Consider the following 72,089-nt stretch of genomic DNA (forward strand, 5'->3'; position numbering starts at 1 on the left):
ACTCTTCCTGTTTGCCTATAGTTATTGCCCAGCACCACATCTCTCTCTCTCTCTGTTATGTCTTCCCTTGCCTCTCCTTCTTCACTACCCCTGTCGATCGCGGTTTATACCCTTTTTTCATATTCCCGTCTCTCCTTTAGCGTGCCCTTTATATCTATGCTTCCCCTTCGTCACTCTTCATAATCGTTGCTAATTAATCTTCTCTTCTTATTTTCCTCCATTCTTTTTCCTTTTTACTATTTACTTTCATAGCTTTCATCTTTTCCAATATTATTTCCCATCTTTTCTTTCCCATTTCTGTTTCCTCATTCTCTCTTTTTCTCCGAATCTTCACTCGCTTTTTCCACATTTATTCCCTTCTCCCATCTTCCTTTTTGGAAATGCTTCGACCGCTGCTTCTCCCCTTTTCACTGTCCCTGTTTATTCCTGTTTGTTTTGCATCCCTTCATCGTTCCATCCTTTAACGCTTGTGTTGTCTTTACATTCCATCATCACTTTCGCTCGATGCGTCACTATTTCCCTTCTCCACTTTCCTCTTTTCATATACGTTTGGTATTCTCACGTCTCACAATCTTCATCTTCTTACACAGCTCCAACAATCGGTCCCTTAGTCACAGATAACGGAGAGCACACTGATGATGAAACTATGATGAAGAAAATTCTTAATACTTTCTTTGCGTCAGTATTTCCAACAGACAGTATACATATAATTCCTGCTGTTTCCCCAGCTCCTTTAGAAGAGGGCGACATAATCAATGACATTACAGTTAGTGAGGGCGACATACTACATGCAATTAGCAAATTAAAAGAGAATAAAACACAGGGACCGGACAAAAATATCACCACGTATATTAAAGCAAGATTTGCATTTAGAAAGCTTAATTTTTAAACCAGCATCACCAAGCTTTTGTAAGAGTAGGTCTAATTTCTGGAGATGGTCTGTGATATCATTTGTTGCGATGATAATATCGTCAAGATAAACAAATATTCCTTGTCCTAAAATTCCAGACAATAAGTAATTCATAAGACGCTGGATTGTGTCCGGGGCTGTCCTCAGTCCCATGGGCATCCTTCTATACTCATAGTGTCCTCTATTTGTGGAAAAGGCAGTGTATTTACGTGACTCCTGATCTACAGGAATTTGATAATAACCATTTAGCAAATCGATCGTGGAAAATACATTATTTTCTGGTCCAATATTCTGTAGGATGTCGCTTAGAAATGGCATGGGAAATCTGTCTGGGACAGTGTGATTGTTTAGTTTTCGGTAATCTACTACCGCACGCATTTCTCCATTTCGTTTGGGCACGAAGAATAATGGGGCATTCCACGGGGAGACTGATGACTCAATAATTCCAAGTTTTAACATTTCATCGACATACTGGTTTGCGAGTGTACGCTGAGATTGTGGGATCCGGTAGGCCGGTACAAAAATTGTGGTGTATCTGGGTGCATATTAATCTTGTGATTAATCACGTTAGTACACCCTAATTGTTCTCCGGGTAATGCTACGGTGTCCCTGTGTTTTTCCACCAGGTTAACAAATCATTTTCTTCATCAGATTCACCTGAGTGAATTAAATACTCTTTTATGCTTTCTCTATCCGTAGATTTTATCTCACTTGTGACTCCAGCTAAAACTATGTCCATTACAGGGGCGGAACATTTTTCAATATCAACTATACAAGTCCCCTTTCCCTTTTTCAACTGTACTTCCCCATTCATGTGAGTAATTAGAAATATCTGAGTTTACCCATCGTCGTTCATCTGACATGATGCGTTTTCTACTGACAATCCTTTTACTTTACATAATTCTTCTAAGACAAGAACAGGACTATTCCGTAACTTGCTCTTTATGGTAACTTTCATGTAGAAGTTAGGTGGTATAACAAAATCATTGGTGAGATGGGCGGGAAAAACTGATAAATCAGTACTGTTACCTGGGTTTCTAGTCCTGGAGGCTGAAAGGGGGGGGTGAGTGGATCTATAGCCTACACTCATCTGTTTGTGTATGTTTGTTTAAGCTTTTAATATTACCAATTCTTTTTGGTTCTGTTTTACTAATCGGTGAGGGCTCTGATGGTATTTCCTCTATGAATTCATTATCAAAGTCTATTCCATTCATTTGTGGGAGTATAGTTATTTTCTTTGTTCTCATGCATCTTAAGCCCAGTAACATATGAGCTTTAATGCTAAGTTTTCAACGCTATAAAAAATGCAGAGATTGGTCTTGTAGTCTCTGTGAAACTGATGTTTAATCGTATCATACATTTTACTGTGATTTGTTTGCCATCTACTGTATATAAGTCTAAATCAGATTCTTCCAGAAAAGTTACTTTCTTCTTATTTCTAAAAATTCTATTTATTTTTTCTTGTGTTAATAAGTTCACTGGAGAGCCTGTGTCCAAAAATAAGGAAACGTTTTGATCCTCACATACAGCTGGTATCAAGATACACTCATTTCCCAACATGCCTCCTATGTGAATTTTAGACTTGCTTTTCTTTACGTTTGTTCGTTTTTTGTCATGACTTGGTCTTCCCCTGATTTGAAATTAGACACTGATTTTTCTACTGTTTTGCAGTTACTGGTCCAATGCCCTTGGCAACGATGATGTCTACAGTAGCGACCAAATCCTTGTGTCTTTTGTCTATCCTCTTTTGTTTTGATAAAGCATTCATTCTTTGTGTATCCTGGTTTTGCACAATAATGACATAGAATGGACCTATCTCCTGACTGTGATCTGTGAGATGACTTCCCATATTTAGTGGTGTCTGTGGCGCGAGATCTGCTTGGACTGTGCGAAAACTTACGAAACTGCCTGGAGCCTGGTGTTTGTGATCTTAGTCTCGACGTGTTTGGTTGTTTGCTCTGCCTGCTTTCGGGTCGCGATCGATTTTGTTCTCTGTTTGGGGTAGTTGTAGCTCTTTTCACAGCTGATACTGTCTCAGGCACTCTCATTCTACCAGAATGTGATTGTGTTTCGATCACCCCTGCTTTGATACACTGCATCTCTACCTCATCAGTAAGTCTAGTAAGCACATACATGGGGTGTGCGCTATCGTCTTGGCGATCTTGAGAGTCCTATCAGGTAATTTACACAAGGCAGTTACATAACCAATGATATCCACGACAAGGTCTGGGGACATCTTTCCATCTCCTGTTATATAGTTTTGAATGGCGAGTTGCTTGAAGAGGTAGAGTGTTTTAAATATCTAGGGTCACATGTTGCTGTTTATGGAAGAATAGATGCAGAAGTGAAGTTTAGAATAAATGAAGTAGGAAAGGTGCTGGGAGGAATGAAAAAAGTGTTTAGATGTCGTTCGCTTAGAATGGATGTAAAGAGAAGGCTGTATGAGGGTGTTGTGGTACCGACTGCGTTATATGGGGCTGAAACATGGAATATGGGTGTAGCAGAGAGGAAAAGTTTGAATGTAATGGAGATGAGGTGTCCGAGGAGTATGTGTGGAGTGACGCATATGGATCTAGTGCGGAATTATGAAGTGCGAAGGAGAACTGGAATTGTTCGGGAGATGGCTGGTAGAGTTGAGCAGAGGGTGTTGCGATGGTTTGGGCATATGGAGAGAATGGATAATGAACGATTGGTGAAAAAGATAACTAGATCTGATGTGAGAGGTGTAAGGCTGAGAGAAAGACCACGAATAGGATGGATGGACAGTGTGAAGAGAGCGCTGGATGCGGGAGGGATGTCTGTTGAGCGAGGAAGAGTGGCTGTGCATGACAAATAAATGGAGAAAAATTGTGAATGAATAAATGATGACACAGCCCTGAGGGGATATTCTCCCGCATTTGGTCTGATCAGCTAGTCGGGTCAGGTACGGGTAAGGGGATAGGTTTATTATGATGTGGCAGGGGTAAACCAGCTCTGCTGTCGGGCCCTGCTGCGGATGTCACTGACACCACTGCGCAGTTGACCCTCATGCAGTGTGGTGCGGCGAATATCTGTCCCTTCTCCCCTTTGAGGCTAAGATGCGAATGAATGTGTTTGAATGGATGAGTAAATGGGGAGCGTGTCGTCCTGTCTCGGCTACCTCCCTTTCCTTGGGGGAAGCAGCCTAGGTATATAGATAGATAGGTAGATAGTTATCCAGTTTGAGTTTTCTAAGGTAGCTAATAATATTTTTATGATTGTGGAGACATCGGCGGTTATTTCACTGAGCACATGATTTGTAGTGTGCTCCCTTACAAGATCAACAATCTTATGTAATTCTGGGATTATACCTGGCAAAAAGTTCATGCCTCCAGAAAATGTCTTCAAAAATTCGGTTTTAAATTCATCATATGTCTTATCTCGGAGAAGTTTGTCTGACCTAAGCAAGTTTCCTGCTGGACATCTTTCCTGACTAATCCAAGAGGAAAAAATAGCAATTTTCTCTTGTCCATCTGTAATGTGCCTTTTTACGAAGATTTGTTCGCATTGATTAACCAGTGAAATGACATCAATACGGTCTTTTTTTCTGTGCCAGAGAAGTTTGGGGCAGTTTTATCCTCATGATAAACGTATATCTGAGTTGGATCCGTGGTATTCATCTTCACTGGTTGCTCTGCTACTTTAACTTGGATTTGTTTATCGTTGTGTGAAGGAATAGTGGAATAGGTTTTCCCTGAACGATGAACTATGTTAAGTATATTTTCATAGTTATGCATGTCAGAGACAATGTTCTCACTCGCTACATCAAAGGGGGTTTGCCAATCGTCATCATTATCGTCTAGAATTGAGGTATTAGTTATTTTATTTTAGTTTGCGGTGAATTTTGTTGGGTGGATGTGTTGCCCTGGTGCTCTCCTAATTGTGTATCCGCAGTGGGCGCTAACTGTGTATCATCTGGTATTAACACGGGTGGAGGCAAAAATATTCCTGTCATATCATTTAGCTAAAAAGAATTCATGTTGCTAAGGTATGTGTTGTAATTATAATATGGAGTCCTTAATTAGCTTAATTAGCTTATAAGGTCATTATAATATGTATATAATATGTATTAATATATTAGTACTATTAACTGTCGATGGTACGCCATTTTCGCGTGACCGAGCAATGTATTAGGACTCCATATTATAATTACAAATCATAATAGATAGATAGATAAATAGATAGGTAGAGAGACAGATAGAAGCAGGGAGTCAGATGATGAGAAGGTACTGTGTCTGCAAGAATCGAGCAATGCTAAACATGCTTACACACTCTTAACTCAAGGAATGCTTTATAGGCACACGACAGCGCCTAGTGACCATACACACACATACACACATACTCACACACAGGCTTCTAGAACTTTCCACTCACAAGGAACACACGTGACACAACCTCTGCTACACCAGAATTTAGGAAAGAGAGCTCAGAAGGAGACAAGCCATACAACAGACAGGACGCAGGGAGAAGGGCTTAGCAACTTGAGAGAGAGACAGAGAGAGCGAGACAGAGAGATAGCTAGCGGGACTCTACTTTATACTCCGCTCTGTGTGAGAGACTTGTTAATATTTCCAAGACAAATAAAAATAGTCCCATACTATTCTTTACCTCTCCTGTCACTACATGACAAATGGGAAAGAAGATTATCTACTTACAAGCTACTCAAATATAACAACCGCTCGCCCACAAGTCTAATATATATAAAACTCCACTACAAGTAACCACAAAGGAACTACAAAGTCTTTCATGACAGTGTTATGAAACACGTATTTTGTTATGTCTTAACTAAATAGATGAGTAAAGAGTTGTAATGAATGATAGATAGTGACTGTATAAGTGTATATATAAAAATAAATAAAGGAGGTGTTTGTATCTAATTTAAAGCACTGAGAAGAAATGAGTAAGTATAATTACACCCACTTGATACAGATGTTCATTCGGAGAGGTGAGTCGAAAGCAGCTGTCGATCTCGGAAGATAAATGCAGAGATGAATGAAGATCTCCTCTCGATATTTCTAGGGCTGTTTTGATGGGCGATATTACCCAGGAAATTCCATGGCCTGATGAATGTAGTGGTTAACAGCTGTATTCACAGGCGAACCTCACCACAGAACGTCGAATTCCCACTCAATACTATGGAAATAAATGAGTATGAGTAGGAGCTATGTGAAGAATGAGTAACGAGTAGTGGGTGAGAAGTGCCTGGTGTGTCACACGTTGATTGGCGTGGCATCGTCTCAGCGAACACGCATGGTGACGTCGTCTCAGCAGATACACATGGTGACGTCGGCTTCCCACACTGGTAGCTATGGTGAGTAACTAAGTAGCGATGAGTAACCTGAGTGAGGAAAGGTGAGTAAGATGCGTTATAAATATGGCTCTGGTGTTTTGCTGCGTCGTCTTGACCTGCATCAGCACTGGAGTTAGGGTTGCTGTAGGAGAGAGAATGTTGTTGCTTTGTTCTTGCTTTTTGTTTACTTGTTTTGTTTTTTATTCTTCTTGCTACTGCTTGAAGTTGCGTGAAGAAGATTATAGTGTTGTCTTGTAGACTTGTTATTTGTAGTTAAATGTAGAGTTTGTTGATCCTCACTCATAACTTGTCGTTGCTATTCTATGCTCGTAAACTCGTAGGCTCATAGACTCGTAAACTCATAGACTCGTTCTTCTTATTGTATACTCGCTTGTGGTTACTTGAGCATAGAACTGTAGTAATGTAGAATCAGCTGTAGAAATGGAGCTGATCTCCGTTACAGTTTCGCCTGCTTTTGTAGAAATGATGGTTCGTAGGCGTAGAGTCAATCGTTACTGTGCTGCCACCATTCATTGTTGAAACTTCGTAGCCACCATTTACATTTATGTAACTCTTTAGTCTTGTAATAGGTGAGTCTTAAGTTTTTGTTAAAGTTATTTTGGTAATTGAAGAGCAGGAGGAGTTAAAGATGAATACAGGGAGTTGATCTTGATTTATTATCTTCAAAGAAAGTCTAAGTTGAGCAGCATGTGTATTACATAGGGACTTAATTTACCAAGTCTTGTTGGACCCCTCTTCTTATTTGATCTCTCCACTACTTGCCGGTTCTATGGCCTCCCTCTTTCTGAGCTCTGATTCTTACATTCTTTTTTAGCAGGGGTCGTGTCACGTGTGCTATACTGTCATGGAAACTTCTAGAACACTGTACGTCTGTGTGTATGTACAGCTTCCGGTGCACGACCAGCATTCCTTCAATTTAAGAGTTGCAAGCTAATTTCCTTTTGCTTGATTCTCGCTGATACACTACCTATTTCACACCCTGGCTTGGTACTTCTATCTATCTATCTATGAGTTGTATTATTATAATATGGAGCCCTGACAAGGGCATGGGTGAGGTGAAAGGCAGAGGTCAGGGGTAAGCGAGGGAGGGAAGAAGGAGGAGGAAGGAGACTGAAGAGGAAGAATGATGAAAGTAAGAGAGCAGGCATAAAAAAAGGGAGATGAGGAGAGGGGGAGGTAGCAAGAGGGAGTCTAAGGAGTAGGGGAAGGTGAAAAGTAGAGAGCAGGTGTAACAGAAGGGGAGAGGAGAAGCGAAAAGGAATGAGGAAGGGAGAGGAAGAATTAGGGGAAGAGAGAGAGAGAGAGAGAGAGAGAGAGAGAGAGAGGGAGGAGGGGGGAGGGAGCAGTGATTTTACAGTGCTTCTTAGGTGGTGTGGCATTAATATTAATTTTAAAGAAATTTAATCATACAACATTGATGAATTACAGGGTTTAAGAACAGAACATCCAGGCTGAATGTGTCCATCGTCCAGACTCAAGGAATGTGCTGTACAAGAAAATATAACAAGGAACATCATTAACAACTAAACTACTTGAAGAAAGCAACGTCTAAGAGATATTATTAATACAAAAATGAAGCTAAATAACAAGACAAAGGACACCTTTGATAGCCGAGCCCATCCGGGCAGAATTCTAACGGGATGGAAATAGCGCGGCACTGACTGAACTCTTAAATGATTTTTTTTTTTCTACTCACATACTGACCCAATACAGCTAACATCCCAGTGCTCTGCTGTGCCTCTGTGTGGTGTGTCATGTTTGCGACTTTTCTGGTGCGATGAAGTCACTGCACGGGGTCCATAAATAGTACTGCAATGTTACTGGCTCAGACAATTTTAATGCCATTGAAAACAAAATGGAAAATGTGTAATTTCACCGGACTGGATTTTGAAGTTGAAATTACATGTTCCCATCTAATATGCTATAGCAGTAGCCGTGTGTGTGTGTGTGTGTGTGTGTGTGTGTGTGTGTGTGTGTGTGTGTGTGTGTATTTTGGGCAGCCGAAACTACACATTTAAATCGCACCAAAATTGGCACAGAAATCGCAGAAAATTCGCTGATGTGAAAAAACCTGGTCCCATCACGATTGAAAAACTTTTACTATATTTAATGAGTGATCACATTTTGACCAAAAAACGCCGCTCCTGGAGCCCGGCATAGGATCTCCATAGAATTTTTTGCCCACAGGTACAACTAAAGTATTTCGCACTTGCGTTCGGACAACTTGGGTTCCATTCCCGAAGCTGCAAATAACACGATCAATTTGTTAGCTGCAAAAAATCCAAGTGACAACTTTACACGAGAAGAGCACATAAACGCTAGAGCCCTACGCAGGAGCAAGTGTGAGGGGCCCGAAGGGCCCACGAGCATTTGTTCATGTTTAGAGAGCTGCAGCACTTCCCTTGGCAATCAGTTGTACAGTAGTAAATCTGTTAAACTGTTGTTGGAAGCATTATCATATTAACTTACCACACAGAGCAGTTTTCGCCAAAGGTCTTCGTAGCTGACATGTGTATTTTCAGTTGTTACAGATTTTCCAAGTTTTGTGAGTTCATTGGTGTCCAGATTCACACCCAGAATGTCCGAATATATTCTTCAGCGTAAAGCCATTGGAATAACTGCTGTTGGATGTCACTCCATGCGCAACCGGAGTCACTCCTTCGATGAGATACCTTTGAACACATAAATTCTCTGGCCACTGACAAAGTATGATATTTAGGCCTACTGGATTTTTACTAATGCGCTGATAGCCTGTTGGTTCAGGTAGCAGCAGTGTATGCAACTTTCACCAGCTTTTAACCTTGTTCCCAAAACTATAGCTTAAAAAAGAAAAAAATGGCCTTTCCAACTTATGACAGCTTTCCCACTTTTTTTTTTTTGTGTGTGTGTATGCGTTCACACATTTTGCTAAGACAGTTTCTTATGATAAGAGGAATTTACATTCTAAGCTCATCATTTAACCTTCTCTCTGTTTATTAATTTTCACAGGTTTACTGATCTCAGCATAGAAATATATATTTTTCCTCTTTCATCCAAATTCCTTTTTTGCATCCATCCCATACTGTACACCTTTTCCTTGTCTCTTCCACTTCTCATTCTATCATCACATACCTACTTACTGTACTTGTCTTATTAACTGACGTCTATCCAGTACCCCGTATCCTTTCTCAGTCTGTACCAAACACTCTCTCTATGCTGTCCACAGATTTTCAATATCCATCCCGTTTCATTTTATGAACCCGGACTCTTCCATTATGTTTGCTTTTATCCCTCGGTCACTTCTTTGACTTTCAGCCTTTTTATATTTTATTCTCCCTCTCATGGAGGCAGTGTACAGACCCAGATAACTTTTTATGAAGGGTCCTAAACAGAATGATATAATTTATTTTCATAGTGTAGTATTTTTAAAACTTTACTTACTATTTTTTCATATAGCTATAGTATTTTCACATTATTCAATATGTTTATAGTATTGAGTTGGTGCAGGTTTTGCAGATTTTTTTTGTAAGTTCACTGGTGTCCAAAACCAACATTGGAATGTTGGGACAGGTTGTATATAATAAAGCCATTGAAATAGGAAACACACTTTTAGAAAATAATCCTATACCTGTCCAAAGTCACCCCATGCCATGCCTGTCTCAAGTCATCCCATACCTGTCTGATGTCATCTTTGTTGATTCACCCGATATTGTCCAGAGTCACCCCATATCTGTCCAGTCACCTCATACCTATCCAATCACTCCACTCTACACCTGTCCAAAGCCACCCCTTACCTGTCCAGTCATCTCAGCCTTGTCTGATGTCACCCCATACTGGTACGGTACTTATCTGAAGTAGTCCTGTAGCAGCCTGCAGTCATCCCAGCATCATCATCTAATTATATTCCTATTCATGAATCTAATACAAATGCTGCATCATGCAAAACCTGTTGCACCATCAATAAGCAGAACTTTCATTTAATGGACTTTTCAATGTGCTGGACAAGAACAAATTTTATATTCCTTGAGGCTGTATTATAACTGTCTGTCATCTTACATGGAGTTAACTGTGGAGTCCATAGACAGTAACAAGAGGATGTTATGGTAATACTGTATGATATATGGTGTGAAGACTGGAGTTAATGACAGGCTTTGTTTCAGGTGCAGACCATAAGCTGTGCTCCAAGAGGAGGGGAGCAGATGCAAAAAAAAAAAAAAAAAAAAAAAAAAAAAAAAAAAAATCTCATTCTTGTGATGATCTGTTTATCTATTTAACTTTATCATGAGAAGAAACACTCCTCTTCACTTCTTCGTCTCATGCTTGAATCATTGTGACTGTGTGGTGCTCCTGACTGCGAAATCTGTATACCGGTAGCATCTACATTTGTACAGCAAATATTTACACTGTACTTCTACGTTATAATTCTATATGAGGATTTGTATTCTTATTATGGTTCTGGTGTCATGTGTCCATACCATGTATTTGTGATATTGTATTATCTTGACATGAGACAGATAGATTCTTAATATTGCCCTCCTCTGTCAAGGTAAATTTTTATTCAGGGATGAAATTATCAGCCAGTAAGGTAAAGTGCTGTGATGGCTGGAGCTGAAGACACTGTGTGTGTGAAATTTAAATGTCATCATTGTGGAAAACATTTCATTAGTAAAAAAAATAAATAAATAGCAGGCACACACTTCTTCACACAGAAGGCAAAAACTTTGACTGTGATCAGTGGGGGAGACGGTTTGCTTGCAAGAAAAATCTGGTTGAGCACTCTTCAGATTCATGCCAAGGTGAAGCATCATTATAAGTGTCATGAGTGTGGAAAACTTTTCACCAAAAAGAGCAGCCTTACCAGACATTCACTTATTCTTACTGGTGTGAAAGGTTTCCAGTGTAATGAGTGTGGAAGATTATCTCGCAGAAGCAACCTCACTGACCACATGGTGACACACTCGGCAGTCAAAGTTAATTTCTCTTGTGATCATTGTGGAAAACAATAGTCACAGAAGAGTAGCCTCACTCGACACACACTTTCTGACTCAGGAAAGAAAATCTTTGTTTGTGAAGAATGTGGTAAGGAGTTCTTATGTAAGAGTTACCTTCATGAGCACTTACTAATTCATCAGGGGGTCAAGAGATTCGAGTGTGATGACTGTGGGAAACTGTTTGCTAGGAAAAGAGACCTGCCCAAGCATAGTCACACTCACACACAAGAGAAAAGCTTCCATTGCAATCAATGTGGTAAACTGTTTGCAAGAAAGTGTAACCTAGATGAGCACTTATTGACACACTCTGCCCTGAAGTATAGCTATGGATGTGAGGAATGTGAGAAAGTTTACAAAGAAGTGTAGTCTCAATAGACTCTTACTCACTCAGGACAGAAAGGATTTAGGTGTAGTGAGTGTGGTCGGGAGTTTCTTCGTAGAGTTACCTTGATGAGCACCAGTTGACCCATAGTAGATTTAGAAACTTCAAATATACTAAGTGTGGAAAACTGTATACTAGGAAACGAGACCTCAAGAAACACATGCTGACTCACCCTGGTAGGATGAACCTAGACTGTGGTGAGTGTGTAAGTTATTTTTGTAGTAAAAGTGATACTGCTCAGCACACATTGAATCACATCAAGAATATTCATCTGTCAGACGTTGGTGATTTTTTGTTTTTTTCAAGGAAATCAAGAAGATAAAGACAGCTGAGAGTAATGCTGGATGACAGGAGAAATGAAATTCAAACATTAATTACGTCTTATAAATGGAAATAATTTAACATCCCAACTTTACAGAGAAGAAAAGTAGGTATCCAGCAGAGTAAAAGAATTCCATTTTGTTCAACTGGGTGTATTCCTAAAGTCTTTCAGGGTGCGACTTGCGTTTTAAGAGTTATTTTCACCTGTGAATGAAAATTTAGGTTTGTTACAAAATTATCCTGATAATATGCCATTCCATTTACAATTACAGTTGATTGCTCTGCAATGAACTTTTATATAATCAAGTTTTGTATCACTTGGAGGTCAGGTTACTTGTTCATTACTGGATATGCCTGAGTCCACAGTTATTCCCTTAATGCTACTAGACCATCCATCCATCCATCCATCATCTAATCCTGTGTTGCTCCATGATGAGCGTAGGAGCCCAGGGCTAGGCAAGTTGGTCCTGACATTTAAGATGAGAGTGACCAGCCTCAGTCATCCCTGAGTGGCATTACGTGAGCAATGAACCCCAACCACTCCTTGGATATAAAGCTGCACAGGCTCAATCAGTGGTTTTATGAATGCTGTATGTCTAATAAGAAAAGCTGTCCTATTAGTATCATCTGAGGTTTGTTTAATTACAATTATCACATTCTTAAAAGTGGAAGCTCTCACATTCCAAGTCACTAAATGATAAGTAAAAAGTATATGTGATATCTGCTTTAAACCAAATATAAAAAGATGTGTAGTGGGCAAACAGAGAGCATCTGGTACCTGGTCGTCATTTCATGTTGGTTATCATTTTATCATTGATGAGTGGCTGAGATCCAGTATAAAGAAAAATACAAGTATACGGGAACGAAGATATTGCATACAGTACAGTGCTGAATGAAATGATACATACATTCTGACACATACTAGCCATGCCTTTCAATGCCCTAACTCTGTCATGTAGACTTTGCTACCTACAGCCTGATAAAGCTGTAGGGTAGAGTTGTTACATCACTTGGGTTAGGAAAAGAGAAACGGTTCACGTCATAATTCCCCCGAAACTGGATCCATTTATTCCTGTCTTTTACTCAGGTCTCTTGCTTCCTCAACTTCCTCTCTCGCAAAAATTCACTTACCGAAGGCCATTATCTTAATGTCCCACAAGGTCTACTTCACTCACATATCTTCAGTTTTGCCTCTGTGGCTATACAATCTAAGAGTCTTTTTCTCTTTGATTAGTTGATGGCGTTGCTGTGCGTCTCTCACCTGTAACACTTGCTTTTTCTCTCTCTTGTCTTTGCAGCCTAAATATATTTCTCTATTGTTCTCTCTCCACTGCTTTCATTATGGCTCTTTCATTCATCTATATATCATTATTACACAACTCCTGGCGGAAGGTTGTGGTGATTGTCATCTTCTCACTTGATGCAGTGCTGCATACTTCTTTCTTCTTTATCATTCTTTTTCTGTGTCTGCCCCCATCCTTCCCATTTTTCCCATTCTTCTTGTTATTTTTTTTTTATACTCTTCTGTTTTCCTTCAAGTGGCTTTACAGTGTGTAACCCTGGAAGCCATTTACAACACTGGGGTGGTAACCATATAACCAAATACAAGGGTTATTTCGAGGCTACTATGGTGTCCCTGTTAACTGTGTTGGGACACAGATGTGGTGTTCATCTGGGAACCACATCTGGGAACCAAATCTCCAGACTCTCCCCCGCACAAGGAAACGTTGGTTCACTGCATGACCAGTCCTTCATGGACGATTGCTTCTATGTGGTTTATCTGTCTGCTCAACCAGACAGACTGAGGTTGGTTTAATACTCATCATCATCATCATCATCATCATCTTCATTCAATCCATTGTTGCCCCATGACGAGTGTAGTAGCCCCGGGCTGGGCAAGTTGGTCCTGACACCTAAGATGAGAGTGACCAGCCTCACTTATCCATGAGTGGCATTACGTGGGCAATAAACCCCAGCCAGTCCTTGCACGGACTCAATCCGATTGGAGCGCTTTAATTGGCCACTAAACCACCATGCGCCATACTTTGGTTACATAGTTACCACCCACCGTAGTTTCCTGGTATACGGGAAACCATTTGGCTTGTCACATGCAGACAGAAGGAAGAGGAAAGTATGAAGGAAAGAAGACAGAAGAGGAAGGATGGAAAGAAAGAAGTGGCCTTCCATGCCAAATAAACCGTAATTCCTTGTTTCTCTCTACCATATTCAACTTTGACCATCCATATAAATGACCACACATTACCACACACTTTGTGCCCCTGTCACTTTCTACAAATACCTTGTCTCTAAAAAAAAATCCAACAACAACAGCAGAGCAGTTAGATGGGCAGAAGCAAGATGCTTGATGAAGTAGAATGTATTTGGTAATTTTTATTTCATACTGGCATTGCCAAGATAAATTGAGAAATGAAACTGTCTTACTTTTTATTTGCGAATGTCATTCCGTGACAGCCATATCAACATATTTCAATTACCAGGACGTCTTGCTAGTCATAATAAAAGCATTTGAAAATTGGGAAGAAAAAAGTCAGACACAGTCAGATGACTTAAGCCAAGTAACTATGGAGTAAATTAACTTTCAAGTGTCAAACTTTGGGTGGATTTGTGTATATTTTTACCTTATTTTATTAATAAGTCGCTACCAAGTTAAACAAGCATCCATTAGCATATAAGCAGAGGGAAAATAAACGGAAGAGTACTATTGCTCTGCTATTTGGAAATCCTCAAAGTCAAAACAATAATAAGCTGAGAGACACTTGTCCGCTTCTCTGCCCATAGATTTTCTCTTCTATTATGTGCTACGGAAGAAAATAATGGACATTCTGTAAGCATGAAGTAGCTGAAATAGAAGAGCAGGCAAACTTTATCTTGTGATGGTGCAGCAAGGTCCGCACTGAGCTGGTTCTACAGATAGTTTAAATGATTATGGCTTTACTTTCACATCATAGCAACTGAAGCTGTAGGAAAAAAAAAAAGTATTTGTACAGGTAATGGAAGGAATTTTTACTACAAGTGTAAATACTGACTAGTGATTCATGTGTGCTTTATGTCCTGTGCATCTCGCTAATTTCATCCACACAGGATTGTTATTAGCTCTTTTGTTCTCAACCAAGCCACTCTTTGTCACCCTCCTTAGTTTCTTTACATGTATCTTTTTTGTTTTTTGAACATTAGTAATGTTTTGGAAGAATGACATACATCAAATGCTGAAACTTATAGCTGTTGCTCTAGCTCTAAAATCTATTACACAGAAAAGTAGTTAGCCAATGTTATGAATGGTTTTCTGGATAGTATTAGATTAAAGCTTGTCATAATAATAAGAGAGACAGACTAGTAGTGAATGAGCCATTTTTGTATAATGTTTGAATGTTTCAATATGTGGTATATTGGTAGAGAATAATAGCTATGATAACAATACAGAAATTGCTAACAGTAACTTATAGGTACAGGGATACCTGGATGTTTACGTGAAAAAACTAGCTAATGAAATCTAAACAATGGCCCTGTTAGATAAAATGTGTGTGTGTGTGTGTGTGTGTGTGTGTGTGTGTGTGTGTGTGTGTGTGTGTGTGTGTGTGTGTGTGTGTGTGTGTGTGTTTTAACATAAATTCCTTAAGTGCCAGTTATGCATTTATGGAAGAGTAGTACATCTGTGAAGAGGTCAAAAGTCTGTATTTGAGTTCAGTGATTAGGTCCATGTCCATCATCCATGTTCAGTGACTGGGTTCGTATTGATGTCCAGTGACGTGGTGTCCAAGCCTTCAGTGACAACAGCTCTCAGGAATGCAATTCTGTAATCAGAAGGAGTACAATGTAATACTAAAGATAATCAAGATTAAAATTTGATTAGCACTATAATATTAACTTATTCTATCCGTGGACTTTATTTTTATCCAGAACCTTACATTCAGCATAGAACACCCTAGTAGTGAATGGCTTTTTGAAGGCTGACACTAGTGGTTGTTTAATGTGGCAGATCCAGAATAACTATGTGGCTACACCGCTTGATTATGCAAACGTCCCTCAACTTCTTCCTTACCCCCTCAAAAGGAGGATGGTAGACTGAAGACGAGCAGTTTTAACCTACAGTCCACTGAATTTACATTTAAGATGTGCCATGGGACAAAATAACAACATTATGCATGATTAAAAATAATGCAGTCTTCTACTGTAGTTATAATCATAGGCACGTTGGTGTAGGAGGATTCTTTCTGTCAGCGTGAAGAAGAAAAGATGATTACATTGCTTACAAGTCACTGCCACCTGGAGATTAGAGCTGGAGGGTCTTATTTCTTACTTCTTACCAGTTTTAATAGGACACAGTAGATCTGGTGGACAATCTGTGGGAAGAAAAAGTTGGTTATTTTCTTCTGATTAAGGATGATACCTTTAAGGCAGAGATACATATAATTATATAAACACGTGAAGGTACACTTCTCACAAAAAAATCATGGACAGTAAGGCATGAGAAAGAGAGAGAGAGAGAGAGAGAGAGAGAGAGAGAGAGAGAGAGATACTAAGGAGTTAAATGCTCACCTCCTGGATCATTTAGAACAGCGCAGCAGACACAGTCAAAGGAATCACACAAGTCATCCTCCCAATCCGTGCAGTATATATACTCCTGTAACGAACGAGGAAAGCACCTCCCCTCTCTCGAGGCACACACTGTAAGACTGCAGAGTTGAGGTGAAAGTTGGATTACTTATGTGAATAGTTATGAGCTCTTTTACTCATCTTAGTAAGGGCTTTTCGAAGTCGTGGGATTGGGCATGAAGACAACATTGTCTGTTGGCTAAAAAATACTCTGATTTGCCAAGCTGAGAGGAAGGCCGGGTTACTTATGTGAAGAGTTAATGGGTTCTTTCAGTCAGCTCAGTAATGGCTTTCTGAACTGAGGGGGAGGAGGTCAGACACAAAGATAACACTGTCCAATGGCTCCAGCACAATCAAACCTTCCAAGCTGAGTTGAAAGATATACTGCGAACCCCCTCAACCTGGATGATGTGCTCTTCAGTTTAGTCTTGCTGCCAACTGAGGATTTTACTGAACTTGGGAGAGGCATCTCATACTGAAGAGATTTATTAATGTTGTATATAAACTCCCATTTCAAAAAGTCCATTATAAGCTGAAGGAAATCATGAGATGATAAGAACAAAATGCAAAAAGATGCTCTACGGCTCAGAGGATTGCGTAATTACTGAGTCCTTGAGCCTGATGATTTAGTTTTTGATGTGGGAGTGTCTCCTGAAGCGCTACCCTCCCCCGCCATGCCCTCTCCTCCTCTGCCCTCCCCTACCCTGTCCTTCTCTACCCTTTCCTTCCTTACCCTGCCCTCCCGTCCTTTACCCTCCCTAACTGCCCTTTCATTCCTTCCCCAACCAGTCAGCCAGTCCCACCCTAAGGATAATCACATGGAAGGTGCTAGTGAAGCTATGTAAGACGCTTCACACAATAGTCGCGGCGCACGACTCTGAGGTTGTCATTATCGTACCTTGGCAACCTACCATTCAAAAGTGCATCGAATGTCGTGACATATTATACACGAATCATATTATTATGCACAAATATATTATACACGAATATTATTATGCAAGACCATATTATGCACAAATCTCATGTGTCTAATATTATACACGAAATCAGATGCACTTTTGAATGGTAGGTTGCTAGGGCACGATAATAGCAACCTCAGAGTCGAGCGCCGCGACTATTGCTGCATAAGAATTCATACACAAGGGCTCATATTCTCGTCGGGTAAGGAAGCTCCCAAACACTTTTCCCAAGCGACTTTTTTTTTTTTTTTTTTGTTTCACCATGCTGTCCTCTTCTTTGTTATATAAAACCTTTCAATATCGCCATACTCCGCATAAATAACGTACTAAAGGATATTAACTAACCCTATCCCAAAGTAAATCGCTAAAGAAGAGAATTTAAGGAGCGTCGGCTAACTTAACCGAAGAGAATACGGGCCAGGGTGCTTCACTACCGAAGTCCCATAAGATCTCACACTAATCTAGTAAGCTACATATGTACGTGAATCCGAATATCACTCACTCTTTGCCATGGCATCCAACACAGTGCAAAACAAATCGCTTAAGATGTGCTACGTAGCGTCCTATGCCACCAAGAATTTAATGACACTTACTTGCTGTCGCAAAACACTGGTAATATGGGGGGGAACTGCCTCTCTTCAAGCCCCAGCACTGTGTCGTCATCCACCTCGAAATCAGCTTCTGCTTCTTCCATCGCCATAGGATTCTTTGCCATAAAAGAAGGCGTTATCGAGGTAAATTATATATATATATATATATATATATATATATATATATATATATATATATATATATATATATATATATATATATATATATATATATATATATATATATGAGTCACCCTGGAATGCAAATCTAAGGTCAAACTAGCACCATTAATTTTGAGTTCAATCTCGTAACTACAGTAGATACAGTTTATCTCTGAACTGAACAAAGTAATAAATGAATAAAATAAATGAATGTGAGTAACTCTAGAATGCAAATCTAAGGTCTGACGAGGGGAGTTAGTCTGAGTTCATTCTGTTCATCAACCTGCGTAATTATATACAATTATTCTCTGAACTGAACAAGCCCGGCTGGTAATGACAACAACATCACTATAACTTAATCAAATTATAAATAAGTAGGTTCACAGCAGATCCTGACAATAGCTTTGAAGGGAGAGCGTTGGCCAGAATGAACTCTACTTCAAGCTGGCGAAGCACGAATGGCATAAGAGGGGGAGTGTTTGTAGTGAGTGATGTCTGTGACAGCCCAAGCGATGTAATGGATGTGTGTGTGTGTGTGTGTGTGTGTGTGTGTGTGTGTGTGTGTGTGTAAGACTCACCACAGCCTGAGATACTCCCAACAAGAGGGTCAGGCAGAGAAGCACTTTCATCTTGGCGGTTTGGACTCCCTTGTTGCTGTTCTGACTGTTGACCAACTTCTGAAATGATTTAAGGGCGGTATAATAGGTGGTGAGGATGGAGACTCAGACAGGCTACAGGAGTATGTGCATGAGATGGACGGGGAGAGGAGGAGGGGGAGCCCAAGGGTGAGCAGGGACGGAAGCAGGGGTGTTGCCCTAGTTGCCCGGGCAACATCCTTCTTTCCTGATTAGTTGTCTTCACAGTGGGAGTGATTTTTCCATTCCAACTAAATTTTCTGTTTCACTCTCTAACGTTGCTCAGGCATTTTCTTCTTCTAGTGTGAATGCTGGTCTTCTGTGTGTGTGTGTGTGTGTGTGTGTGTGTGTGTGTGTGTGTGTGTGTGTGTGTGTGTGTGTGTGTGTGTGTGTGTGTGTGTGTTTCCAGGATATGTGGACCATAAATTACCCTTGGATAGTGTATTTTAATGCTGATGATGAGGATCTGTGTAAATACTGTTGTTTATTCGGGAAGGTTTCTGTGGGTGGAAAGTTTGTGACACAATACTGGAACATGTGCCATAAGGGGAACAGTGACTTGAAAGCACACAGTGGCCTCTTACATCACATGGAAATCCAGCAGAGAGCTCAGGATTTCATCAGTGTGATGGAACAGCGGAAACCTGCCAGTAATGCACAGTTGAATTCTGCCACAGCAGAGAGAATTGCCACAAATTGGGAGTTGTTGGAGTCTATCAATGACCCAGTCATTCTCTATAGAAAGCAGAATGTGGCATTTCGTGGACGTGTAGATTCAAATAAAAATTTCTTCAAAGAACCAGACAGAAATCCTGAAAACTTCATCACTTTCTTGAGATATCGAGCCTGAGGCTGTGACGATCAACTCTCGAATCATTTACAAATATACAGCGGGAATGGCGCCTACACATCGAGGACAGTCCAGAATGAACTGATTTCCATCACTGGTCGGCGGATTCAGGATACTTTTATCACTGACATCAAAAATGCTTTTCTCTATTTGTGCAGATGAGGCAGCAGATGTATCCAACCACGAACAGCCCAGCTTGGCTGTGAGGTATGTGGATTCCCTCGGCAACATCCAGGAAATATTCAAGGAGTTGGTTGAGTGTGATACTGGGACAATTGGACGTGCCATTGCTGACAAAATAACGTACACTGTAACTGACAAACTAGGACTCGATATGGCAAATCTCCGTGGACAGTCTTATGATGAAGCAGGCAACATGACAGGAAAATTACATTGTGCAGCTATTTGAGTTCTGGAAGTAGAGCTAAAGGCGATTTATATTCACTGCAACTCCCATCAGGTGAACTTGAAGGCTTGCAAAGTCATACCAGTGTCCAATATGATGACTGTCATCAATGAAGCCAGCAGATTTGTTAATAAGTCTCCAAAAAGCCAGAATCATCTATAGGCTACTGTAGGGCTTCATAATGAGGTCTGCTGACTGCCGACCGAACCGAACCAACCTACTCGATGTTTGCAGAACACGTTGGATCGAATGTTATGATGCTAAGGAAGCTTTCCTGGATATGCTACCTACAGTCATCATATGCCTGGAGGATATGATGACCTCACCCAATGAGTGGAACAGAGACTCTATCAGTGCCACTTGAAGCTTGTGCCTGTCCATTACACAGTTTGACTTTGTGTTCTCACTGACTGTAATCAGTGACATGTTGTTGGCTACGAAAGGACTGTAAAATAATCTACGAGTCAGAGCCATTGGCATCATCTGTGCTGATGAACATGTTGATTATTTTAAACACTTGGTTAGTTCAATGAGGGAAGATATCAATTATTTCCATGATGGATGCTATGAGCAAGCGAAAGACATTGCTGGAACATTCGAATTGGACATCAAAGCTCTCAGGAGGTGTGGTAGACAGACACTCCGAAACAATGCTCCTGCTGAATCTGTAACAGACTACTGCAAACGCAATGTTACCATCGCACTACCGGATCATTAAGACCAACAGTTGAATGAGAGGTTTTCTTCAGTCCAGAAGAATCCCATTCAGGGACTGCAGATTGTACCTGCAATTCTCCTGAAATCTGATACTGGAATCAAGGAGTTAACTTAGCAGCTGGCAACATCATACAACCATGATCTTCCAGAGAAACAGTCACTAGAAGTTGAGCTTAGGAATGTGTGTGACGAGATGGATAGCATGGGAGAAAGAGGTACCTAGCAATTCACGAGATGCTTTGCCATTTGCAGATGAGGATTTTTTTTCAAACATCAGGATCATCATACGCCTTGTATGTACTATTCCCGTGACCAGCTGTAAAAATGAGTGAAGTTTTAGTGTCATGCGTCGGCTGAAGACCCGGCTCAGGAGCACGATGACAAATGAATGCTTAACCAGACTTACTTAAATGAATATCCACTATGGTGTACCCATCGATAATCCAAAATGTTTGCTAGGAAAAGTAGCCAACTAATGCAATCTATGGATCTTCTCTCGAACCATGCTGACGAGTGAGCACAAAATAATTGCATGCGATTAAGAGCCCAATTGTATTTTATTTCGTTCAGTATGTAACATGGAGCTCAATTACATGCCATAATTTGACAGTTTTTTATCATTGTAATTGACTAGTTAAGCAATTTTGTTATGGCTTGTTGAGAATTATTCCATATCTGCATCCTGAATATAAACAAATGTGTTGTGCTAGGTGTTTAAGGGGTGGCTTCCCATTCCTAGAACGCCTAGAGTGCAGCTGGGTTCTTTTTCTAGACCGAAGCTTAGACAAACAAGAGAGGGCCAGGGCATAAAAACACAGGGCAACAACCTTACACGTATAATGACAAATTCAACTGATGTTGAACGAGCAGACAAGCTGATACAATTTCATAGACAACAGTCAATACATAGGCTGGCATTGCACAGGATACTGTATGCACAGGAGTCTAAGTCTGGTTCAAGAGGGCAAAGACACTGTTACACTGTTCGTGGTGGCGAGGCACTGTTGTGAGGCGTTTACTGCTCTGGCACTGAATTTATAAGCTGAATACTGGGGAGGGTGTTACCGACTTGCACGAGGGAGGGGAATAGTTACAAGTGTCGTTACAAGGGAGCAAGGGTAATATCAATGCTGCTATTATTCACTGTCTATGTTTCTGTGCTCTACAGTCTCACTTGGTCCCACTGCACACTGGGATCCACTAAGGTGCCTGTTCTCCTTTATTCACTCATCTTGGTCTTTTCTGGCCTCAATGTATTCACCATAAACTCACTTTTACACTCTTAGTGCTGATGTCACTGTTCACTAGAAGTTCACTGTCTTCGTGCACACTTGGTTTCATTGGGGGAAGGGAAAGTCCAGGGATCACAACTCTCGGTCGGGGGGGGCGTAGAGGCCCTGTGGGAGTCCCTTCATCCTGCAGCCACGGGACCACTTTCAGGGGTGTCGTCTCTCTGCTGGGGCTCGGGCTGTGCGTGGTAAAAGGCCCCTCACTGTCGGGGCTGGGTACTGGGGTCTGGCCCTTGGGACTGGGGCAGAACAGGCATTGGAGGTCCTCACGCAAGCGCCTGGAGAAGGACGGGCGTCGCCTTCATCGGGGTGGGGAGTGGGCCCACCCAGGTGTCCGGGGGACATCCACAGAGGGGTGCCAGCTGCGGTCTTCTGTTGGGAGTGCCGCCGTCAGAGCTGGGCTGCAGTGTCGCTCTCGGCCAGAGTCCATCAGGCAGGCATCCTCTTCCTCCGGACAGAGGGAGAACAACCCCGGGGACAGTACTGGGCTGCTCCACCAATCCTCTGAGTGGTGGTCCTCCTCCTGGAGGTTGCCTCGGTCTGGGTGGACAGGTGGGTAGCCTGTGCTCCTGCCAGAGGGCAGGACTGAACACAACTCACCATTTCGTTACGGAGTCACATGTGGCGAGAAACTTTGGTGACTCACCCCGGTGTGGCTATTGGCCATTGCTAGGTTTCCTTGGGCAACAGACGAAGGGTGGCTACAGGCCGTCCCTTCGCTGTCAGCGTGGCTATCGGCCGTCACCGAGGCCCGACTGCCTGACAGGCACTCGGATGAGGTGAGGCTATAGGCCTTCACCTGCCTGCCGGTGAGGCTATCAGCCGTCACCAAGGTCCCACAAGGAGGGCGCCATGCAGGAGAGGAGCAGCTATAGACCATCTCCTCCCTACCGTCGCGGCAATCGGCTGTCACTCGTGGCATGCCCTCCGAGGCAACTACAGAAGGAGAGGGGACATACCTGTCTCTCTCCAGCACAGCTATAGGCCGTTGCTGGTTTCTGTAGGGGATGTGAGCAGCACTGGGCGGAACAGCTATAGGCCGTCTCCTAGTTGATGGTCCGGCTATAGGCTGTGACCTTTTTGGTGAGCAGCTATAGGCCGTCTCTGGTGCCCGGCTGTAGGCCATGGCCCATTCTTTTTAGTGAGTGGCTATAGGCCATCTCTGGTGCCCGGCTATAGGCCGTGACCCTTCTTTTTGGTGAGTGACTATGGGCTGTCTCTGGTGCCCGGCTATAAGACGTGGCCCTTCTTTTTGGGAGTGGCTGTAGGCCGTCTCTTTAAAAACTGAATGGCTATAGGCTGTGGCCCTTCTTTTTGGGAGTGGCTATAGGCCGTCTCTTTAAAAACTGAGCAGCTATCGGCCGTCTCAGGTGCCCAGCTATAGGCGAGGCTGGGGTGCTGCTTTGAACTGTTAGGCTAGTTCCACCCCGATCCTGTTGGTGATCAGCTCACCCGGAATGTAGTGCACTTTGACTAAGGTGGTGGCGGTGGGCGAGTTCCGGGGAATATGGGTGCATGGTCTGGGTGATCTTATGGCCCTTTTGCTCGGGAGCAATCCGTGCTCTGTCCAGCCCTCCGTATCCTCCTGGGGATGTGGTTGCGGCTTGTGTTGTTACCGCTGGCATATTACTACCGTCGTCGGGGAAAAATCACATCCCGTGACTGGAGGTAGCAGGTGCTGGTGGTGCTGGTGGTGATGGCTGGTGTTAGATGTTGCAGGAGGGTAGTCCAGTTGGAGGTGTGTTGATTTTCAGTGAGGTGTGGGATGAACATCAGGAAAAGTGTGGAGGGCTTGTGGGCTGTGAGGAGGAGCTGTAGGAGGTAGTGAGGACCTCAGACATGGTGCTTCCTGCTGAGGGTTGGTGCCCAGGTGGCGTGGTGTAGTCTCATGTTGGGAGGTGTGGAGCTGTGCAGAAGACTGAGCTGAATGCTGGACACTGAGGCTATGGTGGTGGTTTTATGCCAGGGTAATGCGCCACCAGATTCCCTCGGGGTCAGGGATGGGGGGAATTTGGATTTGAGGTAGCATGAGTATGATAGTGGTCATGTTGTAGATGTGAAGGGGGGAGGGGAGGTGGCTGGATGTGGAGGTGAGGCTGGGGGTGTGGAGGTGGTAGTGTATCTTGTGGGAGGGCATGAGAGGCAGCTGGAGCAGGTGATGGTAGGTTTGAGGGTAAGGGTGGGTGGTGAGGTGAGCATGCATCGCCTGGGTGCGCTGGGTGTGGGTGGTGTGGTGTGGGAGGGAGTGGGTAAGGGTGGAGGTGTCCGAGGGGGTGTCTTGCGAGTGGAGTGGGATGTGGGGGGGGGGAGTTGGCGCCGGTGGTGGAGGGAGCTGGTTGCTGGGTGGGAGTGGGCATTCAGTTTCTGGGTAGTGGCTGGGCGGTGGGTGAGGAGGAGTTGGGTGTGGGTGGGGCAGGTGGTGGTGGTGGTGGTGGGGTGGGGGATGGGCCGGGAATTTGTGGTGCAGGTGAGTCTAGCTGCGAGGTGTGAGGTTGCGTGGCACATGGCAGGGTCGGTGCAGGTGATTCTAGCTGTGAGGTGCTATGCAGCATGTTGGGCAATGGGGTCGGGGGAGAGGGGGTGGGGGAAGTGGGGAGAGAGGGTGAGGGTGAGATGTAGCAGTTGTAGGAGTCAGAGGGGGGAGTGGGGCCAGAAGTGGGAGGTGAGGGAGGGTGGGGGAGTAGTGGGGCGGAGGCTGAGGTGGCATGGGGTGGAAGTGGTGCACGTGGCAGTTCCTTAGAGTGCGGGGTGTGTTGTTGTAGTCCGTGATGACTTGATATGGGTTAGGGATGTAGGTGATGGTGTATAGGCCCATGAAACGGGGGGAGAGTTTGTGTGGTACGGGGAGCTTGGCTATCATCACGGTGTTGCCTGGTTTGTAGGGGTTGGGGACAGCGTCTGGCTGGAGGTCCAGGCCATTTTGCAGGTGGTGGAGAGAATCAGATGTGGGTGTTGTGGTGGGCGGCTGTAGGTGTTGTCGTAGGGGTAGGAGGAGAGGCGCTTCACCGAATACCCGCACGTGGGGTGAGATGCCGTCCTCCCTCGGACAGGAGTTTATTCCCCACTGAATAGTTTTTACATGGGCCGGCCAGTCCTTGTTCTTAGTTTCCTTGATCCGTGTGTGGATTTGGTTCATGATGGATCAGTGGCTGTGTTCGCAAACGGCGTTTCCCTGAGGCCAGTAGGGGGAGGAGTGGGAAATGCTATATCCAAATAACTTTGAGAGTTCTTGCCAGATGTTACTGGTGAATTCCAGGGAGTTGTCAGAATGCAGGGCTTGGGGAATCCCAAAGTAGGGGAAGACGTGTCAGACCAGGGCATTGGTTACAGCCATGACATGATGTTCCTTGGCGGGACAGGTGACACTGAATTTTGAATATGTGTCTACGAAGGTGATGATGTAGCGGTACCCGGACCTGGGTGGCAAGGGTCCTACAATATCCACCGAGAGGAGTTGCCAGGGTTTTTGGGCGTTTAGTCATCATCCGGGCAGGCCGTGCGGCAGGTATCTTTGCCTGGTGGACAAGCTCAGCAAGATTGGATGATTTTCTTGGCCAGGTTGGAAGGGTTGGGGGTCTACTACGTGTCGTTAAATATTTATAGGAGCTTCTTCGTGCCCAGGTGAATGCCATTGTTCAAGTGGAGGTGTTTCATAGCATCGAGAGAAGTGTCGGGATCGAGGGTGATGTGCCCTGATGGGGTGAAGAGGTGATCGCCCTGGTGGTAGAGTTTGTTGAATAGGTGGGGGGGCATCCAAGGGGGCCTGTATTTGTCCTGCCACTGCTGTAGGAGCTCCGCGTCGTGTTGAATGGCATGGATGGGGAGCCGGGATAGGGCATCAGCACTGGTGTGGAGTTTGCTGGGGCGGTAGGATATCTCATAGTTGAAATCTTCCAGGATCTCTCGCCACCAGATGAGCTGTGCATTGTGGGCGTCCGACTGTCAGAGCCATTGGAGTGATTGATGGGCCATGATGATTGTTATGTTTGTCCCTGATAGATTGACCCGGAAGTGTTCTAGGGCCTAAATAATACCCAAACACTCCCGCTTGGATGTGGCATAATTTCACTTGGCCTGGTTCAGAGTGCAGCTAGTGCAAACGATGATATGTTCTCATCCCTCCTGGACTTGGGCAAGGATGGTGCCAATCGCTACTAGGGAAACATTGATATACAATCAGAAGGGCAGGGAGTAGTCGGGAAAGGAGACGATGGGGGCTGTTAGGAGTTTGGCCTTCAGTTCTTGGAAGGGAGCTCATCGCTCCTCTGTCCAGGTAAAAGGCTCTCCCTTTTGGGTCAAGTCATCGAGGGGCTTGGCGATGTTGGCAAATCCTTTGACGAAGCATCAGTAATAGGAGGTGGGGCCCAGGAGGGCTCGGACCTCGTGGACGTCTCGTGGTAGAGGAATACTTGTGATGGTGCGAAGTTTGTCTGGGTCGGGGGATATCCCGTCTTGGGAGATGACGTGTCCTAGGAAAGAAACACTTCTAGCAGCCAGGACGCACTTAGAAGTCCAGAGCTTGAGGCCGGCCTAGCGGATTCGATGGAATACTTTCCTGAGGTGCTGGAGGTGGTCGGCTCAAGTCTTACTGAAAACAGTCACATCGTCCAGGTATACCAGACAGATTTCCCAGGTGAGGCCGCTAAGGACAGACTCCATTAGTTGGAAGAAAGTGGCAGGGGCGTTAAAGAGCCCGAAGGGCAGGACGTTAAATTCATAATGCTTCCTGTTGCTTGTAGAGAAGGCGGTCTTTCCTCTGTCCTCTGGGTGTACAGGGACCTGCCAATACCCTGACTGAAGATCGAGAGTGGAGAACCAAGAGGCTCCGTATATGGAGCTGAGGGAGTCGTCAATCCTGGAGAGGGGAGGGGTCGGGGGCTTCTGGAACTGGAACTGCCGCTTGTGGCAATCGATGTTGGCTTGTAATTTTTGCACCAGGTCCAATCCCAGGTATCCATCATAGTTAAGACAGGAGGAGTCGAAAACTATGACCTTGTGTTGCGCTGATACTTGCTGGTGGGTGTCGGTGCGTAGGGCCTGGGTTTGCCCATGGATGGGTAGCGGGCCATCCCCCGTGTCTATAAGATGGGCTGACGTGGGGAAAAGCAGGCCAAAACCCGACTTGTGATGGGAGTAGTAATGACTGTACAGGCACGATCTGTCCATTCCCGTGTTGACTAGAAGCCCCGCCTTTACGCCGTTCAGCTTCATCTTGTCATAGACTGGGGGTTGGTATCTGAAAGAGGTGGCTCCCACCACTGTGGGGAGGTGCAGGGGCAGTCCTAAAAATCCAGGTGCTATTGGGGCTCCTCTTCCTCTGGCTCCATCTCCCTGGGATCGGTTTCTCCTGTGGATGCGGGTTCATCCTTGGGGCCCTCGCTTTCTAAGGAGGACACCTGGTGTCGTCCAGGGGTGGAGAGTTTGCACCTGGCAGCTTTGAGATGTTCACGGATGTCGTGCAGGGGACATTGGTGACTGCACTCGCAGAACCCCCGGGGGCTGACTGAGATAAGGTTCTGGTTCTCCTTGTGGCTGGGGCACTTGCCTGTGGGGTGGGCCCTGGGTAAACTAGGTGCAGGTGTCGTGCTGGTCTGGGGTAGCGGTGGTTGAGGTTTGTGCAGTGTGGGTTTGTTCGTGGGGAATTTACCGACCACGTTATTTTGTTGAAGGGCAGAGCAAGAGGTTAGGAGTCGTCGTATCATCTGGATGTCTCAGTGAATGTCTTCCACTGGGTCATGAATTGTAAAATGTTCTTTGACCATGCTGGCGAGGACTCTGAGGAGAGTGTTGAAGGTATGTTGTTCCCGGGTTTCATTGTTTGCTTCTGGGTAGGCGGCGGTGACAAGTCGCCAGGCCTGGATCAAAGTGTCGTCCAGGTTGTCGTCGTAAGCTAGGCTATCCAATTGGGATAGCGCTACTACCTTTCCCAATGAGGATGTGATAGCTTGGATTACCACTTTTGTAAAGTTTGCCCATGTGAGTTCAGGGATGACTTTGGTGCAGTATTGGCCACGGCTTTTCCAGTAGTGGCAATGTGACAGCAATTTTCTGAGTGTCATCTTTGAACCCGATGTCCAGCAATGGCTTGATTATTGCTAGATATGTGTGAATGTCGTACTGTTCGGGGTCAAACTTTGGCAATTGTATGAGAGGTTTTGTTGCCATTTTGAATGATTCCCTGTTAGACCTCTCTATATATGCCCAGGTCAAGAACCATTGCTGTCCACCAGTGTTATGCTAGGTGTTTAAGGGGCGGCTTCCTGTCCCTAGAATGCCTAGAGTGCAGATGGGTTCTCTTTCTTGACTGGAGCTTAGACAAACAAGAGAGGGCCAGGGCAGCAACGTTACACATATATTGATAAATTCAACTGATGTGGAACGAGTAGACAAGCTGATACAATTTCATAGACAGCAATCAATACACAGGCTGGCATTAATGAGTCTAGTATCACACAGGATACTGTATGCACAAGAGTCTAAGTCTGGTTCAAGAGGGCAAAGACACTGTTACACTGCTCGTGGTGGTGAGGCACTGTCATGAGGCATTCACTGCTCTGACACTGAATTTATAAGCTGAATACTGGGGAGAGTGTTACTGAATTGCACGAGGAAGGGGAATAGTTCCAAGTGTCGTTACAAGGGAGCAAGGGTAATATCTCTGCTGGTAATATTCACTGTCTATGTTTCTGTGCTCTGGAGTCTCACTTGGACCCACTGCGCACTGGGATCCACAAGGGTGCCTGTTCTCCTTAATTCACTAGTCTCGGTCTTTTCTGGCCTCACTGTATTCACTATAAATCACTTTTACACTCTTAGTGCCGATGTCACGGTTCACTATAAGTTCACTGTCTTTCTGTGCACACTTGGTTTCATTGGAGGAAGGGAAAGTCCAGGGATCACAACTCTCGTGCCTGGGGTGGGTGGAGGTCCTGTGGGAGTCTCTTCATCCTGTGGCCACAGGACCACTCTCAGAGGCGTCGTATCTCTCTGCTGGGGCTCGGGCTGTGCATGGCGAAAGGCCCCTCACTGTCGGGGTTGGGTACTGGGGTCTGGCCATTGGGACTGGGGCCGAACAGGCGTTGGAGGCACTCACTCAAGCACCTGGTGGAGGATGGGCGTCGCCTTCATCGGGGTGGGGAGTGGGCCCACCCAGGTGTCCAGGGGACATCCACAGAGGGGTGCCAGCTGCAGTCTTCTGCTGGGGGCAACGCCGTCAGGGCCGGGCTGCGGCGTAGCTCTCGGCCGAGTCCATCAGGTAGGCGTCCTCTTCCTCCAGACGGAGGAAGAACAACCCCGGGGACAGTACTGGGCTGCTCCACCATTCCTCCGAGTGGTGGTCCTCCTCCTGGAGGTTGCCTCAGTCTGGGTGGACAGGTGGGTAACCTGTGCTCCTGCTGAAGGGCAGGACTGACCACAACTCACCATTTCATTGTGGTCACAGGAGGCGAGAGAGTTTGGTGACTTTCCCCAGCATGGCTATCAGCCATTGCTAGGTTCCCTTGGGCAACAAACAGAGGGTGGCTACAGGCCGTCCCTTTGCTGTTGGCGTGGCTATCAGCTGTTGCCAGGGCCCAACTCCCTGACAGGCACTCAGGCGAGGTGAGGCTATAGGCCTTCACCTGCCTGCCAGTGAGGCTATCCGCTGTCACCGAGGTCCCGCAAGGAGGTCCCCATATAGGAGAGGAGTGGCTATAGGCCGTCTCCTCCCTACGGGCGCGGATATCAGCCGTCGCCAGTGGCGTGCCCTCCAAGGCAACTACAGAAGGAGAGGGGACGTACCTGTTTCTCCCCAGCATGGCTATAGGCCGTCACTGGTTTCTGTAGGGGGTGTGAGCAGCACTGGGCGGAGTGGCTATAGGCTGCCTCCTAGCTGATGGTCCGGCTATAGGCCGTGACCTTTCTGGTGAGCGGCTATAGGCCGTCTCTGGTGCCCGACTGTAGGCCGTCTCTGGTGCCCGACTGTAGGCCGTGGCCCTTTCTTTATGGTGAGCGGCTATAGGCCGTCTCTGGTACCAGGCTGTAGACCGTGGCCCTTCTTTTTGGTAAACGGCTATAGGCCATCTCTGGTGCCCGGGTATAGGCCGTGGCCCTTCTTTTGGGGAGTGGCTATAGGCCGTCTCTTTAAAAACAGAGCGTGTATCGGCCATCTCAGGTGCCCAGTTATAGGTCGTAGCTGGGGTGCTGCTCTGAACTGTTAGGCCAGTTCCACCTCGATCATGTTGGTGGTCAGCTCGCCCGGAAGGTCGTACACTTTGACTAAGGTGGTGGTGGTGGGCGAGTTCCGGGGAATAGGGGCACATGGCCCAGGTAATCTTATGACCTTGTTGCCTGGGCGCAATCTGCGTGCCGTCCAGCCCTCTGTGTCCTCCTCCTGGGGGTGTGGTGGCGGCTTGTGTTGTTACCACCGGCATATTAAAATGTAACCATACGTTTCTTGTTTTCTTTGTGAAGTATGAATAGTATTGCACTGAATGAACTGCTGTTGTCTGAATTTTCATTCGAGCATTACTTAATTCGTTTTTACAATATTCAAGGACAAATAAAAAAAATCAAGGGGGCTCACTACATTATCCAGTAATTGTGAAACTGCCTTGGAAAAACCAAGGGGGTCCACAAGTCCCCTAAACAAAATTTTAAGGTACTGAGACTAAAGGGATCTTGAATAATGCCAAAAAAATTTGGACAACACACACACACACACACACACACAAGTCAAGGAGAACAGACGTGCGCCGACAGCGCTCCATACCGAGCTAGCACGGCCAGTGGCATTACCTAAATTAGTATCTTTATATGAGTCAAGCTCTGTACCAGGTTAGACTAAATGATTTTTTATTATTAAAAAAAATAAAAAGAAGTTTAAACAAGACTTGTTCAAACAGAAAAGAGAACCGAGTGGCGAAAGAATGCACTCAGTCAGCTGAGGTTTGTTTAGACTACAACTGCCCCAGGGAATGTAAGTACTCTGTGCTTTTAGTATTGCAAAATGGCTACATACTTTAGTAAAGCAAATTTGGAAAAGAAAAGGGATAAAGGTAGAAAGCAAGATGATGATTTCTGCCAAGAACTGGTTGAAATGGAGACTCACAATAGACTAGTTGAATGTTTACACAAACTGGAGATGGCTTTCAAGAATGAAATTGATGAAATAGAGAAGCAGATGCACTTGCAAAAGGAAGAAATAGAAAAACTAGGAAGGGAGGTCAACAAGAAAGACACAACCATCAGTGAACTAACAGTGGAACTGAGTACACTTAGGAAGAAAATGAGTGAAATGGCAAGTACAGTAGTCAATCACGAGAGTATTATGGAAGAGTTCAAAAATGATACAGAGACAATTAGGCAAGTAAGCAGTCTGATAGATCAGAGCAGTGATATTGAGGAGAAGATAACACAGGTGAATGATGCTGTGCAAAGCTACAGAAATGATGTGGAAACTACGTATGCTGAAATGGTGAAAGTAAAGAAAGACTTAGAAATAACGGTGGAGGAAAAAAGCATTAAAAAGGAAGTGAAGAGAATAATCCAAAACAACCCAAAGTTAGTCAGAGATTCAGTAGGTATCAACAAATCTATAGTAATCACTGGTATAGAAGAGGAAGAAGTAAAAAACAAGATCATAAGAGACAAAAAGGAGATGGCAAATGTAATGAGCTTATTGAAAGAAGTATCAGAGGAAATCTGTAGTAAAGACATAGAGGAACACAAAAGATTAGGGAAATACGAGAAAAGCAAGACAAGACCTCTAAGGGTAACTTTTCAGAGTGTAAACCCTGTGGAGGAGATACTAAAAAATGCAAAGAATCTTATGGAAAAAGAGGAGTTCAAAAATGTATGGATAAAAAGATGCCTAACACAAGAGGAACTGGAATTACTGAAAGAGAAGAGGGAGGAAGCAATAACAAAAAATGAGGGAATTTCAGAAGAGGAGAACACATTTTTTTTACAAAGTAATAGGATTGCAGGTACGAAAGTGGTACACAAACAGGAGGGAATAAAAAGGAGGAAGGTAGTAGAACCATGTCATGACAAGTATATAAACAAGATGATAAAGTTGATGTACTCAAATATGGATGGAATGGTATCTAAATTACTAGAGATGAATGATTATGTCAGAGAAAATGAACTACATATAATATGCCTAACTGAAACAAAATTAACACCAAGGTTATCCAATGACATACTAAACTTAGAGGAATACAATATATGGAGAAGAGACAGAAACTTAAAAAAAGGAGGAGGAATTATAATATTAACTAAGAAAAATCTAAAAGTCAATGAAATAAAACTAGATATATCATCACAAGTAGAACTGATTGCAGTAGAGATCAACACACCTGAAGGGAAAGTAATTGTAGCCAATTTGTACATTCCACCCAGATCAAACACATGGGAAAAAGACGAATATGAGGACCTGGCAGAGAGTACAATTCAGAGTTTAAGATCATTACTACATAAAATGGAAGAGAAATCGGAAAGAATTATACTAACTGGAGATTTTAATACAAATATAAATTGGAATACTCTAGATATATTTAGCCAAGAAAGCTGTTGGGTCCAAAAGCTCCTGGATCTCGTGCAAGAGTTTTTCCTAACGCAACATGTGAGGGAAACCACCAGAAAAAGAGGACTCGATGTACTTTCAATGCTAGATCTAATATTTACTAGGCAAGAAAATGATACTGACAGTTTAATATATCACCCTCCACTCGGCAAAAGCGATCATGCAGTACTAAATTACAACTTCAGGATAGCATATGACATAGTTAACAGCAATGAAAGTTACAAAAAGAGCCTAAACTATAAAAAGGGAAATTTTCAAGACCTAAAGAAGTATTTCTTAGAAGTTGATTGGGAAAATGAGCTTAGAGGACAAGATTCAAATGCTGTATATAAAAAATTCTGTGAATTTTATGAAATAGGAGTCCAGAAGTACATCCCACAGCACAAAGAAGCAGATAAGAAAATACAGAAATGGTTCAATACAGAATGTAAAAAATCAAAAGAAAGAAGAGATTTGTTGTGGAATAGATACAGAAGACACAATAGTGAAAGGGCATATAATAATTACAAACAGGCAAGAAACGATTATACAAGAATAAGGAGGGAAGCCCAAAAACAGTTTGAGGAGGATATAATGAATAAAAATAGTGATCTATTTTACAGCTACATCAGAAGCAAAACCAAAGTAAAAGATAGAATACAATCCATTACGGACGTGGGAATCACCTATACACAAGAGAAAGATATTTGTGAAGCGCTAAATAAGAATTTCCAATTAGTTTTTACAGAAGAAAAAAATTTTGAGAGGGACTATGTGGAACATGCATGTCCACACATACTACCAGATATACAAATATCAGAAAAAGTAATACGGGAGGAGTTAAGTAAATTAGACGGAGGAAAAGCAAGTGGTCCTGAAGAAACTTCATGTTGGGTACTACAAGAATGTGCAAAGGAGTTAAGTAAACCATTATTTTTAATTTTCAAGAAATCCTTGAGTCAAGGTAAACTACCTGATATTTGGAAGAAAGCAAATATTGTCCCCTTATTCAAGAAAGGGAATAGACAAAATCGACTCAACTACCGACCAGTATCACTGACCAGTGTTGTAAGCAAGGTATTAGAAAAGCTTATAAGAAAAGCTTGGGTAAATCATCTAGAAGAACACAGTATGATAACAGAAGGACAGTTTGGTTTCAGAAAAGGAAAATCATGTGTTACTAATCTGTTGAGCTACTATGACAGAGTAACAGACACAATACAGGAAAGAGGAGGATGGGTGGACAGTATCTATTTAGATTTCAAGAAAGCATTTGACACAGTACCACACCAAAGACTTTTATGGAAACTGTACCATCAAGGAGGAATTCGAGGCAAACTGTTTTGTTGGATGCAAGATTTTCTCATAAAAAGAGAAATGAGAACAGTACTAAGGGGAAACTACTCATCATGGAAAGAAGTGACTAGTGGAGTACCACAGGGTTCAGTGCTGGCACCAATCATGTTTTTAGTGTATATAAATGATATAAACAGTAACACTGGAAATGAAAGCTATCTGAATATGTTTGCAGATGATGCAAAAATACAAAGCAGAATTACTAACACAGACTCTTGTAAAGAGATACAAGAAGAATAAATAAACTTCATGAATGGAGTAATACATGGCAAATGGAATTCAATGTGGACAAGTGTCATGTAATCAAGTTTGGTAAGAGTGGAAAAAGACCTGATTGGGATTCGTTAGGAAATAAATCCCTACACACATCAGAAAGTGAGAAGGACCTAGGTGTGATTATCAATAACAGACTATCTCCGGCTGGCCACATCAGCGAGAAGGTACGGAACATGTACGAGTATACACTGCTTGCAAATATGAGAATAGCATTCACATACATAAATGAAGACATGCTAAGAAGGATAATAACATCATTCATTTGACCAACCCTGGAGTATGCATCAGTAGTCTGGAGTCCTCATCTCAAAAAACACATAGACAAGATTGAAAAAGTTCAAAGGGCCGCTACGAGATGGATACCAAGCTTAAGGGATCTAAGCTACGAAGAAAGACTAAATAAATTGAATCTACCAACACTACAGGAGAGAAGGAAAAGAGGTGACATGATAATGCTATATAAATGCATATCAAGGAAGGAAAAAAATAGACATAAATGATTACTTAACATATGGGGAAGCATCAGCAAGAGGACACTGCAAAAAAAAAAAACTGCATAAGAAGAGAGGTGATAAAGACGTAAGGAAATTCAGTTTCCCAAACAGAGCAATTGATCAATGGAATGCACTACCGAATGAAATAGTGTGTGCCAAAACAATTCACAAATTTAAGGATATGTACGATAAATATGGTTTAAGACACGGGACAGTACGAGCTTGACTCATTCCTGTAAAGATACAATTAGGTAAGAACAATTAGGTAAGAATACACACACACACACACACACACACACACACACACAACTGAGTCTGTCCCTGGTGCGATGGAGGGATGGAGTGGAGTGGTATATGGAGGAGAGGTGTGTGAGTTGGAGAGAGGGTAGATAAATGGCAGAGGGCAGGGCAACAAGGAGGCGATCTGTTTGTCGCCACTATTCACAGAATCAAGGCACTTGGCAACAAAGCTGGGAATAGCGCCGCTACTATTTTAACAGCGATGGTGGTAACGCCATTACCTTTATTTAGCCAGTAGCAGAACTGAGAGCGCCGCAACTTTTTGGCTGTACTCACGCATTACCGCGCTCCTCGCTACTCACGCGACGAATACAGGTCCGGAGTCGGTGAGTACATACAGATATGCCGACGGTTTGGTTGTATTTATTAATGACGAAAATTAATACTTTCGTCAGTTCTGTCAGTTAATGATGTTTGTTCTACATTACATCAGTAGTTCATTAATTATTATTATTTATTAGTAATGTGCAATAATTAGACAGGAATTTGCTAGTTAATTATCGATCATTTTCATTAAGTAAAGATAAATAAGGATGTCAGTTAGATGTAGGCAAAACACACACACACACACACACACACACACACTCTAACTATCCCCGTCTGCAACTCCTGCTGTCTCCCTCACTCACTCTTATAGACTAATTCTTACTCACTACGTTATTATTTCGTAACAGTATGTTACTTTCAGTTTAAAGTAATGGAAAAAAAAAAACATTGCCATTGTATAAATAGCCTTTAAAAGAAAGCCCCAGTTTATTTTTACTTTCATTTTCGTACATATCTTAAATAGGTATCATTGAAAATATAAGAAATCTATATAATATGTATCAATGGTAGGCCAATTTTTTTTTTTTTTTGCCTTTTTTTTTTTTACATATGTTACTTTTAGTACGTATACGAGGTAATAGTGTAAAAGAATATTTGTTACATTATACAGTAAATAGCTTTTTCCTGTACCTTCGGCTCTAAGCTTCATTAAAGTGACACCGACATGTATATGATTTTTTTTATTCTTTTATTTTCAGTATAATTACGTACTGACATTACTGGTACACAACATAACCACTCAGACCGACTAATATTATCAATTCAGTATATAGTGTATTTCTATATCACAGATTTTTGTTAACCTTTCCTTCGTGTACGTTTTTCTTATCCAAAGTAACCGGAGCGGGAGTGCCGCTACATTTCGTATCAAGTAGAGAAACCAGGAACGCCACTACTTTTTCTAGCTAGTAATGGGAATGGGAGCGCCGCTACTTTTTATTAGTAGCGTTCCCAGCATTGTTTGGCAATAGATAATCTTGTAAAAGGTGGCCAGAAACAAATTGCTGCCATGTCGCTTTCAATTTGGCTGTCCTTCCTTCAAGTCACATAGCGAAGATATAACATTTAATAATAAAAATAAAAAAGAATCGTGACTTTTTTTTTCGTCCTTATGAGGCAACTGACAGCAAACCCTTTTCTGTATCCTCCTACTTTCTCTGTACTCATTTCAAAGCCAAAGGTGGCTGTTGTGTATATGTACGTAACGACCTGTCTTCCTCTCGTGTTCCTGAACTTGCTTCTTCTCAACTCCCAACTCTCTGGCTTCGGCTCTTCTGTCATTCTCTGACTACATATATCTGCACTGTTTACTTATCTCCTAATTCTACTGAATATGAAAAATTCATCGACTATCTTACTTCTACGATGTAACACATTCTATTCATTTCTCCTTTCTCTGAAATCTCCATTCTAGGAGATTTCAATGTTCACCACCACCTTTGGCTCTCCTCTGCTTTCACTGATCCACCTGGTGAACATGCCTACATCTTTTCTATCCTTAATGACCTAGAGCAGCTTGTACAGCACCCTACCCGTATCCCTGACCACCTTGGAGAGAGCTCCAACATACTTGACCTCTTCCTTACAACTAATCCTTCTGCTTACACTGTTAATCTTTTCTCTCCGTTGAGCTCCTCCGATCATACCCTTATTACCTTAACCTGTACTATCGCTCCGGTACGGCCTGTGGACCCTCCAAGGAAACGTCATCTATGGCACTTTGAAGCTGGGGATTGGGAGGCCCTCAGGCAGTACTTTTTTTTATTTTCCCTGGAATGATTATTGCTTTCATGGCCGGGAGCCATCTGAGTGTGCCTTGCGCATTATGGAGGTTATTCTCTCGGGCATGGAAGCATACATTCCTTTCTCATATCCTTTGACTAATGCAAGAAAGCCTTCATTTAATCACACTTGTTCTAATGCTGTCTGCAACAAGGAGAGGGCCTATAAAAGGTACCAGAGCCAACCCACCCCTGAATCACATCTTTTTTATGTTACTGCCCAGAATCATGCTAAATCTGTTCTTCGCTCGGCTAAAAATAATTTCATCCGTACTAAATGCTCTCAAATCTCCAACTAGAACTCTTCCAGCTCCTTCTGGCACCTTGCCAAAAACCTTTCTAACAACTTTACCTTATCATCCTTCCCTCCTCTTTTCTACTCGGATGGCTCTGTAGCTATTTCCCCTATTGATAAAGCAGATCTCTTCACTCAGACTATCTCTTCCAATTCCACCTTAGACGATTCGGTGCTGTTCCTCCATCACTTTCCCCCTCTGACTTCCTCGTGGTTGACATTAAAATTTCTTCCACTGATGTACTGTCTGCCATGACTGGCCTCAGTACTAACAAGGCATATGGGCCTGATGGAGTCCCTCCTGTTGTCCTCAAGAACTGTGCTTCTGTGCTTACACCCTGCCTAGGTAAACTCTTTCGCCTTTGTCTGTCAACTCGTACCTTTCCATCTTGTTGGAAGTTTGCTCTCATTCAGCCAGTCCCAAAGAAGGATGACCATTCCCAACCCTCTAACTATCGTCCCATTGCTTTAACATCCTGTATCTCAAAAGTTTTCGAGTCAATTCTTAATATAAAAATTGTAAAACATCTTTCATATCACAACCTTCTTTCTGATCATCAGTATGGGTTCCGTCGGAGACACTCCACTGGCGATCTTCTCACCTTCCTTTCAGATTCCTGGTCATCCTCCTTTCGGGACTTTGGCGAAATCTTTACCATTGCACTTGACATCTCAAAGGCTTTCGATCGAGTCTTGCATAAATACTTAATTTCCAAACTACCCTCTTATGGTTTCTATCCTTCTATCTGTGCCTTCATTTATAGCTTCCTTTCTGGTCATTCTATAGCTGCTGTTGTAGACGGCCATTGTTCTTTTCCTAGATCTATTAACAGTGGTGTTCCTCTGGGCTCTGTCCTATCACCAACTCTGTTTTATTCATCAATGATCTTCTAAGCTGTACATCTAACTCTATCCACTCGTACGCTGATGATTCCACCCTTCAGCTCTCCATTCTGTTTCCGCAACGTCCATCTCAGCAGTCACTTCAACAAACAAGGTGAGGCTATGGCACACCTAATGTCTGACTTGGCTTGTATCTCTAACTGGGGTAAAAATAATCTTGTTGTTTTTGATGCATCAAAGACTCAGTTTTCACATCTATCAACCCGTCAAAATCTTCCACAGGAGTACCCACTGAAGTTTAATAATATCCAGCTCAATCCTACGTTATCCTTAACATGCTTGGGTGTTCCATTCTCTTGGGACTTATCTTGGAAAGATATTACTTCTCGTGTAAAATCTGCTTCCACTGGATTAGGTTTGCTAAGCCGACTCCTTGTCTTCTTTACCCCTGCATAGTTGTTGACTTTATACACAGGTTAAATTCGCCCCTGTTTAGAGTACAACTCCCAAGTATGGGGAGGCTCCCCACATACAACTCTTTTCAATAGGGTGGAGTCAAAGGTTTTTCATCTCATCAACTCTCCTCCTTTTATTGGGTCCCTTGAACCTCCGTCTCTTCGCCGCATTGTTGCCTCTTTCTCTCTCTTCTATCGCTACTTCAATGGTCACTGCTCCTCTGAACTGTCTGCTTGCATTCCTCCACCTCTACGTAGCACCCGTCTAGCAACAAACTCTCATCCCTTTTCTGTCCAACTCTCTAATGCAAGAGTTAACCATTACTCCCAGTCCATCATTTATGCAACAGGTCAGCTCTGGAACTGTCTCCCTCTGTCTATTTCCTACTTCCTATGATCTCCAGTCTTTCAAATGCAGTGTGTTCTGGCATCTCGAAATGAACGGATCTTGAATTTGGATCTCTTTTGAATTGTTTTTGTTTTTTCTTGGAAGGAACTGTTTTATATATATATATTGAAATACCGGCCGTGGCAACTCAGGGCACCAGTACACCCCCAAGAGGAGACTACAGTGGAGTATATGGCTCACGCGCCACGCCCATGCAATACGGACATAACTCCCACTGAGCCGCGTGCCTCTATTCCTTGGAGTGCGCCCAGTGCCACCGCCCCAGTCCAAGTGCACTACCTTTCAGCCGAGCTAGCCCTCACCAGGATCGAGGTGGAGCTGAAAATACAGCTCCAAGCAGCACCCCAGCAATGGCTGGTAGCTGCACAAATCAAGAGACAGCTTGTTGCCGCTCTAACAACAAGGAGACGGGCTGTAGCTGCTCCAATAATAAGGCGACGGCCTGTGGCCATGACCTTGTAATGGCCGGTAGCCGCATACAAAAAGGCAATGGCCTGTAGCCATGCCCCCAAAAAGGAGACAGCTGTAGCCACTCCAGGTGCTGCTCAAACCCCCTGCAGAATCCGTGACGGCCTGAAGCCACACGTGGGGAGAGAACAGTACGCCCCCTCTCCTTCTGCAGCTGCCTCGGAGGGCATGACACCGGCAATGGCCAGTAGCCACGGCAGTAGGCAGGAGACAGCCTGTAGCCACTCCTCGTCTACACATTGCTCTCCATACAGGACTTTGGCGATGGCCTGTAGCTACGCCTGCGGTCATGCGACAGCCTGTAGCCGTGCTTTGTCAGCAGTCTCATCAGGAAGTTGGGCCTCAGTGATGACCAGTAGCCACACCAACAGAGAAGGGATGACCTGTAGCCGCCGTCCATCTGTTGCCCAAAGGATCTCGGCGATGGCCGGTAGCCGCACCAGGGAAGGACGCCACCAAAGTCCCTCCCCCCCTGTGACTTCACAACGTGAGGGCGATCTGCAGTCAGCCCTGCCTACCAGCGGGGGCACAGGTGCATCTCTGTCCACCAGGACTGAGGCAACCTCCAGGAGGAGGACTTCCACCCCGAGGACTGGTGGAGAGGCCCAGTCTTATCTCTGGCTTGCTCTTCATCCAGTCAGCCCCCGAGGAAGACCCCCATCTGACAGACTCCTGCCCGAAGCAATGCCACAGCCCCAGCCTGATGGAGGCGCAGCAGGAAGGAGACCGCAGCTGACGGACCCTCGAGGGCACCCCCAGGACCTCGGGGCGAGACCTCTTCCCTCCCCGATGAAGGCAACGCCCTTCCCCTACCAGGCGCCTGTGGAAACACCTCCAGAACCTGTTTAACCCCAGCCCTGAAGGCCAGACCCCAGTCCTCAACCCCGACAGTGAGGGGCCCTACACCACACCCAACAATAGTCCATGACGAGAGATGACGCTCCTGTGAGTTGTCCCGTGGCTGCAGGACGAACGGACTCCTGAAGGGACTCCACATGCTCCAGGCCGACAACTGTGAGTCCCCAGGCCTCCTCCCTTCCCCCTTGCCAGACCAATGATTGTGATACATAGTCCCCACGGACAGAAAGTGAGAGGCAAAGACTGCAGTGCAGATAAGCAGTGAATTCCAGTGCCAGCGATAAAGATGCTTGTGACAATGCATACCCACCTTGTGCAGAACAAGAGGCAATACTCGGTGTCATAAAAATAACTCTTGTGACAGTGCATATCCACCTTGTGTAAACCGAGAGGTAAAATCCAGTGACAATATATATATATACTGTATATATATATATATATATATATATATATATATATATATATAGATAGATAGATTGATAGATAGATATAGATATAGATAGATAGATAGATAGATAGATATCCTACAATCAAGAAATAGCGTCAGTGTCAGAATAAGGACTCTTGAACTATCTCGTGCACAGTATATCCTACTCTCTCACTGTGAAATGAGCCTCACATATGAGGACTGTGAAAATGTGTATTACTTATTTACCCAGACTGAGCCCACTGTCTATCTTGTATCCTGCATGATACACGAAACCCATCTCCCTGCCTGTGTATTAAATTTGTATAGCATATCGTCTGAAATGTCTTCCCTTTCTGTAGCAGAGAATTTGCTAATATACGTGTAAGGTTGTTGCCCTGTGTTTTTATGCCCTGTTCCTCTCATACTGTGTCTAAGCTCCGGTCTAGAAAGGGAACCCAGCTGCACCCTAGGCATGCTTAAGGCGGGAAGCTGGCCTAAAAATGCCTGGCATAACACTGGTGGACAGCAGTGGTTCTTGACCGGGGCATACACAGAGAGGAGCAAACAGGGAAATCGGCAAAATGGCAATGAAACCTCATGTACAATTGCCCAAAATCGACCCAGAACAGTATGACATCTACACATATCTATCAATAGTTAAGCCGCTGCTGGTTAGTGGGTTCGATTAAGATAGGCAGAAAATAGCTGTCACGCTACCATTCCAGGGCTAAGCAGCGGCTAATATTACACCCCAAGTCGTCCCCGAGCTAATATGGGCGAACTTCACAAAGCTAGTAAATCAAGCCATCACACCCTCGCAAGGAAGGGTAGTGGCATTGTCACAACTGGATAGTTTAACGTACGACAGCAACCTGAACGATACTCTGATCCAGGCCGGGCAACTTGTTACCGCCACCTACCCAGAGACAGACGATGAGACCCAGGAACAACACACTTTCAACACCCTCCTCAGAGTCCTCTCCAGTATGGTCAAGGGGCGCTTCACCATACATGACCTGACGGGGGACCTGGACAGGGACATCCAGCTGATACGGCAACTCTTAACCTCCTGCTCCACCCCCAGCAAATCGACGTGGTTAGCAAATTCCCCACGAATATGCCCACACCATACAACAAGCCACAACCTCCTCTACCTCACACCAGCCCGACGCCAACACCCAGCTTATCTAGGGTACACCCCACGCCCTAGCCACAAGGAGAACCAGAACCTCATTTCAATCAACCCCTGGGAGTTCTCCATGTGCAGCCACCGATGTCCACTTCATGACAACCGTGAACAACTCAAAGTTGCCAGGTGCAAGCTAACCACCCCAAGCTAACGCAAAGTGTCTTCTCTGGAAAATGAGGGCCCCGAGGATGACACCACACCCACCGGAGATACCCACCCCGGGGAAACGGAGCTGGGGGAAGAGGAGATCCAACAACAGTTGGATTTTTAAGACTACCCCTGCATCTCCCCACTGTGGCAGGGGCCACCTCTCACAAATATCGCCCCCCCCCCATCTATGACAAGATGAGGCTGAATGGAGTAAAAGCGAGGCTTCTGGTCGATAGAGGAGCGGCCAGGTCGTGCCTTTACAGCCATTTCTACTCCTGTCATAAGTCGGCTTTTGGCCTGCTTTTCCCTACATCGACTCATCTCATAGATGCAGGGAATGGCCCCCTACCCATCTGTTGGGAAACTCGGGCCCTGTGCACCAACACCCACCAGCAAGTGTCCACACAGCACAAGTTCATTGTTTTCGACTCGACGTCGTAATTACGATGGATACCTGGGACTTGACCTGCTGCAGAAATTACAAGCAACCATTGACTGCCACAGCAGCAGCTCCAGTTCCAGAACCCCCACCCCCCCCGAACCCCCCACGCGAGTGTGCACTTGCACACCCATCTCACACACCCTCTAGCATCATCCCTAAACACCCCCCCACCTCCTGCCTTGCCCAGTCCCCCCCTCCCCCACCTTCCCTGCCACCACCACCTCCACCATAACAATTCCCCCTCAGCACGAAGCATGGCTGCCATTGAACAGGCCCACATTAACATCCGTCCTATTCTCCCCTGACTTGCTGCCTGGAACCCTCTCAGCCTGTCTCCAGTCCCCCACCTTCCTCCTCCCACATGTCGCAGCAGTCCGAATCACAAACATCACCACGTCTCCTCTCACGCTACCCAAGGGGCTCTTGGTGGGAGAAATGGAAGAAGCAGAGCCATGCACCATCATTCCCCCTTCCTCCCCTGCCCCATTGCCCCCCATCCCCAACCATCTCTCCCCCCACCAATCGAACACCCTAGGCTATCTTCTCCTGGACTTTCAGGACCTCTTTGCATCAGGCCTCTCGGATATCGGCCACACCACCTACCTGATGCATGAAATACACACCACAGGACTATCAATCCGCAAACCATCCCAGCAAAAAAAAGGAAACAACGAGCAGAGGAAGACCAACAGGTCAAGGAAATGCTCAATGCCGGCTTTGTTTCACCTTCCACCAGCCCTTGGTCCTTCCCAGTCATCCTCGTCAAGAAAAAGGACGGTGGTATGTGATTCTGCATGGATTACTGCTGCCTCAATGACGTAACCATCAAGGATGCCAACCCCCTCCCCAGGATCGACGACTTCCTCGACTCCCTGTATGGTGCCTCTTAGTTCTCTACCCTAAATCTCCAATCGGGGTATTGGCAGGTCCCCGTGCACCCAGAGGACAGAGGAAAAACCGCATTTTTCACCAGTAACGGGAAACATTATGAATTCAACTTCCTGCCATTTGGCCTCTGCAACGCCCCCGCCACCTTCTCTCGGCTGATGGAGTTTGTCCTTAGTGGCCTCACCTGGGAAATCTGTCTGACATACCTGGACGACATCATCATTTCCAGCAAAACATGAGCCGATCACCTCCAACGCCTCAGGAAAGTTTTCCAACATATCCACCAGGCTGGCCTCAAGCTCTGGCCTTCCAAGTGTGTCCTGGCTGCACAAACTGTCTCTTTCCTGAGGCATGTCATCTCCAAAGATGGAGTAGCCCCCGACCCAGACAAATTGCTCGCCATCACAGATATTCCCCTGCCATGAGACGTCCATGAGGTCTGGGCCTTCCTGGGCCTTACCTCGTACTATTGACGCGTTGTAAAGATGTTTGCTAACATCGCCAAGCCCCTCCACAACTTGACCTGGAAGGGAGAGCCCTTTACCTGGATCAACGATTGGCAAGCTGCTTTCTAAGAGCTCAAGAACAAGCTCATCACTGCCCCGATCATCTCCTTCCCCAACTACACCCTGCCCTTCTGATTGTACACCAACATTTCCCTCGTAGCAATTGGTGCCATCCTCGCCCAAGTCCAGGAGAGATGAGAACACATTATAGCCTGCGCCAGCCGCACCCTTAACCAAGCTGAGCAGAACTATGCTGCTACCAAGCGGGAGTGCCTAGGCATCACTTGGGCCCTTGAACACTTCCGGGCTTACCTATCCAGGACAGACGTAACAATCATCATGGACCATCAGTTACTCCAATAGCTCCGACAATCAGACACCCACAATGCCCAGCTGATTAGATGGCAAGAGACCTTGGAAGAGTGTAATTATGAAATATCTTACCGCACCGGCAAGCTCCACACTAACGTCGACGCACTCTCCCGGCTCCCCATCCACACAATTCAACATGAAATGGAGCTCCTCCAACAGTGGCACAACAAGGACCGGCCCCCCTGGATCCCGTCCCACCTATTCACCAAACTTAGGGATACGGGTCTCCTACTCCTACTCAGGAATATGGGTAGGGTGCTGTACAAGCTGCTCTAGGTCATTAAGAATAGAAAAGATGTAGGCTTGTTCACCAGGTGGATCAGTGAAAGGAGAGGAGAACCAAAGGTGGTGGTGAACATTGAAATCTCCTAGAATGGATATTTCAGAGAAAGGAGAAATGGATAGAATGGTTCCATCTTAGAAGTAAGATAGTCAAAGAATTTTTGATAGTCAGTAGAATTAGGGGATAAGTAAACAGCACAGATATATTTAGTCAGAGAATGACAGGAAAGCCGAAGCCAGAATGTAGAGAATTCAGAAGAATCGAGTTCAGGAACACAAGAGCAAGATAAATCGTTACGTATACATACACAATAGCCATCTTTGGCTCTGAAATGAGTACAGAGAAAGTAGGAGGATACAGAAAAGGGTTTGCTGTCAGTTGCCTCAGACAGCTGAGTCTCAGTTAGAAAAAGAAGGTGAGGTTTAGAGGAGGAGAGGTGGTACTCAACAGAGCAAAAGTTAGAGTAAAGGCCGCGAATGTTGCAGAAATGAAGAAGAAGAGAGTCAGACAGTGGTTCCATGCACCTCGAGTCGTCACCAGGAGAGGGGCGGAAGGTGGGGGCATTTATGGTCCCCCCCCTGGGAACTCCGAGGCTGGGTGATGAAACGCCATGATTTTTTTTTTTTTTTTTGGAAAAGGAAGTGTAGTGTGTACTGTGCATGTATTTGGTGTAGATTGTTAGAGAAATTTGTGTTGGAGAGCATGCTGGCCCACTCTCTGTGTAACTGAGACACTGAAAAAGGTCAGCAAAGGGGGATGGTCAGGAACTAGTCCTGAGGGCTGATGAAACGGGAGCTCCAGCACCCCCTATCATCAGCTTTCCGTCCACCACGGGAGTACTGCCCTGCTCGACTGGTGCTACATTCTACTCTCAACTCTCCAACTCGAATTCTTCCTGCTCCTGGCACCTTGCCAAAAACCCTTCTAATAACTTTACCTCATCATCCTTCCCTCCTCTTTTCTACTCTGATGGTTCTGTAGCTACTTCTTCTACTGATAAAGCAGCTCTCTTCGCACAGACTTTCTCCTCCAATTTCACCTTAGACGATTCCAGTGCTGTTCCTCCATCACTTCCCGCCTCTGACTTCCTCATGGGTGACATTAAAATTTCTTCAGCTGATGTATTTTCTGCCATCACTGGCCTCAATACTAACAAGGCATATGGGCCTGATAGAGTCCCTCCTGTTGTTCTCAAGAATTGTGCTTCTGTGCTTACACCCTGTCTAGGCAAACTCTTTTGCCTTTGTCTGTCAACTTGTACCTTTCCTTCTTGCTGGAACTTTGCTCTCATTCAGCCAGTCTCAAAGAAGGGTGACCACTCCCAACCCTCCAACTATCGTCCAATTACTTTAATGTCCTGTATTTCAAAAGTTTTCTCGTCAATTCTCAATAGAAAAATTTTAAGGCATCTTTCCTATCACATCCTTCTTTCTGATCGTCAGTACGGATTCCGTCAGAGACACTCCACTGGCGATCTTCTCACCTACCTTTCAGACTCCTGGTCATCCTCATTTCTGGACTTTGGCAAAAGCTTTGCCATAGCACTTGACATCTCAAAGGCTTTTGATCGAGTCTGGTATAAATCTTTAATTTCCAAACTGCCCTCCTACGGTTTCTATCCTTCTATCTGTGCCTTCATTGCTAGCTCCCTTTCTGGTCGTTCAATAGCTGCTGTTGTAGACGGCCATCATTCTTCTCATAGATCTATCAACAGTGGTGTTCCTCAGGGGTCTGTCCTATGACCAATTCTCTTCCTTTTATTCATCAATGACCTTCTAAGCTGTACATCTAACCCTATCCACTCATACGCTGATGACTTCACCCTTCACCTTTCCATTCGGTTCCCGCAACGCCCATCTTAGCAGTTACTTCAACAAACAAGGGATGAGGCTATGGCACACCTAATGTCTGACTTGGCTCGTATCTCTAACTGGGGTAAAAATAATCTTGTTGTTTTTAATGCATCTAAGACTCAGTTCTTACACCTATCAACCCATCAAAATCTTCCACAGGTATACCCACTAATGTTTAATAATATTCAGCTTAACCCGCTGCATCCCGGAGACGTGAATTCACGTCCTCACATGATGTGCACTCATATCCCGGAGACGTAAATTAACGCGGCAACATTGCAAGGTCCCTAATTTGCACAATTTTCAATTTTCGCGAGTGATTTCGCAAGTGATTTTTGGCACGTATACACGGGACACCTTCCTCTATTCCTCTACAAGATGCCAAGCAGGGACAATGCCTTACACCGCATAACCTCTCCCCCCCCCCTGCACGCCATTGTCTCGGCAATTCACCTGTTACCAGTGACCTGGCGAATAAAGACATTCAGGGCCAGAGTGATTCCCCAATCGATGACAATGTGGAGGACAAAGTTTACATAGCATTTGAGGAAGAAACAGTCAGAAATGATGATCAGGTAATGTGGGAAAAAAAAGTCATGACTGGTGATGAGTTAGTGAGTGAAACAATGCTTATAATGCCTATATTACTGTTTGAAAACCAATATACTCTTGTACTACATATAAATTCGTACCAAGTAAATAAATAAATACTGTTTATGAGTGGATAAAATACTTACTCTCCCATAGAACTCGTTTTCTTTGGTGCCAGCCTGTTAGAAAACCCAGTCAGGTAAGAAGGTACTCGTACCTGAATCGAGTATTTTAAACCTCAGGTGAGCGATTTCTCTATGAATTTTCGATGTTTCTCACCAAAAGCGGATGTTTGAGCCAAAAAAAAAAAAAAAGGTCCAAAAGTCGGGACTGGGGCGTACGACTGCCCAGAAAACGTCGGGATGGGGCGGGTTAATCCTGCATCATCCTAGAACATGCTTGGGGTTTCATTTACTTGGAACATGTCTTGGAAAGATCATATTACATCTCTTGTAAAATCTGCTTCCAAGAGATTGGGTGTGCTAAGCCAACTCCGTTCTTTCTTTACCCCTGCACTATTGTTGACTCTATGCAGTGGTTTTATCCGCCCCTGTGTGGAGTACAACTCTCATGTGTGGGGAGGCTCCCCACATACTGCTCTTCTCTATAGGGTGGAGTCAAACGCTTTTCGTCTCATTAACACTCCTCCTCTTACTGACTCCCTTCAACCTCTATCACTTCGCCACACTGTTGCATCTTTATCTTTTTTCTATCGCTACTTTAATGGTCACTGCTCCTCTGAACTGTCTGCATGCATTCTTCCACCTCTACGACGGGCGCATAGCACCCATCTAGCAACAAACTCTCATCCCTTTTCTGTCCAACTCTCTACTGCAAGAGTTAACCGTTACTCCCAGTCCTTCATTTATGCAACAGGTCAACTCTGGAACTGTCTCCCTCTGTCTGTATTTCCTGTTGCTTATGATCTCCAGTCTTTCAAACGCAGTGTGTCCAGGCATCTTGAAATGAATGGATCTTGAATTTGGCTCTCTCTTGTATTTTGTTTTTCTCTTGGAGAGAACTGTTATTGTGGGCTCATGGCCTTTGGTTCCTTCTTCCTCGCAAAAAAAAAATTCATCGTCAAGACGATCACCTATTCATCCCATTGGGACACATCATCCTCAACCCCGACACTGCCCTGGACACTATGTGGCACCTCCGCTACGATAACGGGATCCACCTGGGTACGAAGAAAGTCCTCCAGGTATTCAACGATACATAATATGTATTGGACCCCCAGCCCCTCCAACCTGGTCAAACAAATCACCCAGTCCTGATGAGCCTGTGTACTAGGCAGACACCACCCACATTGCTAGCCCTTCAGGACACGTTACTGCCCACAAAACTTGGCAGTTACTTTCCGTGGATGTTGTTGGGCCCCTGCCACCCAAGTCGGGCCACTGATACATCATCACCTTTGTAGATACATATTCCAAATTTTTCATCGCATGCCTAGCCAAAGAACACCACGCCGTCGCTGTAGCCGATGCCCTAGTCCGTCATGTTTTTCCCTACTTCGGGATTCCTCAAGCCCTACACTCAGACAACGTCCCAGAATTCACCAGCACCATATGGCGAGAACTAGCCAATTTGTTTGGTTATCGCATCTCCCACTCCTCCCCCTACTGGCCACAGGGGAACGCAGTCTGTGAAAGGAGCCACTGAACCCTCATGAACCAAGTATGCACCCAGATCGAAGAAACTAAAAATGCAGACTGGCTGGCACATGTTAAAATTGTTCAGTGGGGAACGAACTCCAGCTCCCGGGGAGACGGCATATTGCCCCACGATTGTGTATTTGGGGAGGCACCTCTCCTCTTGCTTATGCCAACACCTACAGCTACCCTCCACATGCTCCACGTCTGACCCACTCCACCATCTCAAGAGGCAACTCCAGCACCTGCAAAATGGCCTCGACCTGCAACCAGATGCCACTCCCAGCCCCTACAAGCTGGGCGAGTCTGTGAAGATTGCAAAGCTGCCAATTTCCCACAAACTCTCCCCTTGCTTTATGGGCCCGTACACCATCACCCACATCCCCAACCCTTACCTAGTAACAGTGGATTACAACAACACTCCCTGCATCTACAGGAATCGCCATGTATGCCCGTTCCATGCCACCACCTTCCCTAGCCCTGCCCCACATTCCCCCTGCACCTCACCACCTCCAACCGCCGCCCCCAACCCTCCTCCTGACTCCTACAATTACTACATCTCGCCCTCATCCTCCCTCCCTTCCTCCCCCTCTCCCTTACCCTCAACTCCACCCATCATGCCGCATATCACCTCGCCTACAGCCTCACCATTGCCACATATTCCCGACCCATCCCTCACCCCACCACCACCACCCCGCTCACCTCCCACACCCAACACCACATCACTTGCTGCCAAGCCACCACCACCTGTTCCAAGCACACCAAAACCTCCCAGAACCAAGATGCCCTCATGTGCCCGTACGCTGCCCTCTGCTACTCCCTCCTCCACCTCATCCCCCCTCACCACCGCATCACAGCCCCCTTCCAGGCCCCCACCGCAAACACCTCCATCCCATACCACCCACTCCAACACCACATCACATGCAACTAGAACACCACAAGGCCGCACGCCCTCCTCACCACCCACGCCCACCCTGAAAACCATCATCACCTGCTCTGGCCGCCTTGCACGCCCTCCCACAAGATACACCACCACCCACTCCCCCACCCCACCCCCTCACTTCCACCACAGGAGCAAACCACCTCCACCCTTCACATCCCCAACACGACTGCTATCACCCTCACGCTACATCAGGCCCAAATTCCACCCATCCCTATCCCGAGGGAATACACCAGCACTTTGCCCCGGCATAAAACCACCACCGCCTTCTCAGTCGCTAGCATTCAACTTGATCCCCTGGCGGAACAATCACCTCCGACCATGAGAATACGACATGCCACCTGGGCACCAACCCTCAACAGGAAACACCGCGTCTGCAGACCTCGTCACCTCCAGCTCCTCCTCACGGCCTCCAAGCCCTCCACCCTCTTCCTCACCTGCAATCTTCACCTCGACAAAAACCTGGCAACAACACAATGGAAAACCCTCTGCAACACCTAATGCCAACCCATGTCACCAGCAGCACCAAGACCTACTACCTCCAGCCACAGGGACATGACTTTTTCCCCAATGACGGTGGTGAAATACCAACCATGGCAACTCAGGGCACCACTACACCCCCAGAAGGGGACTGCAGAGGGGTATATGGCACACATGCCACATCCATGCAATACAGTCATAAGTCCCACTGGGTCACGCGCCCCTATTCCTCAGAATGCGCCCGGTGCAACCATCCCAGTCCGAGTGCACTACCTTTTGGCCGAGCTAGCCCTCGCTGGGACCAGGGTGGAGCTGAAAATACAGCTCGAAGCAGCACCACAGCAACGGCCGGTAGCCGTGCAAATCAAGAGATGGCCTGTAGCTGCTCTAACAACAAGGAGACAGCCTGTAGCCACTCCAATAGTAAGGCGATGGCCTGTAGCTCCGCCCTTGTGATGGCCAGAAGCTGCACACAAAAAAGACAATGGCCTGCAGCCCTGCCTCCAAAAAGGAGATGGCCTCTAGCCACTCCAGGTGCTGCTCAAACCCCCTGCAGAACCCATGACGACCTGAAGACGCACATTGGGAGAGAATGGTACGCCCTCTCTCCTTCTGCAGTTGCGTCGGAGGGTATGACACTGGCGACAGCTGTAGCCATGCCAGTAGGCAGGAGACGGCCTGTAGCCACTCCTTGCCTACACGTTGCTCTCCATAAGGGGACTTTGGCGATGGCCCGTAGCCACGCCTGCAGTCAAGTGACGGCCTGTAGCTGCGCTTCATCTGTCGTCCCGTCAGGAAGTCGGCCCCCTGTGACTGCCGGTAGCCACAATGATAGCGAAGGGATGGCCTGTAGCTGCCCTCCATCTGTTGCCCAAGGGACCTCGGTGACGGCCAGTAGCTGCGCCAGGGAGGGACGCCACCAAAGTCTCTTACTCCCTGTGACTTCACAACGTGAGGGTGACCTGCAATCAGCCCTGCCTACCAGCGGGGGCGCAGGCAGCATCTCTGTTCACCAGGACCGAGGCAACCTCCAGGAGGAGGACTTCCATCCTAAGGACTGATAGAGAGGCCCGGTGTTATCCCCGGGGTTGTTCTTCAACCAGTCAGCCCCTGAGGAGGACCCCCACCTGGGGGACTCCTGCCGGGAGCAGCACCGCAGCCCCACCCTGACGGCCACTCAGCAGGAAGGAGACCGCAGCCGACGGACCCTCGAGGGCACCCCCAGGACCCCGGGGTGAGACCTCTCCCCTCCCAGACGAAGGCGACGCCCTTACCCCACCAAGCGCCTGCGGGAGAGCCTCCAGAACCTGGTTAGCCCCAGCCCTGAGGGCCAAACCCAGTCCTCGACAGTGAGGGGCCCTTCACCACGCCCAACCATAGCCCTCGACGAGAGACAACGCTCCTGCAAGTTGTCCCGTGGCCGTGGGACGAAGGGACTCCTGAAGGGACTCTACCTACTCCAGGCCGACAACTGTGAGTCCCCAGGCCTTCCCCCTTGCACAACCAGTGATTGTGATACATAGTCCCCACGGACAGAAAGCGAGAGGCAAAGACTTTGCAGTGCAGATAAGCAATGAATTCCAGTGCCAGTGATAAAGGTGCTTGTGACAGTGCATACCCACCTTGTGCAGAACAAGAGGCAATACTCGGTGTCATAATAATAACTCTTCTGACAGTGCATATCCACCTTGTGTAAACCGAGAGGTAAAATCCAGTGACAATATAAATATACTATATATATATATATATATATATATATATATATATATATATATATATATATAGATAGATATATAGATATATATAGATATAGATAGATAGATAGATAGATAGATAGATAGATAGATAGATATAGATATAGATATAGATATAGATAGATAGATAGATAGATAGATAGATATATAGATAGATAGATATATATCCTACAATCAAGAAATAGCGTCAGTGTCAGAATAAGGACTCTTGAACTATCTCGTGCACAGTATATCCTACTCTCTCACTGTGAAACGAGCCTCACATACAAGGACTGTGAAAGTGTGTATTACCTATTTACCCAGACTGAGCCCACTGTCTATCTTGTATCCTGCATGATACACGAAACCCATCTCCCTGCCTGTGTATTAACTTTGTATAGCATATCGTCTGAACTGTCTTCCCGTTCTGTAGCAGAGAATTTGCTAATATACGTGTAAGGTTGTTGCCCTGTGTTTTTATGCCCTGTTCCTCTCATACTGTGTCTAAGCTCCGGTCTAGAAAGGGAACCCAGCTGCACCCTAGCATTCTTAGGGGGGGAAGCTGGCCTTAAAACGCCAGGATACCATATATATATATATATATATATATATATATATATATATATATATATATATATATATTGATTGATTGATTGATTGATTGATAGTTAGTGTATTTATTTACCTTTGAAAAATTTAGTGAGAAGGCTGGCTCTGCATTCCTTATGCTAACTTGAATATGTCAGGGGTGTAATTCATAACCGCCATTCTCATACAGTCATTCAGTTGACTGTCAGTTAAATGTGACCTATACTTCGATTTTAAGACCTTCATTGTTGAAAATCCTGATTCGCACATATATGTTGAACTAAAGGGCGAACTAAGTCTCTGACAAACTTCCTTCAGAAAATTTCTCCGACTCTACTGATGTCCAATATTCTGAGAGTTCTGCTTTGCTTTTCAGTTGTAAGTCATTTGCAAAGTAATAATTTCCATCTCCAGGTCAGCGACATTCAGTTTGAAAATCAGTCCAAGTTGAGATGTAGTGTCACTGACATCACTGTTACAAAATGGGTTCGATATGAATGTGGCTGCTGGTAGAGGATTCCTGAAGTCTGCAAACCTTTTCTTGATCTCATCCAGAATCATGTTGAGCTGATCTGTGTATGTATGAACAATGCACTCCAATTTTTCTAGGTTCAGCATTTTTTGCAGCGAAAGGAGGTGCTGTAAGAGCCCTTTAGAGATCTGAGACATCTACTCGTACAACTTCAGCTTGTTTATGAAAACATTTACTGAACTTATTTGTGACAGAGTTTTCATTTGTCCTTGCACTCTAGGTTTTACTCATTGAACTTAGATGTGATGTCGGTTAAAAATGCTAGGTCAGCTAGCCACTGTGGATCATCGAATTCTTCAAAAGAATCCCCCCTCCCTTGAAAAAAAAAAAAAAAAAAAAATGATTTCGGGAATTAGCTGTTCAAATATTTCGAGAACTTTTCCTCTGCTTAGCCTATGCACTTCTGCGTACAAGACAAGGTCGCCATACTGAGCACTCACTTCATCCAGAAGTGCTTTAAACAGCCTGTGTTGAAGAGGTCTAGCATGAATAGAATTAATGATTTTCACAATCATCGTCATTACATGTTCATAGTTAATAACTTTCGAAAAACAGAACTTGCTGGTGTATGATACAATGGTAACTAATGAACTGAGGGAATGAAGGATCATTTTCGCAGTGTCACAAAGCCAACATTGCTACCTGCCATTGACGGAACACCTGTTGTTACTGACACAAGCTTTTGAAGGGGCAAAGTTTCCTTGCCTACAAAACTCTTAAAAACTTGATAAACATCTGCACCACGCGTTTTTTCTTCCAGAAGTAAGAGGACTAAAAAATCTTTCACGTTGCCATCAGCATAAACCATGAGTGCAAATACACTTAATTGGGCTGTGTCCGCAACATCTGTGGATTCATCAAACTGCACTCTGAAGTACATACATTTACCAAGATCAGCTTTTATTTGTTCAAACACATTTTCCGACATCATGTCTATCCTCCGTGTGAGTGTGTTTCCCGACAAAGGCATGGATTTTATTGCAGTTATAATTTCAATATTATTCCAAAAAATTTCAAACAAGGGCTCAGATGCTGCAGACCAACATGCTTTCACCGTTTCTCCATCCTCAAATGTTTTTTTCTTCTTTGCAAGGACATGAGCAACAAATAATGATGGAACTGTTGATGCTTTAGCTTTGGCAAGTGGTTTCCGGAAGGTGTCTTGGGCCAGCAACTCATATTTTAGCTGCTTCACTTTCTACCTTCTTAGAGCACTGTCAGAGGGATATTTAATATAATAATTTTTGTGAGGTGTAACAAAATGCCTCTCTATATTACTCTTTTTGGATACTGCAGCAGTAGCGTGACAAATTAAGCAGACACACTTGTCCCTGAAATTGGCGAAAAAATTGTTTTCTTCCTATTCCTCATGAAAGGCGTAATTGTGACTTCGTTTCTTTGAACTGGAAGCCATTATTTCTCTTTATTACGACTGAAATCAGCTTGGATATCCTTGAAACACAGTGCTCAATATGCAACGGTGCAGCAACACTGTACACTCCAACCGCGCAACAGACAGAAACCAACTGGACTGGTGAACGATGGTTGGTCATGACCAGTCCTGGGTAGATGCTTTCGTCTTGGACACGCACACCACAGACCTGGGGAAAAGCGTCGCTTGCAGTCCCCCGCCTCTCCTCCACCCACCCTCCCTTCCCCTCCAACCGGATCTCTCTCTCTCTCTCTCTCTCTCTCTCTCTCAGACTGTGGAGTACTATCATGTTATTGGATTATGATTACATATTTTCGTAATTTTCATTGTTTAACTTTAAATAAATAAATGAATGTATAAAGAATATTTCACAGTTTTCTGGTGAACCTCAGCGGGCGCCACAATATAGTTCCGAGGACTCCATGGCGCCCGCGAACTACAGGTTCGGGACCACTGCTATAAAGAATCGAAACGTACACTGTTTACCTCTTTGAAATCCCCAACTTTGATCACAACGCAAAAATCTAAGACAACCCAGAGCACCTTGAAAAAAAAAATAAATAAACTAGACTCCTTGGCCCTGTTCCATCAGGTGAAAACAGACCGATAAATGCAAGGATACGTTCAACCCTCACCTGTGTGGATGAGCTTAGTGGATATCGTTCTGGCTGGCGAGTGAGCTTCCATCCGCCTCAGTTTTGCCTATATCAGACCGCCAAAATTCTGAATTATACAGTTTTTCATTTCAAACTCAGAGCCTTAATTTTCTTGGCAAACTCATAATCAGTATTAATAAATTTTGGGTGAATATTAATTTTTCAAGCACGCATATTCACTAGCAGCAATTTCCTTATCCATAAACGCAGGTTGAACGTTAATTTACCAAACATGTAGATTCACTGACAGCAATTAACTTATCGTGTTGAGACAGCACCCATTTCAGCCCATTAGATTATGAAAAACAGAAATAAATTTGGCTGAACATTAATCTTTCAAGCATCAAGACAGAAAGACAGCAATTAACTTATCATGAGGAAAATCCTATCTATATTTAGCTCCCATTTAAAAAAAAATCACTATCGGCAACTAGCATCGCCGTATGATCCAGTGGAGCTAATTAGTGAAGATAAACTACCCATATCTGGCTCTCATTAAAGATATATAAATATGGTTCAAGCAACTAACATGACCAGTAAATTCATTGGGTAAAGGCTCGTTAGCGTAGTGGATAATTTGTCTGCCGTCCGTATTGCCATGAACAGTAAATAATTTGATGCCTCATTAGATACATCTCTTAATCGCCCCTGTCTAGCGTAATAAGCTGTTTTGGAAATAATTTTTGTATATCCACATCTGAAACAAGAACTTTCCTTTGCGTGTGAGATGACAAGACTGATGCCCTCTCTTTCTCACGTTTATATCCATCCTTCTCTTCTCCTCTCTCCTTCTTTATCCAGTATTTCCCATCCTTCTTCCCTCCTTTTCTCTCCTTCCTGTTTCTATCCCCCCCCCCTCTCTCTCTCTCTCTTTCTCTCCATCATCCCTTTCCTATATCTAACTGGCCTTAACTCCCCAAAAGGTATTGCTCCAGGTGTGACTCAACTAATTTATGGAGAGCAACAGGTGCAATTACCTGGTCTCGTCAGGTGCCACAACCGCTCCTTAAGTTAAATAACGCGCTCAATTTGATCAGGGGGCATTAACTAGATCATTAGACTGATTACACTGCTTGACCTGACTTACCGGGCTGAACACTTGACCTCTGTAAGCACTTGGATTGGCATGAGCGGATGTATACATGTGTGGGAACTATTTTACACATACATACGTTCACATATTAACCTCTCTGTCTACCTTTCCATCGTTCTATCTTTCTATCTATTTTCTGTTGTTGATGATGATGATTTTCAGAGGCGTCCTTTAAGGTGACGAGGTAATAATGACGACGTGACGGGTATCTGAGGGCGTGACGTAAGCATCCAGTGCCGTGGGCAGCGTGCAAGTGTTTCCCTCCAGTGACGTATGTTCTCTTCCTAATGTCCGTCTTACACTTGCTTTCTCCCCACCTACGTTAATCCAGTTCCTGTCTTTCCTTTTTTTACCTACGTTTTCTGATTACTATCTTATTGATGAATGAATGAATGAATGAATTAACATGTAAGCAATTTATATAACCCAACGCCTGTCTGTCTTCACCAAAATTATATATGTGTATTTTCTCCTAGGCATGTATGTTCATTTCTGTCTCTAACTACATATCAACATTTTTTTTTTTTCTGAGGGTCGTATGGCATATAATGTTGTCTGCTACTCATATTTTTTAAAAGGAACAATACATGGAAAATGTTGTCACATTCTTTTCTAACCCTGAATTAATCTTTATTTACTGTTAATCTGATAGAGACTTTTATCATTATCCTCTCTCTCTCTCTCTCACACACACACACACACACACACACACACACACACACACACACACACACACACACACACACACACACACACACACACACACACTCTACACGCCACTTAATCTCACACTGCCGCACCTCACACACCACATCACAAACATCACACCACACTCCGTCATATCACACATTGCCACACCTCTTATGGCAGCACATCTAGTTGGCCTAGGAAATTTCTTAACACCTCTAACCTAGTGATTTATTTTGCACATCACACCTTAACAGTTGTCTTGTATATTACTGATGGAAACAATGTCAGTATTAAAACGATTTGAAGTAGTAAACGAGATAATGTGTAATATACAAAATATATCGCTAAGGAAAAGCAACTACGAAGCCTCCTATGCCACCTAAAATACCTCCCTTAACATTGCCATGTAGGAGACTTCCATATATATATATATATATATATATATCATCATCAGCCGTTTGAGTATCCACTGCAGGACCGGCCTATCCCGACCGAAGTCTGGACAATACAGCCAATGTATCTCTACCATGTGGCTTAGGCTGTCTAGTAGAGATTGTATGTAGGGTGAGACGTGCCTGTTAGTGTAATTGTCGTGTGTAGTCTCTGAACCAAGTGTAATCCGCCCGCGCAAGCCGACTGGGTGCAAGCATACTTTATAGTAAGCGACACTGGTTCAACCACAGCATCCCTGGTGTCCGCCAATGCAGTACGTGGCCTGGCGAACACTCCCAAAGTTTTACTACCCTGGCGAGGCGCGAACCATGGCTCACCCGTGTACGAAGCGCACACTCTACCACTGTACCACAGAAGCTCTCATATATATATATCATCTTATAAGGTTCCCTTATATGTTCCCTATATTGTTTTTAGTGTCGAGAGTTTATGGATCAGTTAATATACATGAGAATTAAAAGATGTAATAGTCAGAATAAATCGTTAAGGAACAAGCGTTACGAGCCCACCAAGTTTTCAGAGCCACCTAGAACACGATCAGGTGAGGTAAGACCCTCGTTGCTCCTCTTCTTTAGCGATTTGTATTCGATGCTACATTTTAACCTTCCCTTGCATGCCATTTTTTTTGTTTTAATATCCACGTAGTACACATCTGTAACACTCAAGTGGATACTCACGTGCAAAGTGTGAAATAAACCGCTAAAGAAGTGTAGCTGAGAATTTCCAGTGCCATCTAGAATAACCACCCACACTTTCCATTGCCACGCCTTCCCTTGTCCAGCAACCACAGGCTTTCCTAACACCTTATATCATTAGCAGTGAGTGTCGTGGTATCTGTGCCGTGTCCTTAGCCTGATATTACAGGTGTCACATTTTTTTTTTCCCTACGGCGTTGCATTTCGTAAATCATTGGACAGGGTGATCCATTCCAAGAGACAGCCAGTGAATATTCGATTTAATAGGTTTCGCGGACAACATGAATTATTCCAAAAGACAGTCAGTGAATATTCGAATTAAAAAGTTTTGTAGACAACATGAATCACAAGACAAGCAGTGAATATTCGAATTAACAAGTTCCGTGGACAACACGAATCGTTCCAAAAGACAGTAAATATTCGAATTAAAATGTTTCCTGAACAACATGATCTTTCCAAGAGACAGCCAGTGAGTAACAAATTACCTGTGATAGTGTGAGAAAATGTGGTATGGAGAGTGATGAGGCTAGGGTAATAACAGATTTGAGCTGGTAGGAAGCATTTTGTATGACGGAGTGTATGGCATGGGTTTGGCGCTTCTGTTATGTCCTGGTGAAGTGATAGTCGTCTGAATGACTCTAGCTGGTGGGTGGTATGAAGTGCCCAAGTGTGGATGTGCAGGCGTGTGAGGTGGTCAGGAGTCCGAGGGCTTGAATGATGAGTGAATGAGAGAATGGCTCATTCATTTCAGGTTGCTTTGGTTAGTTTCTTATGTAGTTTCTTATTCCTGCTTTTTTTAATCCTCTCTCACCACATCCAAGCGTGGAAAAAGGGATGTAGATGATAAGGAGGAGGAGGAGGAGGAGGAGGAGAAGATGTCTGTCATGTTAAATTCTTGTTGCACTCAGAGGATTTTGTTTAGCTTAGGAGAGGCCTCTGGTATTGAGGGAGTTATTAACGCCATTAGTATGATGACGTATTACTGTATCTTATTGTTGTTATCTTCTGCTTATGAAAGACCTCTCGTACGAATGGGGTTTGTGAAGGCTAACCCCTCCAGTTTGAAAGATATTCCCGAGGTGACTCAAACCGTCTGGAAAAAGCAAATGTAAACTACAAAGTGTGTCATGGTAGTGAAATGGGCTTAGAGTACCGTACTGTATACGCGTATTTCAACCAACCAGCTCGAAAGTCTCTGATAAGCTGATTAAAACTGTGAATAATAATAACAATAATGATAACAACAGTAGTAGTAGTAGTAGTAGCCTGATTCTACTACTACTACTACTACTACTACTAAAAATAATAATAATAATAACAATAATAATAATAACAATAGTAATAATAATAATAATAATAATAATAATAATAATCCATCCATCCATCCATCATCCAATCCTACGTTGCCCCATGAGGAGCTTAGGAGCCCGGGGCTAGGCAGTTGGTCCTGACATTTAAGATGAGAGTGTCCAACCTCACTCATCCCTGAGTGGCATTACGTGAGCAATAAACCCCAACCACCCCTTGGATATAAACCTTCACTGGCTCAATCCGACTGGAGCACAATAATTACCCACTAAACCACCAGGAGCCAAAATTTGGTTACATGGTTACCACCCAGCGTAGTAAATGGTTTCCTGGTGTACAGGAAACCATTTGGCTTGCCACTCAGTGTAGAGTCACCCACAGGCAGAAGGAAGAGGAAAGAATGAAGGAATGAAAGACAGAAGAGGGAGTGTAAAGTCACCCGTAGGCAGAAGGACGAGGAAAGAATGAACGAAAGAAAGACAGAAGAAGATGGAAGGCAAGAAGGATGGAGGAGAGGACAGGGCAGACACCCGAGAGCAGCATTACATTGAGTGAGTGAATGGTGAGAGCCCCCACCTACCACATAATAAAAGCAGGCCGTCGTAGTTCGGCGACTGAATAAAATCGTCCAACAAAGAGCCTGCCATACCAACGAGCATGCACGTAAGCACAGGAAGACCACTGTGTTGTGTAGCACTTTGTAAAGCAGATGTGGGAAACAGTGAACTGGTTGTCACCACTGTTATGAGCATCGTCGTCGTCATCGTCACCATTCTCCTCCTCCTGTACCTCCTCCTTCTCTTACATCTCCTCTAACTCCTCCTCCTCCTCCCCCTACATTTCCTCCTCCTCCTCTTCCTCGTCCTCGTTCTCGTCCTCCTCCTCCTCCTCATCATCATCATCATCATCATCATCATCATTATCCTTATCATAATTCTCCTCCTATTCCTCCTCCTCATCAATATCATCATCCACATCCTTATCATCATCAAAATTAGGTTCCCACTGTATCAAGCATCAGGTGGGATATGCAGAAAAATCTTATTGCTGTTTTTGGAACGTAAATCAAAGAATGTGAAAGCCCCAGTTATACCCTTAAATGCTCCTTAGAGGCATTGAGGTTGTTAACACGACACGCAGCACACGTTGGGCTCTCCTTATAGCACTACATGAATAAACTGAGGGCAACTGCAGATATCGCTCTCTCCCCTTTCATTAACCAGCTCATGGTCGGAGCAACTTTACTATTGTATTGCAGGTACAATAACCAGTTTTATTCAGCTGAGAGTGGGTCATGCGAACCCGACAGTGTTACCCTCCTCAGCACGATAACCCTTAGATTCTATTCTTGCTACTTCCATATGATCTTTAGTTAGGGGAGACTTCTCGTAGTGAGGAGGCTAATAACAGTCCCCATTAACCTCTTTATTAAAGTGTGTGTGTGTGTGTGTGTGTGTGTGTGTGTGTGTGTGTGTGTGTGTGTGTGTGTGTGTGTGTGTGAAACAGGGAAAAAAATATATGAGTGCATGCATGTGTGTGCCTACACTGTATTCACACGGGGACGTCCTCTGTTTAAAGCTGCATGTTATACACAGTGTCAGAGGTGCACATTTATATATTTTTTTGACATGTAGTGCCTGAAACATGACACTCTACTCTCCACCAGCCTCGCACAAAATGCTAGTGTCGCATATGCCTGCAGCATGAGGGTGCAGTTACGAATATGTCAAATCCCATGTTAACTTTTTTCTTATTGTTATTATTGATCAGCCTAGGTCTGACTAGCTAATCAGACCCATGAACCGCAGCAAACAACCACCCCTGCAGGGCCATCCCGTGCAATGAACCATTGTTTCTCTGTGGTCGACAGCGCCTCACGACAGCGAGGCGAGGGGAAAAAAATGTGGGGGCTTGGTTCCTGGGTGGACGTCGCATTTGCTTCACTCCACCCAATTAGTAGGGGCATCATAGCATGCTCCACAACACTCTGTTATTTGGTTATATGATTAACACCCAGAGTTGTAAATGGTTTCCTGGGTTATAGAATCGCCACCGCCTACCATCGAAATGATTTTTTGGTTTTATTCATTTATTTTATCTTTTTTGTTTCTGCCATCGCCACGCGATTTCATTTAACCCAGGAGAGTCCTCTTGTACTGGTGGGCGCTATCTTTTATGTAACACAGAAGCCATACATCCAGTTTTACTAGTCCACATGTGAGATAATTCAGGTTTTAATAATGAAGACTGAGCTACAACAATAAACTAGAAAGCCCTCACAGAGTGCATACCTCCTCCAACGCCAGTATAAGTTATGATATATTAACCGACCATCTCCAGCGTCGTTGGAGTAGATATTTAATTCAACGGTCTTAGTCAGCCCTCTTGACACAAAATCAGACAAGGCATTCTTCCTTCGACGCCAGTAAAATTTATGATTTATTCTGATGACAACTTTTTGAGATATCTTGTCTACAAAATGACAGGCAAACAGACAGACAAGGATGAATCCATAACTTAATCCAAAATCGTTCGTGAAGATAACCATTGGTTCGGAGATTTTCCCTTTTATTAGATCGAAACCTATATGTAGTATATGTCACTTCAGTCAGAGACGCTTCCTTGTACCGGGGTCTACTACTGTACTTTCCCATGTGTGTGTGCTGGCAGGATGGGGAACTCACCTGATATTTGAGTTTGTTCACTTTACCTTGCCCCGAATTATTATTTTTTTATTCTTTTGCAGCCTATTTCACATTGCCCAAAGACAAAACAAGACAATATTCACTTTACCATGCCCCAGACTTCTTTTTAGTCCTTTTTGGAGCCTATTTCACATTGCCCAGTGTTAGAACAAGACAGTAGTGCTGCTCTGTGTCGCTTCCGTAGCACATCATTGTGATTAGCATTATATTCTAATATACTGCCTACTTCTTCCTTCACCTTGATCACTCTTTTTCCTTGTCTGTCCTCTCTCTTCTTATTTCTCCAATCTTTACTGTCACCTTTTATTTTTTCTGTTTCTTTTCAGGTGGCTTTACACTGAGTGACAAGCCAGATGGTTTCCTGTAAGCCAGGAAATCATTTACACAGCTGGGTAGTAACCATATAACCAACCCATATGTGTTCCCTGCATGTCAACAAGTGGATTGGCGGAGGGTTAATGCCTCTCAACCGTAAAACAACTAACCCAGAGACAAACGACCACCCCTTGAAGGATTATGGTGTCCGGCTATAGATAGATAGATAGACAGATAGATAGTGAATCTCTTATTACACTTCAGTATTCAGAATAGACAGATGACATTTTAGGCCTGCTTAAAGCGAGCACAGGAAATACCGGTAAAACAGGTTTAAACGGTGGATTTAAAGGCATTTTGTCTCCAGCTCCCCCGCTCTTTCTGACTACCATCAATAACTCTGCCTTCTTCGCTGTGTTACATCTCTCTCTCTCTCTCTCTCTCTCTCTCTCTCTCTCTCTCTCTCTCTCTCTCTCTCTCTCTCTCTCTCTCTCACACACACACACACACACACACACACACACACACACACACACACACACACACACACACACACACACTTCTAATCTTCTTGTCACTGTTCTAATCTCCCTGCTTTCATCCCTCGCTAATTACGGCGGGCATGCGGCATCAGTCTAGTTACACATTCTCATTAATTTTCCGTCCAACTCATTTATGCATATATTATCTGGCATTACCAGTCTTTCAAGTACACATCTGGTCAGCTTCGGAATTGTCTTCTTCAGTTTGTCTTTCCTATTGCCAATGACCTCCAATCTTTAAAATAAAGTGTATCATGTCGATATGAACCAATATTGATTCACTCCTTATATTCAACCTTGTTTAGTTCCTATATACATACATATATGTAACGACTACATATATATATATATATATATATATATATATATATATATATATATATATATATATGTATATATACAAAATGAATCAACTAATTGAGAAAACTACAGAATATACTAAACCACTGTGCTTAGGTTTTGTTGATTACGAAAAGGCTTTTGATTCAGTGGAACACATAGCAATTATAAATTCACTGCGAGAACAAGGAGTGAATGAGAACATTGTAAACTTGCTCGAAAACATATATAAAGAGGGAACTGCTACAGTTAAATTTCATAAGGACTCGGAAAAAATTAAGATTGAGAAGGGCGTGCGTCAGGGAGATACAATTTCTCCAAAATTATTTACAGCATGCCTAGAAAGTATTTTCAGAAAGCTAGACTGGGAAAACAAAGGAGTGAACATAGCTGGAGAAAAGCTAAACCATTTAAGATTTGCAGATGACATTGTCCTAATCTCAGAAACAGCAGAGGCATTGCAAGAAATGTTAAATGACCTGAACAGAGAAAGTCTGAAAGTAGGACTGAAGATGAACTGGAGTAAAACTAATGTTTAATCCATAAACACCAAAGAGCGTCATCAGAATAAACGATGAAATTCTTGAAGAAGTTGAGGAGTACAACTACTTGGGACAAGTACTAAAATTAACGAAAGATCATGATAGCGAATAAAAAGACGCAATACAATTGGATGGAAGGCTTTTGGTAAGGGGACATTATGAATAGTAGCTTGCCAGTTTGCATGAAACGAAAAGTATATAACGAATGTATAATTCCAGGTATGACGTATGGTTGTGAGATCTGGAAACTGACAAAATCGATGGAAAATAAATTAATCCATTCTCAGAGAGCAATGGAAAGGTCAACGTTGGGAATATCTCTAAGAGACAAGATAATATAAACTTGGGTGGGAGAGCAGACTAAAGACAAAGATATCACAGAAGTAATAAAGAAGAGAAATGGAGGTGGGCAGGTCATATAGCAAGAAAAAGCGATAACTGATGAAGCAAGAGGCTGACTGACTGGACACCAAGAGATTGTAAGTGTAGCAGAAAAAGGCCAGACAGGAGGTGGAGAGATGAGATAGAGAGATTTGCAGGGAAAACGTGTGTATATATAATATATATATATATATATATATATATATATATATATATATATATATATATATATATATATATATATATATATATGAGAGAGAGAGAGAGAGAGACTTGTGTGTATGAAATCTACGCAGGACGTAGTCATAGTTATACACTGCAGTCTCACTGTATTGTTATCTGAAGTTTGAAGGCTTTTCCAGGCATGGCGGAAAAAAATATGCAACAGATAATTTCCATACAGTTATGGGCTCCGTCGTTATCCCTTAGTCTCTATGTAGCCTAAGATGCTAATAATTATCTTGTATGGTAAAAGAAACACACACACACACACACACACACACACACACACACACACACACACACACACACACACACACACACACACACACACACACACACACACACACACACACACACACACACACACACACACACACACACACACACACACACACACACACACACACACACACACACACACACACACACACACACACACATGCGGGCGTGGGAAAAAAAAAAAAAAAAAAAGCCTGCTGCGAAACGCCGTAGGTACTGTAGTCATCATACATATCAGACTAAGTACCATGGAACTTGGTGACTTTTATATGCATGGCAAGGGCAAAACACACACACACACACACACACACACACACACACACACACACACACACACACACACACACACACACACACACACACACACACACACACACACACACACACACACACACACACAGTAACAGTCTGCCTCTATGACCTCCACGCGCTGACCCTCGTTTATAAATCGTGTCTTTGTACAACCTGAACCTGCAATGTCTTCAACATGTACAGTTAGCAAAAAAGGAGTATGCTGCATATGCACTGTCATATCTGGGTAAGGTGAGATTTACATGTGGTTTTGCGTGCACGACAGCTGTATAATAAACAGCAACAGCCTATCCAACACTATCTCGTGTGATGTGTAGGGGTCCCGGTTTAGGCTACAAGCAACAGTCCAGAAAACATATGATGGCAAACTAGTCAAATTTTGTCCATCTGAGACTTAAATTACCAAAAATCAGCCCCAGTAGGAACAATACTGATGATACCAGAATCAACAATATCAACAATAAAAACCACAACATCAATAACAACTACGTGAACTACAACATCAGCATATTAGGTGCTTTAGAAAACAAATCCTGAGTCTTTTAACATTTTACAGTCATGAACCACCTTATTTCGGAGAGAAGAGTTTTATCATCTTGAATGTGTTCACTTATATTTTTTGTTACTTTCAGATGGTTTTATTTAACTTCACAACGGCCTGTCGTATGGAGGGAAATACTGAAGGACATATCTAGCTGCTTCAGTTTTTTTTTTCTTCTTTTAATAACAGAAAGGAGGAAGGAAGAACAAATGAATAAAAAAATAATAATCCATACACCAGAATACTGGTGTCCTCTGTTCATAAAATATCTGTAACAGTTAGACTTGAACAGCTGTGGGCTGAAATTTGGAGGAAAACAACTCTGGGGAAGAGAGTTCCAGAGAGATGCAGTTCGGGGAATGAAAGAATTCTGATAGGCAGAAGTTCTGCAATATGGCTGAGTGACATTCCAGTCATGAGCGCTACCAGATGCCCGTGTAGCACGAGGGAAGGCATGGAGAGGTGGCACCATGGACGCAACTTCGTCTGAGCATTTCCCATAAAAATATCTGTAAAATAATGCAAGGGAGGCAACATTCCTTCTTCCTTGCAGGGGAGGTAGTTTATTTGTAATGCCAGGGTTGTTAATAATTCTAACAGCTTTGTTCTGAATTTTGTCTAGTTGTTTTAATGCAACCTCTCGACATCCATTCCACAAGGGTGAGCAATATTCAAGCTGAGAGCGCACATGGCTCTTATAAATTATAGCTAACTGCTCATCAGTGAAGAAGTTACGGACTCTGTACAATAATCCAAGTTTTTTTTTAGGCGGTTTTAGCAAGTGATCTAACATGAGAGGTCCAGCTGAGGGCACTGTTAAGTGAGACGCCAAGAATTTCAATACTTTTGGAGATGGGAATATTGGTAGCACTGAAGGTAACATACGAATCTGGCAATATCTGTCTATTTCCCCCGGGGGTAGGGGGGTTTTTCAAGAATACTCCCCCAGTATCCCTGCTTGTCGTACAAGGCGACTAAAAGGGTTGGCGGAGGGTTAATGCCCCTCCCCGGAAAACAACTAACTAAAAAGACAAACAAGAAGCCTCGGACAAGGACTGACCAAAAGATGACGACCAAGGACCGGACAAAGGACATGGTAATCGGAACATGGAATGTAAGAGGCGCGAATGATGAGGTGAAAGAGGGAGAGATTGTCCAGGTGCTTGAGGGTGCGAAAGTTGATGTATGTGGAGTAAATGAAACTAAATGGAGAGGAGAAAGTGTGAGAGAATGCGAGTATGGATGGGGTACATGTGCAGGAGTAGGTGAGAATGAGAGGGCAAAAGAAGAAGTGTGTATAGTTGTGAGTAAAAGATGGAAGAAGAACATAAGAGAGTATGGATCAGTTGGATCAAGGATTGTGTGGGTAAGATTGAAAGTTGGAATACAAATGTGGGCAATTGTGTGCGTGTATGCGCCAACGCAAGATCGTGCAAACAGAGTGAGAGAAGAGTTCTGAACAAATGTGGAAGTGTGCATGGAAAAGTTGGGAAGGAATGAGAGAGTGTTTTTGATCGGTGATATGAATGATAAAGTAGGGAATGTGAAGGTGGATGGAATAGTTGGTGTGTGGGGTGTGCCTGCTGAGATAGATGAGAATGGCAGTGCGTTAGTGGACATTTGTGCTGGGAGGGGGTTGGTGATAGCCAATACCCTCTTCAGGCACAAAATGATCCACAGGTATACATGGCGAGTGATGAGAAGGGTGGGTGGTGAACTGAATGAAAGGAAGGCAATGATTGATTATGTGTGTGTGGATGAAAGGATACGAAGGTGTGTAGTGGATGCAAGAGCTTACAGAGGTTGAGGGAGTGGACTTTCTGACCACTACTTGGTGGTGGCCAGAATCAAGATACAAATAAGTTGGAGAAATAGAAGAAAGGAAGGACGGGAAGAAGGAGTATTTGCAAGGAGAGTGGAAAGGTTACAAGAGGATGAGAAAAAGGCAGAATATAAGAGAGACGTGAAGGAACGATTGGGCAAATATGAATTGGAGCAGATGAGGGACGTGGAAGGTGTGTGCAGGATATTCACAGAAGAAATATGTGCAGCATGTGATGTGGTTTGTGGGATGAAGAGAAGACGGAGGAGGGTGCAAGGAACAGCGTGGTGGACTGAAGAGGTGAGGCAGGCTGTGGCACAAAAGAAGAAAGCATACAATGAATTGATGAGAAATAGGGGCGTGGAAGAAGTTGAGAGGCGGAAGAGAGAGTTATATGTAGAAAGAAAGAGGTAAAAAGATTAGTAAGAGAGAGTAAGAAGAGAGTGGATGAGGAATTTGGAAGGAGTTTGAGTGTAAAGTGGAGGGACTGTAAGAAAATGTTCTGGAAAGAGGTGAAGAGAGTAAGACAGGGTGGAAATGAAGTTAGTAGGGGAGTGAAAGATAAAAATGGTAGATTACTAGTGGAGAAGGGAGAAAAAGTGAGCAGATGGAGAGAACACTTTAAGGAATTGTTGAACATAGAGGATGGAAGTGATGCGAGTATAAGTGGCTGGGGAATGGTTGGGAGAAGGAGGGAGGTGAGAAGACAGGAAGAAATCAGTAGGATAGAAGTTGTGGAAGCAATGAAGAAAGTTAAATTGAGGAAAGCCCCAGGAATTGATGGAGTGTGTGGTGAAATGTTGAAGCATGGGGGAGAGATAGTAGTAGAATGGATGTGGAAGATGTGCAGATTGGCCTGGGAGGAAGGTAGAGTTCCAGAGGATTGGAAGTCAGGTATAATTATTCCCTTGTACAAAGGAAAAGGGGAAAAAGAAGTGTATGGTATTCACAGGGGCATTTGTCTTCTTAGTATAATAGGAAGAGTGTATGTTAGGATACTTATTGACAGAGTTAGGGAAATAACAGAGGAATTAGTTGGAGAAGAACAGGGAGGCTTTAGGAAGGGAAGAGGTTGTGTAGATCAGATATTCATTCTTAGATCTTTAGTGGAAAAGTTTCTAGAGAAGAGAAAGAAGTTGTATGCGGCTTTCATGGATTTGAAGAAAGCATATGACAGGGTGGATAGACAAGGATTGTGGAAAGTATTGAGAATATATGGAGTAGATGGGAAGATGTTGAATGCTGTGAAGAGTATGTATGATGGTGCTAAGGCTGCAGTGTGTGTGGATGGTGAACTGAGTGTTTTTTTTTTTTTTTTTTTTTTTTTTTAAGATTGGGTTGAAACAGTGATGTGTCATGTCTCCATTGTTGTTCAATCTGTACATGGTTGGGGTAATAAAAGAGGTACAGCTACCTCCACTTCTATCGAGTACAGTGGGTGGTGTGTTTGGTGAAATGTGGCACCACTGTGTTTGTTTACATCGTAGTAATAGTAAGTGAACGGGCAGACCCGGCAGAGCTTCCCCTCCGGTACAGTATCTAGTACCCACAGAAACAATGTCCTATCAAGTCATACTCTGTCTGCAAATCCAAGTGTTTCCCCCCGTATGTATAGTGGAAGGTAGAGAGAAACACAAATAGTAATGTCATTGGATCTCATTGTTTCTCTGACAGGAGATGACTGCGAGGCTAGGTGGAACGGAGGGGAGGAGGGACAGGTAGTGGGGTCGCATGTATCGAAATTTTGTCGTGTTTCGTTTAGAAAGATGAATGGTGTGATTATACAGATGTTCTAAGGTGATCTGTAACTACGCATGCAATAACGTGTATTGGATGAATGTCGGAGTGTTAATGTTCGTCATACAATGTGGTGAACAATTGTAGTTGAGCATAAAGGTTAGGTATGATATCCGGTGTCTCGAAACGTGGTTCACCTGAGTCTAGTGAGTGTGCGACTCAAATGCTATAACATTTTTGTGGCTGAACCAGGGTGGCCATAAATGGTTTATGATTAAGCACGTGAAACAACGGTCATGCCATGTTGGGCATCATCCAGTCTGTTTTATTGTGATGAAAAATAATCGTTATATTCGCAAACCATAGTAAAAGTAGATCTCCAGTTGCACAGGATTATAGCTACTTTGAGTGTTGGACAGCTATTGGCTTATTGTGCGAAAATGTTGTGCAATCATCATACTGATGTATCACGCGGAGGTAATGAGATACTGTAATTGCATAATGAATGCATATCTCGTATTATAATAATTGAAATAACGGTGTTACGGATGTTCAGTTCACAAATGATGTCGCTTTCTTCGAGGTGCAATTTCATTACTCAGGAGAGTTGTGACACAACATCCACAAACATTGATCATCGTATAATATATTCTCTTTAATATATTCATTCATTAGTTTTCATACAAGTATTACCCATTCAGGCCCTCCTTAGCTCCAGACGCATTATGCTATCTAGTCGTGCGTCTACACTCACACACTGTTCATCCAGAGGGGGCAATAATTCCTTTACCATGCATGTCTGTCCGTTGCCTGCCATAATAACACAAGTGGCCAGGGCTACACAAAATAGCGTATATCGCTGGCTTGGTGCTGCTGGGAGAGTGTAAAACTGCATAATTATAATCTACGTGTCTTTCTGCAGGGAGTCTGGTTATACACTTCACAGACTTACTCGCACTCATGCTAAAATAGCAGACTAAGTCGCGGTTTTGGTGACTATACTGACTGAGCGTTGAACACACTTTCACCTCCTAGCAGTCTGAATGAGATCCTGTTTTCAAGAAATAGAAAAATTAAACCGTGCAGTAAACAGTGCAATTTTATATATAAAGTAAGGAGGGTTTTATGCACCGTGTCATCATACAGACTTATACAGTATAACACGGCCAGGGATAAACTGGACCTACGGTAGGATAAAGGTTGAGTGCTGCTGGAGCGTCCAAGTAAACATAAGCAACATTTGTGCACAAGCAACTGGATGGTAAAACCCAACCACCGCGCTTAGGAAAAATATCCTCGGGTTCTGAAACTACCCCACGTCATCCAGATTTACACAAGGTCATTCATAAGGCTGCAATCTAGTTGTAGTGATGCGAATGATAAGGAAATCAATATCAGGCCTCGTTACCCATTATACGAGGAAGGACCGGAATTTTATGTGTGTGTGTGTGTGTGTGTGTGTGTATGTGTGTGTGTGTGAGAGAGAGAGAGAGAGAGAGAGAGTACTATATATATATATATATATATATATATATATATATATATATAGAGAGAGAGAGAGAGAGAGAGAGAGAGAGAGAGAGAGAGAGAGAGAGAGAGAGTACTGTATATATATATATATATATATATATATCATCATCTGGACCTCCTTTCCCACCCTAGGGCAGGAAGAGGAGTAGCAACGTCCAGACAGCCAAGTTTGCCCAGTCCAATGGTCCACCCTTCCATTCACTCATCATTCAAGCCCCCGGAGTCTTGGCGCTATCTGATACGCCAAAAAATTTTCAACACATTCTGTAGCGTCACATAAACGTATCCAGTAGAGTCAGTCTGAACGCTGTCACGTTATATAAGAGTGCCAAATCCATGATTATGCACTTCTCACAACATTCATCCAGCCAGCTCGATCTCTTGTCAGTCCCCTCGCCTCACCGACTTCCAAACCTCCCTTCCTCACACACTCATCCACCATATCCCTCCACCTTCTCTTTTACCTACCTCGCCTCCTCCCTCCTTTGAATTCGCTCAGATATACCTTTTTCATCACACTATTGTTATCCATTCTCTCCACATGACCGTACCATTTCAGTAGACTCTCTTAGATTCTGGTGTCCACAGACTTCCTCACTCCGCATCTTTCATGAATCACATTTATTTCGTATCCTATCCACTCTCTACTCCAAATACATTCCTCAACGGTCCCATCTCCACTGCTGTCACTCTTGGCTTTTCATTTTCATGCCACACCATAGTCTCACATCCATATGTTCAAGTTGACCTCGCGAAGCTGCATGCATCTGTTTCTTATCAAGGCCTTCATAGCACCAGCTACTCTCCATCCTTGTGTCACTCTACTTCCCAGTTCTTTTGCACATTTTCCTCCCTTTTCTTTTACTGTACCCCGGTGTTTGAACTCTCTTCAATTCCAGTCTCTCTCCATTCACTGTAACATCACACTGGGAGTCACCTTCTCTCTCGATTACATCACTTTACCCTTTCTAAATTTATTCTCAAGGCACGACGCTCACAGACATCAGCAAAACTCTGTACTAGTCCACCTTGTTCTTGTCCGGCATTTGCAAGTAGCCTGCATGTCAGCATACAACAAATTTGAGATGTTCCATCCATCACCATTCATTACCAACGCCATCCCTCTCACCGTTACTAGTGTTTTTACTTCTCTCATCACCCCATCCATGTATATATTGAACAACCATGGGGACATCACACAACCTTGTCATACGCCCTCACTGATCATGAATCATTCACTTAAATGGCCATTTACCCTTACGCATGCCTCACTACCATCATAAAAACTCTTGGCGGCACCTAGCAGCTTACCATCTACACGGTACATGCGCAAAACCTTCCACAA

General features: G+C 44.0%; 1 protein-coding gene across 1 annotated transcript; it reads right to left on the reverse strand.

The window, feature by feature from the left end:
* Positions 1–14,350: 14,350 nt before the first annotated feature.
* Positions 14,351–55,241, reverse strand: LOC145389493 (uncharacterized). Its single transcript, XM_080264786.1, has 6 exons — positions 55,218–55,241; positions 18,816–18,914; positions 18,079–18,191; positions 16,470–16,606; positions 16,238–16,273; positions 14,351–15,724 (listed from the first exon to the last, which is right to left on the reverse strand). Exons 2-6 carry the CDS (start codon positions 18,864–18,866, stop codon positions 15,711–15,713), a joined length of 351 nt encoding a protein of 116 aa, XP_080120912.1. The 5' UTR covers positions 18,867–18,914; positions 55,218–55,241; the 3' UTR covers positions 14,351–15,710.
* Positions 55,242–72,089: the final 16,848 nt, after the last annotated feature.

This window comes from Coenobita brevimanus, chromosome 14, assembly GCF_032717465.1.
Source record: "Coenobita brevimanus isolate Jiangsu-jjx chromosome 14, ASM3271746v2, whole genome shotgun sequence".
NCBI classification, from domain to species: domain Eukaryota; kingdom Metazoa; phylum Arthropoda; class Malacostraca; order Decapoda; family Coenobitidae; genus Coenobita; species Coenobita brevimanus.

Bases quoted from the DNA above. Each gene is read 5' to 3' on its own strand.
- LOC145389493 (XM_080264786.1), bottom strand. From the start codon at position 18,866: ATGAAAGTGCTTCTCTGCCTGACCCTCTTGTTGGGAGTATCTCAGGCT. The intron at 16,607-18,078 runs GTAAGTGTCATT...TCAACTCTGCAG, and splicing joins CCAGTGTTTTGCGACAGCAA to TCTTACAGTGTGTGCCTCGA. The intron at 16,274-16,469 runs GTGAGCATTTAA...TTCTTCCCACAG, and splicing joins TGTTCTAAATGATCCAGGAG to ATTGTCCACCAGATCTACTG.